The 71,478-nt window shown below is 45.7% G+C and overlaps 2 protein-coding genes and 1 non-coding gene across 6 annotated transcripts; 1 reads left to right on the top strand and 2 right to left on the bottom strand.

Annotated features, from left to right (window-relative positions):
• Positions 1 to 21,109: 21,109 nt before the first annotated feature.
• Positions 21,110 to 26,840, top strand: LOC100191332 (uncharacterized). 3 transcript variants are annotated; one of them, XM_020538768.2, is made up of 9 exons: positions 21,110 to 21,399; positions 21,587 to 21,643; positions 22,310 to 22,407; positions 22,929 to 22,998; positions 24,021 to 24,069; positions 25,787 to 25,875; positions 25,960 to 26,007; positions 26,156 to 26,215; positions 26,425 to 26,840. In XM_020538768.2, exons 1-9 carry the CDS (start codon positions 21,340 to 21,342, stop codon positions 26,527 to 26,529), a joined length of 636 nt encoding a protein of 211 aa, XP_020394357.1. In that variant the 5' UTR covers positions 21,110 to 21,339; the 3' UTR covers positions 26,530 to 26,840. The 3 variants fall into 3 exon arrangements, with proteins under 3 accessions (XP_020394357.1, NP_001130238.1, XP_035815248.1); XM_035959355.1 differs by having other exon boundaries at positions 21,221 to 21,399; positions 21,568 to 21,643; NM_001136766.1 differs by having other exon boundaries at positions 21,193 to 21,643; positions 26,425 to 26,839.
• A 14,777-nt stretch (positions 26,841 to 41,617) lies between these two features.
• TRNAP-UGG (transfer RNA proline (anticodon UGG)) lies at positions 41,618 to 41,689 on the bottom strand. Its single transcript has one exon. It is a non-coding gene; the product is annotated as a tRNA-Pro (tRNA).
• A 274-nt stretch (positions 41,690 to 41,963) lies between these two features.
• On the bottom strand, positions 41,964 to 44,427 carry LOC103629524 (uncharacterized). Of its 2 annotated transcripts, XM_008650621.3 has the most exons (3): positions 43,734 to 44,427; positions 42,712 to 43,006; positions 41,964 to 42,264 (listed from the first exon to the last, which is right to left on the bottom strand). In XM_008650621.3, the coding sequence occupies exons 1-3, from the start codon at positions 44,244 to 44,246 to the stop codon at positions 42,218 to 42,220; spliced, it is 855 nt and encodes a 284-aa protein (XP_008648843.2). In that variant the 5' UTR covers positions 44,247 to 44,427; the 3' UTR covers positions 41,964 to 42,217. The 2 variants fall into 2 exon arrangements, with proteins under 2 accessions (XP_008648843.2, XP_008648842.2); XM_008650620.3 differs by lacking the exon at positions 41,964 to 42,264 and having other exon boundaries at positions 42,463 to 43,006.
• Positions 44,428 to 71,478: the final 27,051 nt, after the last annotated feature.

Raw genomic sequence — 71,478 nt, 5'->3', positions numbered from 1 at the left:
TTGAGGTTGACTCGCCGAAGCAACAGAAACTGCAGGGTGATTGCCTACATACTCTGGGATGTAAGGCGAATGATACGAAGCAGTGTGCATGACCTGCTTCGGCTGAGTCTGTTGTGCTGTCGCTTCGGCTATTTCCTTTTGCTTCTAGATGGTAACATGGCACATCCTGGTGGTATGACCTTTGTTCTCACCACAGAATAAGCAAAAGATTCTTCTCGGTTGATCGCCAAATCTTCCGCCGAAGCCCCTGGCACCTCTGCCTCTCGGAGCTGGTGGTCGGAAGGAGCCTTGCTGTTGCCCCGAAGCTTGTGAGGAACACTGTGGCCTTTGCTGTTGGCTCCCTCTATCATCATTTTGGGTAGAGTTATGAATTGATCTAACATGCCTCGGATAGAACCTCCCTCCGAAGCCCCTGGTCATTTCAGAAAACCTGAAAGCCTCCTCCCTTCTTTGGCGAAAATCATTATCGGCCCGAATGTACTCGTCCATCTTTTGGAGCAGCTTCTCCAAAGTCTGAGGAGGCTTCCTAGCGAAGTACTGAGCTGACGGTCCTGGCCGAAGCCCCTTGATCATGGCTTCAATAACAATTTCGTTGGGCACTATTGGTGCCTGTGCCCTCAAACGCAAGAACCTCCGGACGTACGCCTGAAGGTACTCTTCGTGATCCTGGGTGCACTGGAATAGAGCTTGAGCCGTGACCGGCTTCGTCTGGAACCCTTGGAAACTGGTTAACAACAAGTCCTTCAGCTTTTGCCACAAAGTGATGGTTCCTGGTCGAAGGGAGGAGTACCAGGTTTGAGCAACACTCCTGACAGCCATAACAAAAGATTTGGCCATGACCGCAGCATTGCCACCATACGAAGATACTGTTGCTTCGTAGCTCATCAAAAACTGCTTCGGGTCTGAGTGACCATCAAATATGGGAAGCTGAGGTGGCTTGTAGGACGGAGGCCAAGGTGTAGCCTACAGCTCAGCGGACAGAGGAGAAGCATCATCAAAAACAAAATTCCCATGATGGAAATTGTCATACCAGCCATCTTCATTGAGGAAACCCTCCTGATGAAGGTCTTGGTGTTGAGGCCTTCGGTGTTGCTCATCCTGAGTAAGATGACGAACTTCCTCAGAGGCCTCGTCTATCTGCCTTTGTAGTTCAGCTAGCCTGGCCATCTTTTCCTTCTTCCTCTGCACCTGTTGGTGAAGCATCTCCATGTCTCTGATTTGTTGGTCTATCTCATCCTCTGGTGGTGTCGGGCTAACAGCCTTCCTTTTCTGACTCCGGGCCTCCCGAAGAGAGACAGTCTCCTGGTTGTGGTCCAGCGGTTGGAGAGCTGCAGTGCCAGTTGCTGAAGCTTTCTTCGGTGCCATAGCGAAGGTTTATGATCGCCGAAGGTGTTCAGAAAACTCAAAGAGTGGAAGTGAGTTCACCGGAGGTGGGCGCCAATGTTGGGGACTTGTTCTCAAATGCTATGAGTTAAGAACAAGGCAACATAGAAAAATGTTAATCGTTAAAGTCCTTCGTCCTTCGAAGCATTATTCCCCTTAGGATATAATGATTTTCGGACGAAGGTTATGAAGGATATACCTTCATAAATACAATGATGGAGGATGAATTATAAAGAATATGAAGAATAACATGGACAATCGCATATTATTATTATGTAGAAACGGCAATAACATCGAATTACAAAGATACCTTCTGCTTTAAGGAGATGAAAGTACAAGCGTGACGCAAAAGCGATTGTCAGATCAGCGTGAACAGTACAGGGGTACTGTTCACCTATTTATAGGCACAGCACACAGCCTATACAAAATTACATTTATGCCCTTTACATTTGATAATAATTCTATAGTAATCTATCGAGGTCTGAATAGCCTTTTCATCTTTAAGTCGGTTTCATCTTTTGCCACCATGCCGAAGCTTTCCTACTCACACCTTCGGCGCTGTATCAATCTTCGTATTATTCTGATCTGCTGCGATTCCGACTTTAGTCCGAAGATACCTGTTCACACATTATACTCCAGAAATACTGTTAAATCCTGTTTTTGAGGACCTTCGTAAGCCGAAGGCCCCCAACATAAGGTTTAAATCAACTCCTACACTTAAGTGCACAATACAAGCCTACAATCATTAAGTGTAGTAAAATATCATATAGAACAGGTTATGCATAAAACCGGGGCTTGCCTTCCTAAGCTGGGGCAGGCAGATGCTCTGGTGCAGGCTCTGGTGCTGGATCCGGGCATACTAACTTCACTACCCAATGCATGCAGAGGACTGGGCATACTAACTTCAGACCAGGCAGCTTCTCTTCTGGCAAGGCTGGCTCACAACTTCAATCTGAGACATCTCCTAGATGGGTCAACAGGGAGCTGATGTTGATGACTTCTTCTGGCGGCGACTGAAATGGCAAGACGGGGTCGAACTCTTCTTCAAGCGGGACTGGCTCTTGTAGCTCCTCAGAGGGCGGCGGTGCTGGCGGGGTGCTTGCAGCTTCTTCCTTGATCTCACGGAACGGTGCTGGAATCTTCTTCATGGTGAGGGGCTCAAACAACTCTGGCGGGGAATCTTGGGAGGACTCGGGGTGCTCTTGCTTATTCATAGTCTGAGGGAAGACTGGAATTCCTTCCAAGACTATGGCTCCTTCTGGTAGTTCCCAAACCTTCTTTTCTCCTCTAGTAGAGACCGGGTGACCTTCAAGAATCTGGGGATCTTCAGCTCTCATGGGTTGAACTGGGTTGGATGGAGCGGGCTCTTGGATCCGCAGGGCTCTACGTTGGTTATGGGTTACCAAGTAGGCCTCCATCAACTTCTGGACGTGCTCATCCTTGGCTTGCTTCAGGGCTTCAACAGCAATGACTTCACGACTCTCCAAGGCAGTTGCACGGGCTTGAGCTGTGGTGAGATCCACATGGAGCTTACGGTTGAGCTTCTCTGCATCTTCTGCTCGGGCAATCATCTGACGGTGGTGCCGAGCCAAGAAATCATACTGCGCATCCCAGGTGAGCAGGTATGCAGTGAGGTACACGATTGAGGGGTCGTCCTCAAGCAGCTGCTGCTCTTCCAATGCACGCATCCTGGCCATCCAAGCGAGACGGTCTCTCTGAAAGGGCGGAAAGAATCTGAGCGGGGTGTCGACCACTTCTTCTTCATAGATCTGACACAGGGCCCTCAATGCCTTGCGAGCGACGACTTGGCAGGTGTCTCTGAATCTGTGCCCAACAGCAGTGACACTCCATTCCACATGGTGCGGACTGGATCCAATGTATACAGTCACGACACACTTCTCTGTGCCATTCTCGACGAATTCACGACCATCATACTCTGGCTGGCTCCTGATTCCGAGGCGGACTGTGCATGCTCTCAGCAACTTGGGGAAACCATCTTCATTCTGGCAAAAGCTGGTTTGGCAGGGAACCTCCATCTGACTTCTGAGAGAAGGAAAGGGGGAAAGCATTTTTGAAATGAAGGGATGAGAGCAAGATTTTTTTAAGAAAATAGTTTGGACTCAAAAACTTTTGATCAGGCTAAGGGTTACGTCCTGCGGCCAACCTAACAGCTCCGATACCACCTGAAGTGTCCCGATCATCTGGGACTCAAATGTGATACAATTACTAGTCCCTGGAGGCTAGTAAACACATTTATACATCAGATGATTCCAGATCTGCTTAAACGAGACAAACCTATAAAGGTGGCGAACAACTTTAAGAGTTGGTCCACAACTCGGGACATATCATCAGAGTGGGGCTGAAGCAGCCCGATATACGCAGTGAAGCAATTCAGCGGTTCAACAGCCACAGGCAAGGTTGGGAACAGTCGTAACTCTTACCCGGTCTCCTTTTTCTGAAAAACAACAAATAAGCAAGAGTGAGTACAAACGTACTCAGCAGCCCACCTTCACCCGCGGAATGGGGAAATCAGATATAATGCATGGAATATGTGGAGCTCAGGATATTTTGCAGAAACAGCAATATTTTATGCAGAGTTGTTTTGAAAAACATTTTGTATTTTTGCAAAGCGCATCCTCTCCAAAAGGAGCAGGAAGTTTTTCAGTATTATAACAAAATCCCCTGGACTAAACCATCCAGGTATCTCAGCAGTTCCCACTGGTTTTCATTTTCAAAAACAGCTACTGGACTTCCCGTCCACCATAGCTCACGGCTCAACCGCCGAACCTTTTAAAAACCACTTTTCAAAAGCATCTCTTTTTTTGGAAAACAAAACATTAATTGCCATACCATACCAGACTCGTCCATTCCTGTGGACACAGACTATTCGAATAGGTTTGAACTCTGCGCAGAGGTGTACACTTTACCCACTAGTCCGGCTCTGCGATCTCATAGCTAGTGAGACCCGAATCCGAATCTCTTTCTTTCCTCGCACGTCCTAACCTTAACGGTTATACGGAAGGAGTCAGGCCACCGCCATGTCCAAACCGGACAAAACATTCCCCCTCCTTGTCCTCCCGGTGCTCCCCAGCCTTCATAACCCTGAGGTTGGACCGTACGAGTTCAGATTGAGTGACTGCCCACACAGTCTCGAGTGGTTGTACTTATCATGAGTACAGGTAGTGAAAGATGACAAACCGGTCCTTATACGAGGGGACAATCCTTCTGCTCACGCCTAAACCAGCTGAGTCATCACCTTAGGCCCTCCCTTAAACCAGGGAGTCCCTGATTATCCCACTCACAAGGTGATAAGGGTGAAAACCCTTCATCATACACATTTTGAAAAGCATTTTCTTTTGAAAACTCACACCCTTTCTCAAATCATTTGTAACAAATATATTAGGGATTGATTGCGGCAAGCGGCTGGGTGGCCATAATAACTTGTCTCAAAATCATATCATGCATAAAATAACAGGCTGAGGGTTGTGGTTGAAAAACATAGGTAATTTATGCATCAAAGGGATCCAGTGAGCTTGTCGTGCTTATTCGGCGAAGGGGGAAGGGGAGCTCGCGGAACTGGCTTCTGGCTCCATCGCCTAGCGTAGACTTGCGGATCTGGCCTCCACGAGACGACACGAACGCTCCGATAACTATGCAACATGAACAAGCAAACATACAAACCAGCAAGTATACCAACAAATATTTAGTATAGTGGTCAGAACAACGATATATGGATGGGTAGAGTCTTGAGTAGAATCTGTGTCATGTGGTGTTGTGATATTACTGGTGGTGGAGCGAAGGTGCTTACCAGGAGGGTGGACTGGAGGCGAAGCGACACTATTCGTGTAGCCGGCAGAGCGGAGTAACTGAGTGGGTGGGGTGTTTGCCTTGGCTGAGGGTGTTGAGTGTGTGTGGAGAGGGAGAGGGTAGCTGGGTGTATTTATAGCTAGGTGTATGTGGTGTAGCACAGTGAAGTTCATTGTTGGTGAGAATAGTGACGAATGAATCGTCTGACTTAGTATGAACAGGAGAGTTATAGGCAGAATATGGGACAAGAGTATTTTGGGAGTTTTCTGGAATATGGACCATGCTTAAGGGATGACATGGTTGGATAGGTAATAGTTTGATAAGAATTTAGAAATGAGGATTATTGGAATCTGAGTTTGGAAGCCTAGTTCGAAGGAATCTCAAAGTTAAGCGTGCTCAACTTGGAGAAACCTGGGATGGGTGACCAGATGGGAAGTTCCCTACTAGAAGGAAAATCACAGTCATCGGAGTTCGTATGACTGGAATATGGGTTTGGCTGGTTTTAGGTGGACTGGACAGCATGATGTATGAGTAGTTGAAATTTGGGTGATCGGCTAATCGATGAATAGTAACGATGAATAGTAACGATGAATAGTGATGACGGAAAAGTTACTAGATATCATCGATGAGTAGTAACGATGATGAATAGTAACGATGATGAATAGTAACACTGAATAGTAACAATGGTGAATAGTAATGATGAATAGTAACTGTGAATAGTGATGGTGAATAGTCGTATGAACGAACGATGAACGATGAATAGGAACTATGAACGAACGATGAACGATGAATAGGAACTATGAACAAACGGACGAACGATCGAATGATCGGACGAACGAACGATCGGAATTTCGGCAGCATAACGGCAGGACAAAGATTATCTGGAAGAACGATGAATAGGGACCATGAACGAACGATGAACGATGAATAGGAACTATGAACGAACGATGAACGATCGAATGATCGAACGAACGAACGATCGGAATTTCGGCAGCATAACGGCAGGACAAAGATTATTTGGATGAACGAACAGACGAACGATCGAGTGATCGGACGAACTGTAACACCCCTGGTGTTACTATAACTAAAACTTGAGCATGGCATCATAAGCATTGGCATTGCATATGTTTGACACACCTAGAGTGCATTCACTAGGCAAAAATTTCAAACAAGTTGTATTGTTCTAGTGCTTTTGTGAATAGAACCCTGGTTAAGGGACTTAACCCTAAATAGTGGTTAAAGGGGTAAAACTTGACCCAAGTTGAGAAAACCTAAAGGCTTTAAGGTAAAAGTCATAAAATGATCCCAAGAATAAAGTTGAATCACTTTTATAACCCTAAGATACCAGAAACCCTAAATGAAGCCCTAGGAAAACCCTAAGTCCAAACCCTAGGGACTTATGTGCAAAAGTGATGAACCTTTGGACTAAAGTGTAAAAACTACTATGTTTAAACATATAAAGTCATTTGGTTCACAAATATGTGGACTTGAGAGCTAAACCCTAGGTTTTGGACTCATTTGCAAAAAGGACCTTGATTTTGATTCCTATGCTAAGTCTGAAAACAGGGTTATAGGCCCAACTTTGGGGTTGTGTAGCTTTCAAAATAATGAGAATTCATGTTAGGTGACCACATCAAAGTTGAAGACCTAACATAGGAGAACAACTTTGCTTAAGAAGGAAAGCATAGTTATTAAGCAAAAGTCAGAGATAATTAAGCCTCAAAATTGACTGTCAGGCTGGTCTATTCTGAAATTCAGATTCTCAGTGGAACAGAGCCAACTTGGTGTGTGAATTCAAACTTGAATTGTTGAGAAATTGATCAAGGTTGCTGTGACAAAGTTGTAGCTGGTTTGTCAGGCTATAATTTTGGTACAGGGAGCTAGCTTAGTCACCACACGAAATTGAGAGAGAATGGGGCTCCAAAATTGACTGTCAGGTTGTCTGAATGCAACTTCCCCATGGTACAGTGCTGCAACTGAACGGATATGGCCGCCAGTGCGGCAAACTCGCCGCCGGCGACCTCTTTGCGCCAAAATTCGCGCCGCCGCCGCCCGGGTTCGTGCGCAGTCGGGAATGGATAACGTCGGGGCGGGACAACCATACGTGGCGCCACCGCCCTAGCCCTGCCGGAGTGATTCACCGGCGGCCACCGCATTAGTCATTTCTGCCGCCGTGTCGCTCGTATCTCAATTCCACCTCGCTGTGCTCCTTTACTACGTGGTCGTCATGCGTCGGCGACGTGTTTTGTGACCACGGATAGTTAGCCTGGGCGTCGTGCCTATAAATAGCGCTGGGAGCTACGGCGAGGTACTCACAGTTCTTCTGTGAGCTCGGATAAAAACCAAAATTCGCTGTGTCTCCTCTCCCACTCTCCAAATTGGTTGTACGCGGGGAATCAGTGGTTCTTTACGGCCGTGTAGCCCCAATCTTATCCCCCAATTTCACCCAGAGTCGCCGCGACGCCGTTTTCCCCCAAATCAGTCCGCCGCGCCACCGTAAACAGCTCTATCGTGGCCAGCCCACTCGGGTAAGACCCTGTCCAATTCATGTGTTGTTTTTATTGCCCTATGTGCTAGTGAAGCTTACCGTGGCACCCGTTAGCTCAATTTGGCCATGGTTTGGCAGGAACGCGTGCCCGTGGTCACGGTTTCCGCCGTGCACATGGACAGGCCGTTCTCTGTGCGTTCTTGTCAAATTAAGGCGTGTTCCGAGGTCATCCTAGGTCAGTGAAGCCTCCCCGATGGTTAGTCCGGGCAGTCGTTGCCGGCCATGGCCGGTACAGACCCCGTCCAGGATGAACGGCGAGCGCGCCGTGGACAGGGGTGTAGTTGGAGAAGAAATAGAAGATCGAGGGCCTTTCTGCGAAATGTCAGCGACTCCTGAAAATAGTGCTTATGCTCAATTTAGATTAGCCAGAACACCAAGGACCCTTCTGCAAAAATGCCAGTGCGCGCGGGCGTGGACGTGTTTTCTCTCTGATGTTGGGCCGCTTGGGCTAGATTTGGCCCAGCACTGTTGAAGCTTTTCCTTTTTCTTTTTCAGCAGAACTTTGAAAAAGTGTAGAAAATGGTAGGAAAATCCTAAAAATATTAGACCAATTTTCTTAGAACCCTAATTTCCTGTAGTATTTAATAAAAATAAATTCATGATTTTTAGATCAAATAGGGAATTTTAGAGTATTTAAAATGGCCTAAACTACTGGTTCTGGATTTTTAGAAAATAGATAATAATCCCAAAATTTCCCAAACTTTTTATGTGAGCTTTTCACATTATTTAGAAGCCATGGGTAGAGTTTGGTTTGATTTGAACATTGTTTGATAACTAGAACCTAAAACCCCTACCCCTGCCCTATGAACTCCTTTACCGACTCCAGAAACCCTAAGTTCCCGGAACTCCGTGAAGGCAAGTTGTATTCAAGAGATAAATAATAAATTTATGATATCTTTGCATTCTCATGAGCATTACATGGCATTCATTCTTATATATACCTATATGGTTATATTTAGAAAACGGAGAAGAGAGTGAAGTGATTGAAGAGAAGGCACAACCACCTTTGGAATCTCGGGCAAGGACTTGGCTCTACTTCGACATCTGCGAATCCAAGCCTGACTCACCTATAAACGAAGGCAAGCCCCGGTGCATGCAACCCCTTTCCTTGTGTTTTAAAAATACTTTTTGCACACTTAAGTCTAGTGAAATGTGCATTAGGTTCATAGGAGTTGCTTGGAACCCCTTTGATGCATTGCTTTCCTTGATATCCATACCTTTATAGATACTTCTGTGAAGTATCAAAATTATGATTTACAAAAGTGCTTAGCCTTGCTTAGATCTTGTGGATAGAGGTTATCCTCAATTTAACCCGGGAGAGGATGGCTTCTACCTGCAAGAATATTTTCATTTGGAGCAGTGGTGGGATCTTACTGCAAAGCTCCCTGTGATGCTCTTTTCATCCTTGGGAACAGAAACAATCCTAATGATGGAACTATGTAAATCGAGACTTGGGGTAGGAACAGGTGATGTTCTACCCAGGATGATTAAGGATTAACGCGTATGTAGGCTTGTTGATCGAGGACCCTTTAACTGGTCACATGCCTCGTCATGGGTAAGCCTTGCCTCGGGCAGACTAAGGCCGGAATAAGATAACACGAAATGGGCGTGGAGCGGTGGCGAGAGTAGCGTGTACCCTCCGTGGCAAGAGGCTGGACGGTGGTGTATCTGTGCTCTCGGTTTGCGTGAACCTGATCCGGTCTTAAGAACCCCGGTGGCGGGTTGACATATGCAAGGGTTAAGTGCTACATATGTCGTGTGATTGGAGATCCTCAGCTGAGTATAATCGATTCGGATCGCCGTACCTTCGCGGTTATGAAGACTTGATCACTACCCTGCAACCTAGAGTCAGGATGTGAACACGATGGATAAAAATGATGTTGTTTTGATGTGATGTGAAATTAGACTAGATGCAAATGAAGTCTATTAATACTTAACATGGCGTTAAAAGACTGAAAGTAAGGACTCACTTTAGTAAGCTACTTCTGCAAAAGTATAAGTTGACCTTTTGCTAAAGCCTCTCCTTGGCTCCTATTTATCCAGCATACCCTTGAGAGTCTTTTCCTTAGTCGGGTAAGACTTGCTGAGTATTCCATACTCAGGGTTTATCCCTTTGTTGTTTTTAGGTGAGGAAGCGACAAAGTTTTGTTGCTTTTGCTCCAAGGTGGTATCTAATGAAGAAAAACAAGAATGAAGATACGGGAGGACTTGGTCCTCCACATAGGATCTTTTTGTTGATAGTTTTTGGGAGGAGTTTTTGCCTCCCATGATATGTGTACTCAGCACTCGTTTATAGCTCTGGTCTGTAATAAGTAACTTGATCTTACTTTCTAAATAAATGTAAGTTTATGTAATTGCTTCCGCACTTCTATATCTCCGATGTTCTGTAATGTCTGCAAGACGGGTGAGACGTTCCTGGTAAGGTAAGGAAAGATACCGAACTTGCCAAGTAGTCAGGGGCACCTACAGGGTTGTCTGATGTCCGTTGGACAAAGGACAATTGTAGGTGGGCCTAATTACTTGGGAGGTTCCGTCACAGCTGGTATCGGAGCGTAGCCCTTCTTGGCAGATATTATGAGGCATCTTCAAAAAAAAAATTTCAAAAGTCTTACCTCAAAATTCTTTTCTCTTCTTACCTAAGTATGCTGAAGAGTCTATCTTAAAGACCAGATAGGAAGAGTGCAACGTATAGAAGGTATGAATCAACTAAGGTTGATTCTGTAATTACACATGCATCATGTCATACAAACTTTAAGTTAAACCCCCTGCGTAGCTAGTTTAGTACATGATTCATCTACCTTGTTCATACATCCTTAGTAAATAGAGTGTGTCCGTTGCCCTTCTCTATAGATGAATCAACAAGAAGCTCCTACAGGAGTTGGAGAGTTTCTACGAGATTTTGGTGTTCCAGTGGTCCTGTGGCGACTACTTCAAGAGGTTGGATATATCGAAGCACCCAAGTACCAGTGGTCACGCACTGTTCTTAGAGGACAACCATGGTATGAGGTAGTAGTGCGTATTCCAGAGCGTGCTAGAAAACCATCTTGGCCATATTGGATGTTCCATGCTGAAGGAATGACTCCTTGGGAGGGTGCTCAGGTAGCTGCCTTAGAGGTACTAACAACCATTTGTTACCAGAAAAGGGAAGAAATACAAGCCACATCTATGAGGTTGTTCCCTGCAGTTGCCTTAAGTGACCCGTTGGTGTATCATCACCAGGCCCGATTAATGGAAAGCATTCCTATTGGGCAGGATTCTGTTGAATCGGCATCTGCTCGAGTTTTGATGGCCGTGCTAGAATTGCAACTTACTCGGGGGCACAGTCGTCAAAAGTGGCAGCAGTTGTATACTGGGAGCTATGCAGCATTTAAGATGATGGAAAAGGCCAAGAACAGTGCTTGTACTCAAGCACAAGAACGACTTGAGGAAACAAAGGTTCAAGCGGAACAGGTTATTGGACTAGAGCATCAGGTGACAGAACTTCAGATGCAACACCAAGCTGATCAGAATCGCATTAAGGAGCTTGAGCATCAGCTAACTAATGCTCATTCTAAATTAAAAATTTTGAGTAAGCAACAAGAAGAAATTTGTCTGTATGCTCTTGCTGTTAGAGAAGACCTTAAGGAAACCATGAGCTTCATAAGCCATCAGGATCAGGCGATCAAAGAATTGAATCGTGCTCATCCCATGGAGTTTCAAGTAGCACAACGGCTTGTCAACCATCTGCAGCAAGCAGTGCATAGGCTCAATGTTGCCTTTTATCCTACTCCTGCACCGGCGGACTAAGGGTTCCTTGGAAGAATGGCAACAAACATCTAGCAGATGGTGTAGCTAGAGAAGATGTAGTAGATCAATGTAATAAGGTAGGTGTAGATAGACCAGCTTGGTAATAAAAACAGGTTAAACTTTGTTGGAAAGAGTTTTCCTGTTTTACCTGGATCATGTAACATGTGAGCTTTTATATGACTATGGTGTAAGAAACGACTGCCGGTTTATGAAGCAACTTTTAATATCTATAGCAGTTTCTCAAAATTCAAGAGTTAAGATGACTATCCCTTTGGATATTCCATGGGGATCACCATGTTGCCTTATTAACCTAACCTAGGAAAGACATGTTATCTATCGAAGGCCTACCAACTTAATCCTTGACCTGGTGATCCCTATGATGGGCATAGAAATATGCTTGGGCTGAATTAACAGTCTCCCATCATACTTCTTTCATCAAGTTTAGGTTATGGCCATGCCTTGTTCACTTCCTTGGGCCATGATCTATTTGGATCTCTACTTGTGATCATACTTATAGGTGGAGTCTCTTTTATACCTTGTCATCCTTGATCAGTCTATTTGTGTTGTGGGAGATTCCTTATTGGTTATGTCTGGTATTGGCGTTATGACTAAAATTGATGATGCTGCGCCAAAACCGAGGGCCTCTTGTGGGTATACACACAAGGTTGTGCTGCTCGATGCACGCTTGTATCACAGTTAGTAGTCATAATCCATTATGAGATTATATCAATATGTTATCTCTACGCAAATCGTTCTTATCACATGAGATCCATTATTGGTGCCAGTTTTGTAATGGTGTCATGGTTAAGAACTTATGGTACCGCGGCGAAACTGAGAGCCTCCTGTGAATGTACACACAGGATTCTGCTGCTTGGCGCATGTTGGTATCGAAGTCTCTGGTCATGATCCATTGTGAAACTACGCTGATGTGTGATCTTCTGTGGACTCCTTCCTTAAAACAGTTTCTTGTTGTTTGTAAAGAGATCAAGCAACATCTGTCATTTCCATTGGATCAAAAGGCCATACCACTTTCATGTGTGGTCTTATTTCTTTTGATCTTGGTAGTGGCTACTCATATAGTTCCCTTTACATTCTTTGTGTAAAGGTGAAGCCTTGAAGCTTGTTAGTGTTGGACAACAACTGATTAGCTCCTAAAATGGAAATCTGTTTTCCCTACTGCTGAGATACAGGAGTTTGTTCATTCGCTCTCTTATTTAATCCATGTATTCCCTAACCAAGTGGATAATTCATCTTGCATAAAGAAACGGATGAACAACATGACCAAATGGATTTTTACCCAAATGCATGACCTTTTGTTTGCAAATGTGAACTCTCAACCCCTTGGCTTACCAATGGTACTAAGAGGATTTGCTTAATGTCAAAAGTAGTTCAACAAGTTGGTTTTAACTAACTTGTAACTGCCCGTTGAACGAATGTTGAGTTTAGAGATCGTTTTATCGAGTTGTCTAAGCTCACTTTTGTACAACCCCTCTTAAGGAAGAATTTTCAAGAATCGAGATTAAGTCGGTCAATGACCACCTAACCATCGCTCTAGTCGTGCCTCGATTGCCTCATGTATGCTTTTCCAGCATAAGTGATTGGGTCGAGCCATGTCTAGTGCCGATAAAATGGACTAGTTGCAAAGTCCGCATTTTTAGATCCTTCCACTGGTGATTTTTCTTGAATCAATATCACCTTTCGTGAATTTGGATTCCTTGGCTAACACGAGTTGACCGTGATGTTATTCGACATTCACACTCGTCTCGTGTGCTATGAACTTACTGTAACCACTTGTTGGTAAACCTCTTCTGGTGTGTTTTACCCAAGATGGTGCATCTGATTCTTTTTGGGTAAAGTTGCATAATTGCCACCCAACAGACTCAGATAGTACAGTGTCATCAGAAAAAGCAAGTTGCACACATAGAACCTTATGTGTTCTTCTGGTGGGCAATGATGCAAATTGAAATTGCACACTACGTGGCTAGATGTGACACTTGTAAACGTGTCAAGGCCATATACATGAAGACTGCTGGTCCATTACAATCCTTACCTGTCCCAACATGGAAATGGGGAGATATTGTATGGACTTCATCATGGGATTACTCAGGACTACAAAAGGGTATGACTCTATCTGGGTTATTATTGATCGGCTTACGAAAATTTCTCATTTTCTGCCAGTCAAGACCAATTCCCAGTTACTGTCTATGCCCAATTGTACATTGCTCGTATTCTTAGTCTGCACGGTGTTCCGAAGACCATAGTGTCAGATCATGGATCGCAATTCGTATCCAAATTTTGGGAAGAACTTCATAAATCCCTGGGTACTAAGTTGCTCCACAGTTCGGCGTATCATCTTCAAACCAGTAGGCAGACTGAGAGGGTAAACCAAATATTGGAAGATATGCTACGGGCATGTGTTCTGGAATTCCCACAGAAATGGGATGAATGTTTGCCCTTAGCGGAGTTTTCATATAATAATAGCTATCAAAAGGTATCAAGATGGCACCCTTCGAAGTTTTATATGAACGACGATGTCGTACTCCGCTAAATTGGTCTGAACCTGGAGAAAGATGCTTCTTTAGACCTGATGTGATGAAAAAGGTCGAAGAAAAGGTTCAGAAAATTATTCATGATATGAAGAAAGCTCAGACTCGACAAAAGAGTTATGCAGACCGACGACGACAACCCTTATGCTTTCTAGTAGGCGATTATGTCTACTTAAAAGTTTCACCTATGAAAGGTGTATCGCGTTTCGGGGTTAAAGGAAAGTTTGCACCCTGGTACATTGGTCCATTCCTGGTACTTGAGCAATGTGGACCAGTGGCATACCGACTTCAGCTCCCCGAAACCTTGTCTGCTGTGCATAATGTGTTCCACGTGTCACAATTGAAGAAGTGTCTTCGGGTTCCTGATCGAACCGTTGAAGTGGCTGATGTTGTCCTGGAACCAGATTTAACATACTCGGAGCATCCTATTCGAGTTCTGGATCAAAAGGACAGGGTCACCCGAAGAAAGACTCTCAAGTTCTACAAGATACAGTGGAACCAGCATTCGGAAGATGAGGCTACATGGGAAACCCAAGACTTTTTAGATAAGAATTTCCCAGGTTTTCTAGCCTCATGTAAATTGTAAAGCCTGTATAGCTATTGTAATAAAGAAGTAACCCCCACATTACCCCTGCCTTGTACCAAAACTTAGGAAATAAAAATGTGATGTGTTTCCTTTACCATTATCTACCCTAGGATCTTAATCTCGGGACGAGATTCTTTTATGGGGGGAAGGATGTAACACCCCTGGTGTTACTATAACTAAAACTTGAGCATGGCATCATAAGCATTGGCATTGCATATGTTTGACACACCTAGAGTGCATTCACTAGGCAAAAATTTCAAACAAGTTGTATTGTTCTAGTGCTTTTGTGAATAGAACCCTGGTTAAGGGACTTAACCCTAAATAGTGGTTAAAGGGGTAAAACTTGACCCAAGTTGAGAAAACCTAAAGGCTTTAAGGTAAAAGTCATAAAATGATCCCAAGAATAAAGTTGAATCACTTTTATAACCCTAAGATACCAGAAACCCTAAATGAAGCCCTAGGAAAACCCTAAGTCCAAACCCTAGGGACTTATGTGCAAAAGTGATGAACCTTTGGACTAAAGTGTAAAAACTACTATGTTTAAACATATAAAGTCATTTGGTTCACAAATATGTGGACTTGAGAGCTAAACCCTAGGTTTTGGACTCATTTGCAAAAAGGACCTTGATTTTGATTCCTATGCTAAGTCTGAAAACAGGGTTATAGGCCCAACTTTGGGGTTGTGTAGCTTTCAAAATAATGAGAATTCATGTTAGGTGACCACATCAAAGTTGAAGACCTAACATAGGAGAACAACTTTGCTTAAGAAGGAAAGCATAGTTATTAAGCAAAAGTCAGAGATAATTAAGCCTCAAAATTGACTGTCAGGCTGGTCTATTCTGAAATTCAGATTCTCAGTGGAACAGAGCCAACTTGGTGTGTGAATTCAAACTTGAATTGTTGAGAAATTGATCAAGGTTGCTGTGACAAAGTTGTAGCTGGTTTGTCAGGCTATAATTTTGGTACAGGGAGCTAGCTTAGTCACCACACGAAATTGAGAGAGAATGGGGCTCCAAAATTGACTGTCAGGTTGTCTGAATGCAACTTCCCCATGGTACAGTGCTGCAACTGAACGGATATGGCCGCCAGTGCGGCAAACTCGCCGCCGGCGACCTCTTTGTGCCAAAATTCGTGCCGCCGCCGCCCGGGTTCGTGCGCAGTCGGGAATGGATAACGTCGGGGCGGGACAACCATACGTGGCGCCACCGCCCTAGCCCTGCCGGAGTGATTCACCGGCGGCCACCGCATTAGTCATTTCTGCCGCCGTGTCGCTCGTATCTCAATTCCACCTCGCTGTGCTCCTTTACTACGTGGTCGTCATGCGTCGGCGACGTGTTTCGTGACCACGGATAGTTAGCCTGGGCGTCGTGCCTATAAATAGCGCTGGGAGCTACGGCGAGGTACTCACAGTTCTTCTGTGAGCTCGGATAAAAACCAAAATTCGCCGTGTCTCCTCTCCCACTCTCCAAATTGGTTGTACGCGGGGAATCAGTGGTTCTTTACGGCCGTGTAGCCCCAATCTTATCCCCCAATTTCACCCAGAGTCGCCGCGACGCCGTTTTCCCCCAAATCAGTCCGCCGCGCCACCGTAAACAGCTCTATCGTGGCCAGCCCACTCGGGTAAGACCCTGTCCAATTCATGTGTTGTTTTTATTGCCCTATGTGCTAGTGAAGCTTACCGTGGCACCCGTTAGCTCAATTTGGCCATGGTTTGGCAGGAACGCGTGCCCGTGGTCACGGTTTCCGCCGTGCACATGGACAGGCCGTTCTCTGTGCGTTCTTGTCAAATTAAGGCGTGTTCCGAGGTCATCCTAGGTCAGTGAAGCCTCCCCGATGGTTAGTCCGGGCAGTCGTTGCCGGCCATGGCCGGTACAGACCCCGTCCAGGATGAACGGCGAGCGCGCCGTGGACAGGGGTGTAGTTGGAGAAGAAATAGAAGATCGAGGGCCTTTCTGCGAAATGTCAGCGACTCCTGAAAATAGTGCTTATGCTCAATTTAGATTAGCCAGAACACCAAGGACCCTTCTGCAAAAATGCCAGTGCGCGCGGGCGTGGACGTGTTTTCTCTCTGATGTTGGGCCGCTTGGGCTAGATTTGGCCCAGCACTGTTGAAGCTTTTCCTTTTTCTTTTTCAGCAGAACTTTGAAAAAGTGTAGAAAATGGTAGGAAAATCCTAAAAATATTAGACCAATTTTCTTAGAACCCTAATTTCCTGTAGTATTTAATAAAAATAAATTCATGATTTTTAGATCAAATAGGGAATTTTAGAGTATTTAAAATGGCCTAAACTACTGGTTCTGGATTTTTAGAAAATAGATAATAATCCCAAAATTTCCCAAACTTTTTATGTGAGCTTTTCACATTATTTAGAAGCCATGGGTAGAGTTTGGTTTGATTTGAACATTGTTTGATAACTAGAACCTAAAACCCCTACCCCTGCCCTATGAACTCCTTTACCGACTCCGGAAACCCTAAGTTCCCGGAACTCCGTGAAGGCAAGTTGTATTCAAGACATAAATAATAAATTTATGATATCTTTGCATTCTCATGAGCATTACATGGCATTCATTCTTATATATACCTATATGGTTATATTTAGAAAACGGAGAAGAGAGTGAAGTGATTGAAGAGAAGGCACAACCACCTTTGGAATCTCGGGCAAGGACTTGGCTCTACTTCGACATCTGCGAATCCAAGCCTGACTCACCTATAAACGAAGGCAAGCCCCGGTGCATGCAACCCCTTTCCTTGTGTTTTAAAAATACTTTTTGCACACTTAAGTCTAGTGAAATGTGCATTAGGTTCATAGGAGTTGCTTGGAACCCCTTTGATGCATTGCTTTCCTTGATATCCATACCTTTATAGATACTTCTGTGAAGTATCAAAATTATGATTTACAAAAGTGCTTAGCCTTGCTTAGATCTTGTGGATAGAGGTTATCCTCAATTTAACCCGGGAGAGGATGGCTTCTACCTGCAAGAATATTTTCATTTGGAGCAGTGGTGGGATCTTACTGCAAAGCTCCCTGTGATGCTCTTTTCATCCTTGGGAACAGAAACAATCCTAATGATGGAACTATGTAAATCGAGACTTGGGGTAGGAACAGGTGATGTTCTACCCAGGATGATTAAGGATTAACGCGTATGTAGGCTTGTTGATCGAGGACCCTTTAACTGGTCACATGCCTCGTCATGGGTAAGCCTTGCCTCGGGCAGACTAAGGCCGGAATAAGATAACACGAAATGGGCGTGGAGCGGTGGCGAGAGTAGCGTGTACCCTCCGTGGCAAGAGGCTGGACGGTGGTGTATCTGTGCTCTCGGTTTGCGTGAACCTGATCCGGTCTTAAGAACCCCGGTGGCGGGTTGACATATGCAAGGGTTAAGTGCTACATATGTCGTGTGATTGGAGATCCTCAGCTGAGTATAATCGATTCGGATCGTCGTACCTTCGCGGTTATGAAGACTTGATCACTACCCTGCAACCTAGAGTCAGGATGTGAACACGATGGATAAAAATGATGTTGTTTTGATGTGATGTGAAATTAGACTAGATGCAAATGAAGTCTATTAATACTTAACATGGCGTTAAAAGACTGAAAGTAAGGACTCACTTTAGTAAGCTACTTCTGCAAAAGTATAAGTTGACCTTTTGCTAAAGCCTCTCCTTGGCTCCTATTTATCCAGCATACCCTTGAGAGTCTTTTCCTTAGTCGGGTAAGACTTGCTGAGTATTCCATACTCAGGGTTTATCCCTTTGTTGTTTTTAGGTGAGGAAGCGACAAAGTTTTGTTGCTTTTGCTCCAAGGTGGTATCTAATGAAGAAAAACAAGAATGAAGATACGGGAGGACTTGGTCCTCCACATAGGATCTTTTTGTTGATAGTTTTTGGGAGGAGTTTTTGCCTCCCATGATATGTGTACTCAGCACTCGTTTATAGCTCTGGTCTGTAATAAGTAACTTGATCTTACTTTCTAAATAAATGTAAGTTTATGCAATTGCTTCCGCACTTCTATATCTCCGATGTTCTGTAATGTCTGCAAGACGGGTGAGACGTTCCTGGTAAGGTAAGGAAAGATACCGAACTTGCCAAGTAGTCAGGGGCACCTACAGGGTTGTCTGATGTCCGTTGGACAAAGGACAATTGTAGGTGGGCCTAATTACTTGGGAGGTTCCGTCACACGAACGAACGATCGGAATTTCGGCAGCATAACGGCAGGACAAAGATTATCTGGAAGAACGATGAATAGGGACTATGAACGAACGATGAACGATGAATAGGAACTATGAACGAACGATGATCGATCGAATGATCGAACGAACGAACGATCGTAATTTCGGCAGCATAACGGTAGGAAAAAGATTATTTGGACGAACAAACGGACGAACGATCGAACGATCGGACGAACGGACGAACGAACCATGAACGATCGGACGAACGATCGAACGATCGGACGAACGAACGAACAAACTAAGAACAGGGGACGAACGATCGAACGATCCTTGTGCTAGTGTGTGCTTGTGTGGAACATGGAGTGGGTGTGTGGGGGGAGAAGAGAGTTGCCATGAAATGGCTTGGGGTGGGATGAGAGGAGGCCCTTGCCCCTCTATTTATAGCCATGGTGGGGGGATTAGGGGGAGGGATGAGAGGATTAGTAGGAGGATGAGAGGATTAGTGGGAGATTAGCATGGATTTGTCTTGTATAAGTGAGATTAGCTTGTAGAGCTCACCGTATGACACTGGAGGCATACGTATACGTATGAGCATGAGGAAAGTTATGAAGAAAATATTTGTAGGGACTTGAAAAATGATTCCGAAGGTATTTCTCAAGAGGAAAAATACTTGGAGATATATTGGTGGAATATTTGGACAGTATTTCTAGAAAGAACTTGAAGGGGATTACTCGGGAAATATCTGGGCAGTATTTCTGTAAACAATTTGAGGGGATCACTGGAGAAATATTTGTAGGATATTTTGAGGAGGATTTTAGAGAGAATATAGATCACTATACTTTATTTGTTGATATCAACTCGCAAACAAACATTTTGAAATAAAATTTGAAATTCATTTTGAATTTAGAGCGAGTTTGAGAAAATTTCAGGATTTGAATTTTTGGGATGCTACATATAATAACTTTATTACATCATCCAGACTTAAGAGTCTTAAACAATATCATAATCAAAGTACAACAGAAATAGCATGGATGATCTCCCATAGGAAGATGACAGAGCGTCCCTAGACTCAGTACTGATCAAGATCTTCGTCTAAGTCTTCCTCATCACCTTCTAATAAAAAAAATTAGCAAGGGGTGAGCTCACTTACGGTGGAGGCTCAGCAAATGGGAGTAATTATGCAAGGTTAACAAGGTAGGCTATGGTTACGCGGTAAGCATTTTAGTTAGACAATATTTTATTAACAACACCTAATTTACTAATTATAAGTGTATCCCAAAACCCAATTAATCATGAGCATAATGATATATCTCAAAAGCACTTGAGTGAAACCACTTAAGCAAACCATTTTTAATTAGTAGTAGAGTAGGGGTAAGCAAGATACTCGATATCCAAATCCCAAACCCGAACTATCCAAATTTGGATCCGAACTACCCCGAATCCAAATTACCCAATCACAATTCCAGATAACAATTCTAGAAACCAGAATTTAGTTTGGGTAGTTCGAGTAATGTTACTCGGTACCCGAACTAACCGAATTACCCGAAATATCTCAAATATTACCCAAAATATAAGGACATGAAGTAGTTTAGTGCAATATATATATTTTTGAAACAAATTAATATAGATTTATGCTAACTTATTATTTGGTTTGTTCTTAATTAATATAAAGGCATGGTGTAATTTAAAAAATTATTGTTTAATGCTTTAAATGCTACTATTATTCTTTGGAAATGGTTGGTTTACCAATTTTGAGTATATCGGGTAAAATTAGAATCCGAACCCGAATTATTAGGTACCGAAATTTCGGGCAATATTTTTTTAGGGTAAGAATCGGATAGCAATTTTTAATATCCGAATTTTCAATTACCCAAAATTATCTGACTCGAATTTTTTGGATAACCCGAATGTCCAGACCATATGTAGGCATACAAAAATAAGATGTTCCGTCTTAAAGTTTAAGCGGGAAAATTATATCGTCGTTACCGTAGTTTTAAAGAGTTATAAGACTATGGATCGGTTTTAGTCCGCTAAGAGCATCTACAACAATGCCTTAAAGTGGTGTCTCAAATTAAAATATGAGGTTTTACGTAGAAAAAACTACTCCAACAATGCCCCATTTCATAAAATTTGGTTAAACAATTATAGAGCACCTTATTAATTGTCTTAAATATACTACATCATAGTGGACTATCTTATAATATAGATTTAACGCTATTTTATTAGTACCCTAAATTATATAAAATATACTTATTTATAAGTTACATTATATTTTTATAGTTATAGGTCACGTTATTAGAGATGATTTAACAGAACATCCCATTTCTCGTGCGGCCAAGGCCCAGTCCGATGACTCTGGCCCTATAACTCTGAGCCCCATCGGAGACTCGGAGTCGGGGGCGCCAGCGTCTCGCCTCGCCGTCAGCAGCAGCAGCAGCTGCACCTCCATTCCACGGCTTCCGTCGTGCGCTTCGTCTGCACCCACAAAGGCGACGGCGACGGCAGGGGGAGGAGATGAAGCTGAAGCAGCTGGAGGGCCTCTTGGGTGGCCTGACCCAGTTCTCCGACCCCAAGGTACTGCTGACTGCGCCACCGCCACCGCCCCCACCTCTTGGGTGGCCTTTCTTTCTTCCTTTCTCGTACCCTGCTCGATTTCGCCTCGCCCAACCCCGACAAAAGGGAGGGGGAAAAGCGGAGGAGTATCTGACTTTTGCCACCAATGGCGTGTTTTTTTACAACGAGATGGCGTTGTTGGGTGTAGCTGGAGCTGGAGCAGTATGCGACGGGCCCTCACATCGCGTCGCGGATGCTCTACATGGTTAGTTTGGCACTCACGTCCTGCTACGATTCCGATCCTTTCCCGCTTTGTTTCAGGATGCTATGCCTATGTAGGAGTATCTTTCTTTTGTTGGGATAGTCTTGGGAAGCGGCGCCGGGCTTTCTCGTGAGTAGTGGGGCTATGGAATTGGGTGCCGCAAAGTGCAGCTTTGATTCTGAATTAACTGAGCTGATTAAACAGTAGTCTAACGGCTGGAGTTGGGTGGCTTTGTTCCAAGAAATTAACTGCTTCAGTGCCCTGTCACAGAGAAAAAAAAAGAATCTTGTGACCTTGTCTATGCATGTATTTGTCCCTTTTGATCTCAGCTTTGGCAAAACAGAACACCTATAATTTTCACCATGGCATGAAAGGTTCATCAATGGAACATTTTGAGACTTCCATTGAAGCCTAAACTTGGGTTGGGAATATTCCAATTCTTATTGGCCTGTTTCAACCTATAACTCAACATGGTCATGTTTTGCTTGGCTGTTAGTCTCGTTAAAGTGTATACAGAAGCTTTGAGTGGATAGCCAGTTTGAGTAGATTATTCGATCTTGATGGTGGTGTCGGTCTGGTGCAAGTGGCAATCAGATATTAAAATTCTACTATTACGATTTGATGTTCACTTAGCTTTATCATATTCATGTTGATTTGATAAATAATCAGGCAGAGAATAGTTTCAATGACATAACTGGCAAAGTGGTAGCTGACTTCGGCTGTGGCTGTGGCACTCTGGCTGTGGCGAGTGCTTTACTGGATGCTGAGTGAGTATGTTTAACTTGGTAGTTTTAAGTAACCATGTTCTTTCCTGTGACAATCCCTCTATTGCGTAATGTCTACTTCAATATTTTAAAACAAAAAAACTTCCTGTTTAGTGCTTATGTTTGTAATTTTGCACAGTTTGTTTGCTGATTGATCTAACAAAAAGTGGCTTCCTCTGCAATTGTGTCCTGGTAGATTGTGTCTATTCTTTTTTGTTAGTATTTTTTTAGGGAATCAGGAGGGGCTGACCCCTATTATAAATTTATATAAAGAACAGAACAAGCTCCAAATGAGTTTTAGGAAACAAAAAAGGTAACAAACATAGTAATTGTACACATGTCTTGCAGGTGAAGCTAAAATAAAGAGTAGAATTCCATGTCATAAAATGATTTTAGATAGTGCGTAATTCTTTTAAATGCTCATTGATATATATGTAACCATAAATTAATGGGTATCACCAGTTTGGTGGCTAGTTTCCTTATCATCCATTTATAATGTGAATTGCTATGGTTGTGATTCACAGACATGTTCTTGGTATTGATATTGACCCACAGTCACTTGAACTTGCTCAAGAAAATGCTGCTGATCTGGAGGTATGACAATGTTTTTGTTTTTCAGTTTTCCACTTTAACTATTCCTTTACTCTGAATTGGAGAACCCTTCACTTTATTTCCCCGCTTGTGTTTTAACCTGTTAATGGTTCTGACTTGTATCAATACCAAACTCTGTATAATATTTTAGATTTATAGACAATATTCTCACATATATGTGGTGCAAAATGCTAACCTGCACCTTCCTGTCAAGGCTTGCTGAAAGTTGTGGATAACTGCAATACTAAATCACCTATTAGTGTGTTTTTCAAGCAAAGCTACCAGCTTAGTTGTTATTTCTTGGTAGTAGTATGTTGGATAAATTTTTACCTACCAACTGGTGATAGGTAAAATTAGATATTCTTCAATTTGGAAGTTCTGTTGTCATGTAAAACATAGATGTATGGATTCTATGTTGTCATCCTGTGAGGGGCCGATTGCACATATTTACATGTTTGCAGCCTGTCCACCTTTGTTCAAAATCAGCATGTAGTCTTGTAAGCTGAGTTCAGAGGCCATGTTTGAGTTATTCTATATATTGAAGTCTTCCTTCCAGATAACAACATCATATAATCTGAAGCCAGTGGTAGTTGATAATTGCAACTAATAAAGTTAAAATCAGATGAAAGCTGGATCATTGGGTACACCCAGTTGCGCCATATAGCCATGGGCATTAGTGAATGCAGTTTGTCGATGGTTGACAAAACTTATGTTTGCGCTTGTAGAAATTAGTTGTCCGATGGTGGAGGCATGGGGCCACCTAAATCTTGTCATAACAGAACAGTGCTTCTTTGTTGTTAAATTGGGTGCACCTAAGCAATTATAATTTCGCTTTTATTGGCTTCTCTGATGTTCTTGCATGAAACATAAAAATCCCATGGTCATGTTAAAACACATGTTCATAAAGCAGAGCTGAAAGTAATATTTGGTGACTCTTGCTAAAATTTAAATGACCATTTGTACCTAACTTTATTTTCTCAAACTTGTGAATGACATGTATTTTTTATTATTTTTTGATTTTGCAGCTGGACATCGATTTAGTTTGGTCTGACATAAAGAACTTAAATCTGAAAGGTATTGTTCTTATGTGCTAACATATTCTTTTTTCTGGAATACGCAGGAGAACTGCGCATTTTTGTATTAAGAAGAAAGAGAATAGGGGAAAGGTCCCCATAATACAAAACAATTCCTGAAAGAATACCGGGAATAGGTGAGACCATGAGAACAGACTCGGACCACACAAGGGAGAGCATACTCCTACCACACCCCCTACCACTAGGCCAGCAGCTCGTCTATATGGAAGAGATCAGACAGAGCTTTATCACCAGCCAAAAACCAACATAAAGCCTCCTCTCTATATGGAAGAGACCAGACAGAGCAGCAGCTAAACAGACTCGGACCACACAAGGGAGAGCATACTCCTACCACACCCCCTACCGCTAGGCCAGCAGCTCGTCTATATGGAAGAGACCAGACAGAGCTTTATCACCAGCCAAAAACCAACATAAAGCCTCCTCTCTAGCCGCCCGAAGAGCAGCAGCTAAACTAGGATTACAATTATCAAAAACACACTTGTTTCTATGCTTCCAAATAGTCCAAGCACCTAGGATAACCAGCGAATTGAAACCCTTCTTCAAATGATTAGCCACCTTGTAAGAGCAGATTCGCCACCAATTCTCAAAACAAACATCAATCGTCGCACACAACAACTGCAGCCCTCCAATCATTAGAAGTTGAAACCAGAACTGTCTAGAAAACACACTGGAGATCAATAAATGATTAATGGACTCATCATCTTGATCACAAAGCGGACAACGATCAGGGTGATCCAGTCTGCGTTTCGCAAGCCTATCAGCAGTCCAGCATCTATCATGCTCCACAAGCCAGATAAAGAATTTGCATTTCCGGGGAGCCCAAGATTTCCACACCTTCTCTGCTGGCTCAAACCCAATTGACCCCTGAAAAAGAGCCCTGTACACGGAGCTAGCTGAGTAATCTCCAGAAGCACAAAATTTCGCAAGCCTATCTAGGAAGGACTTAGGACCAGCATGATGCTTAACCGATCGGCTATCGATGCTGCAATTCCCGATCGAACGCGGACTAGCCTCCTGCCACCGTTCAACCTTTGAATGACCCACCGACCGGTGAAGAATGCCACGAGGAGACAAGGAGGTGGAACGAGGTGCCTCAGGGAGAGAGCCAGGCTCAACGGAGCTGAGGGATGGCTCTGTCGCAGCGGCCGAGGACGCTGGGACCGTGAGGATCACCGGCGAGGGCGACACAGAGGAGGGCGCCGGGATCGTGAAGATCGCCGGCGAGGGTGGGACGGAGGAGGAGGCACCTGAGCGAGAAACAAGGGGGCGGGCGGGAAATACGAGCGGACTAGCGGGGGAGCCGAGTGGATGGGTGGGGGAACCGAGCAGACGAGCAGGAGAGCCTAGCGGTCGCATGGCTCCCCAGTGTTTTTCTTTTTTTGGTTATTGAATCTCTAGAACTTTTCCCAACATTATTTGTAAATGTAATAGGTAGTTCGTGTCTAGAAACTCACTTTCAGTCATAGTTTCAGTGTCCTCGCTGAACTTCCTGCAGATTGATCACTAGTGCAAAATTGAACGCCAGTTACTAGTGAAGTAGTGATTTATACTTGTGCACCATTACTGTCACAGCAATGGCCAGGCCAATAAAGTTGATGAAACAGCGTCACACAGAGCAAATGGAACACTTCTAAAAGCATTCTTCTTCCCCTAATTGAACTTTACCTTGTGGCTGAATAGAAAGCAATTTAGTGCAGGCGTCCATGTTGATACTGTTGTCATGAATCCTCCCTTTGGTACACGAAGGAATGGAGCAGACATGGAGTTCCTCTCTATGGCCTTGCAGGTCAGAACCGGTGCTTGTTTGCGACTAGCAGTTTCCTTTGGAAGATGATATTTGACATTTTAAGTGCCCATTTGCTACTGACAGGTTGCTTCTCAAGCTGTCTATTCTCTACACAAGACTTCCACTAGAGAAGTAAGTTCTTTCACAGAACAAGTCCGAATATATAACTCGCGAGATATCCTGGCAATGCCAAATCTTCGTTTATTTTCCTTTCCTCGTGCATTTCACCTTTTTTTTTACTTTGACTGTTCACATTTATTTTCATTTTCGGAACTGTCAGCATATCAAGAAGGCAGCCTTGCGTGGCTTCAATGCCATCAGTGCGGAGGTTCTATGCGAGGTATAAGTATATAAACACCAGTCGCTTTTCCTTGCTACCAGGGATGCATTTCAGTGCCTTATTCCACATTCCTAACATGGCAGAGAGAGCTCCCAAAGAAAAAGCAACTTGTCTTCTGCTCGTGGGATCATTTGCCCTAGATCCCCTAGTTTTGCTGGTTGTTTTTAATCTATGCTCTCCTCTCTTTATTTCCTAAAAAAAATTTGCAGCTGCGTTACAATCTACCGCGGACGTACAAGTTGCACAAGAAAAAAGAGATTGACATTGCAGTCGATCTGTGGCGCTTTGTTCCTAACGCCCAACGCCGCAGCTAGCGCGCTCGCTATGGGCCGAGGGGCACAGGTGATGGAGTGGAACTGAACATGAATGGAAAATGATCAAATGGATGTGTCTCAAAAGGCTGGACTTGATCGAAGAGATCCCAGGCGTCACGCTTGGTGTGCTTATCGTCTTCTTGGTGCCCGTAAGGATAGCTCAGAATTTGGCGAACTGTGTAGAGTTTTGTCATTTTGTGGGCACAGATGATGCTCCCAGTAGTGTGCACAATGAATGCTTTGTATGTATTGTGCTCTATTGCCTGTGCTAACGCTACAGAATAAAATATTTACAATTAATTTGGTGATCAGGCAGTGGCGCCGCATAACAAAGGGCGTGGCAGGCCGGGGTGAGGAGCCATGAGCCCATGACCGGCCGAGAGAGACCCCGACTGGCCCAGGTCTGGGCGTTCGGTCTTATATCTGTGAACTCAGTTCGGTTCTTTTGGTTTTTACAAAATAGAACCGAATTGTGACTCAAAAGGTACTTGAAAATACTGGCCGCTAGCCTGGCTGCTTGACTTTGGCGTACTGCTAAGCCTGCGGCCCTGCACCTTTCAGCAAGCAACAAGCAAAAATATGCAGGCACCGCATGAAGCCAGGGCGCTAGACAGCCAGCAAGCATAAATATATACTACTGTATAATGGTATAAGCAAAAATACGAAATTAAATAGTGGTTCATACTTCACGGCAATATAGAAATACAACATAAGTGTATGATTGGCAATTGGACATAGATTAACAAGTTAACAACTTAGTCTCACCAAGTCACAAATAACACATTTCTGAATAAGTTCAGAATTAACAAGGACACAAGTCTTCACTGAAACACAACCATAGTTGAACGTAATACATCACTACTTAATAGAAAAATAGCATCAGGAAGATATCGTTTAAAGTTGATGAAGATCAAACTTCAATGCTGCCCTCAGCGTCACAGCAGTAAGTTCTTTGAAGTACACTCCACAATCCACGCCATAGCAGCTAGAAATGAAACAATATATATGGATTAACATATAGCACTTGCTATAGATATTGAGGATAGAAACCATTAGGATATTTATACATAGGTGGGGGGCCTCGGCCACATGGTTAGGAGCGGATCCTGATATGTTGACTTTTACAAATATCCTATGGGAGTATGGGTAATTTTTTTGGAGGTTCTAGATGTTCCATGTATTAGGGAGTAGGCTCCCATATTCCGGTCGAACTAGGCCTTTCTTGTTATTCATCTCAAATGTATTGACAGGGAACAACTATTTATCAATTTGCACATCTTCAAATATCAACTGACCTTCATTTATTGTCTATTGTATCCACCGATAGAAAACATTGCAATCGATGGTGGCATGAAAAAAAGGAGTTATGCAATTTACACTAAGCACGCCTTTTCAATTCATCTGTTGGAGGAATTGTGTGGGACAATTTAATGTTTCCGCTCTTAATAATTTATCAAATATCTTGTCACACTTAGCAACATTGAATGTGAACTTAACTTCTCTTTGTCGATTCTTTTGAACCGACTGCACGGAAGAGCAAGTGGGAAGTTTTGTCCTTAGCTGACCAAACAAGTTCGTCAACATATACCTCTTTTGGCTCATCATTTGAGCTACTACTGTCATGACACGTATTATGATGAGATGGCTCTTGAATTTCTATGCTTCGGCTTTCATAAGCCAAAGCTTGATGATGTAACTAAGCTAGCGAAAAGAACTGTATGCTACCTAATTTTTCTTTTAAGTATGGACGCAACCCATTGAAAGCCAACTTTGCTAACTGCTTATCTATGACATGGATCTGAAAACATCAGTTTCTAGTATCTCTAAACCTTCAGAAACAATCTTTACTGATTCATTGACCCCTTGCCAGAGCGATGCCAGACCAACTAAATATAACACGTAATCCTTGGAGAAAACGTTTTTAGAAAACTTATGCTCTAGATCATCCCAGGAACTAATCGAGTAAGGGGACATGGCAGCATACCAAGTGGATGCAGTGCTAATAAGAGATATTGAAAATAAGAGAACACAAACGCTTATTTGTCAATCAATTCTCCTAGTTGTACTAACAATTGGACTATATGTTCGTGAGTGCTTCTATCGCTCTCGCTTGCAAATTTGGAGAAATCCGGCACACTAGTCCCTAAAGGGTATGGAACAGTGTCCCATTAGGGTCGTATGGCCAAATATGAATGCCTTGGGATGGACACACTAACTCCTAGTTTGTCCCGGAACAATTCCGCTAGTTCCTCCTAAATTTTATTCATAGTGCCCGGTGGTAACCCACTGGCCCTTGGGACATGGGGCTTAGGTGGCCATTTATCGTTATGCCGACCTTCTGCCCCAAGTCAATCAAAGATGGCATCCGACTGCTGAGGCATATCGGTGTCGTGTCCCACTACCGTATGGTGTGAGGTGAACCTCTATAGCTCCTTAGGGGCTAAAAATATTTTACCCCACACATGGTTGGTGGCATGCTGAGGCTTTGATATGTCGTAGGTGGAAGAGAGTAGTGCTACTGAGGTGCGAGGAAAACTAGGTGTTGTGCTTGTGCATAGCAGCCTGCTCTGGATATGTGACGCTGGACAGTCCACACAGGGTTTAGGACGATCCTTTGTAGGACCGGATAGTTCAAGATTATATCCAGACGGTCTGGTTGTGCTCAGCGGTGACGACCCGTTATGTAGTGAGCTCGGTGTGACGCCGAACAATTCGACATGAGGATACAAACAGTCCGTAGTATGTCTAGATGGTCTGAGATTGTACCTGGTCTATCTGGTACTGCTTAGCGTTGCTGCTCTATCTTATAATGAAGGTGGCGATGGAGGTTGCCCTAGATATGAGTTCAACAACATACTATAGAATGGCTTGGGCTTGTGAGGACCCATTTGCAGCCGATGGATTAGGCACAGATGTCCTAGTGCTAGCTTCGTGCGATGGGAAGCTAGGGATAATAGATTTTCTCGAATACACGTGTTAGTTTTTTGAACGATTTTTCCATCCCTCCAATATATTGCTTTAATTGTTCTTGTTGCAAATCTATATATTGTCTAAGGGATTGGATGTCATCAGAATTACTTACATTGGGAGTTTATAGTGAAGGTAGGAGAGACACAAGCTCGACCTCCCCATGAAGTATGATATGAATTTATCCTTTGCTGCTTCATGAGCCTGATTCATGAGATCTTCAAATTGTCGCTGCTCATCGGCCGACAAACTCTCAAGACTCGGCCTGAGGATGTTGTCTTGGAAGACATCAATGCGAATTTTGGAACCAACAATCATGGTCGATCTAATAAACTTTGTCTTTTCTTTGTAAGACAAAGAATCAGAGAGACACGGATTAGAAATCAATTTCCCCGTTTCTCTTTATCCTTTATTTCTATAGATAATACATCTTTTTTCTTCCATAAAAAATAGATTTAGTTGGCTTCTCTATCCCAGATAAGAGATTCAACATAGCTTCGCCTGCCTTCGTGATTGCTTGTGTAATACAGAAAGAAGAAAAAGAGTTGTGGGATGCAAGTCGAACTAGACTGAATGTGCCAGGCTTCACTCAGCAACTTGAAGTATTAATCTTATATTTAATATACCAAGAAATCACATCAGATCATAATATATATCAATACCCTCTAATATATATCAATATTTCCCTTCTTTTATCTATGCAAAACAAAAAAGAATAGTAATTAGAAACGACAGGGGCCAAATTTTCTCAATGTATTTCCAGGATCATAATACAGATATTTTTTTGTGTAAGTACTATAATATGATAGGGTATGTATCTCTTTCTACACACAAATGAAAAACGTCTATGGATGCAGATATAAGCTACGAGCATAAATGCATGCATATGCGTAGCCGACTATAGCGAGTTTTTTTAAGTGGATCCACTAATTTTTTTGTCAGATTTGGCTCGGGTGCATCAAAACTTGCAACCCTCAGAGTATCCTGATATTGATGAGGTGGCCTTTTCCTTTGCCCTTTTTCTTTCGCCCTTTAACCCGGAAGAAGAACGAAGAGCTTGTATTGCTCTCCCACAACCCCGTTTTCACGGTTTAGGCTGCTCCCATTTCGCTCGCCGCTACTACGGGAATCGCTTTTGCTTTCTTTTCCTCTGGCTACTAAGATGTTTCAGTTCGCCAGGTTGTCTCTTGCCTGCTCATGGATTCAGCAGGCAGTTCAAAAGGTTGACCTATTTGGGAATCTCCGGATCTATGCTTATTTTCAACTCCCATCTTCTGAGTGAAGGGACAACCCAATCACTCCTAAGTACCAGAGCCATTCCTTTAGTTAAAGTCAATAGTAGCCTACCCTCCGTCCCTTGCCGAGTCTACAGTAGTGGAATTTGCTTTTTCTTTCACTTGCTTGCTCACCCGCTTACACCACTGGAATAGAACTTACGAATCTTATCTTCTGTCCCCAGCGAAGTCACCAAAGAGTAAGTCAGCGTCTTTCTGGGTCCAATACTAACGATCCCTAGAGCCTGCACATGACATGCAAGACGTTAGGGACTTCTCTGTGGGTTGGTGGATCGTTCGCAGTAGGTCATCGAACCGTTCACGATGGTGCAGATAGCTCCGAGAAGAATTCGGATCCCACCCCCAGGAGGGACCCATCAGGGAGTGATAGTCGCCTAGAGGGGGGGTGAATAGGGCGAAACTGAAATTTACAAATATAAACACAACTACAAGCCGGGTTAGCGTTAGAAATATAAACGAGTCCGCGAGAGAGAGGGTGCAAAACAAATCTCAAGCAAAATGAAGAGTGAGACACGTGGATTTGTTTTACCGAGGTTCGGTTTTCGCAAACCTACTCCCCGTTGAGGAGGCCACAAAGGCCGGGTCTCTTTCAACCCTTCCCTCTCTCAAACGGTCCCTCGGACCGAGTGAGCTTCTCTTCTCAAATCAAAGCCGGGAACAAAACTTCCCCGCAAGGGCCACCACACAATTGGTGCCTCTTGCTTTGATTACAATGGAGTTTTGATCACAAGAACAAGTGAGAAAGAAAAGAAGCAATCCAAGCGCAAGAGCTCAAAAGAACACGGCAAATCTCTCTCGCTAATCGCTGAAGCCTTTTGTGGAATTGGAGAGGATTTGATCTCTTTGGTGTGTCTAGAATTGAATGCCTAGCTCTTGTAAGTGGTTGAGAAGTGGAAAACTTGGATACAATGAATGGTGGGGTGGTTGGGGTATTTATAGCCCCAACCACCAAAAGTGGTCGTTGGGAGGCTGTCTGTTCGATGGCGCACCGGACAGTCCGGTGCACACCGGACATGTCCGGTGCCCCCGCCACGTCATCACTGCCGTTGGATTCTGACCGTTGGAGCTTCTAACTTGTGGGCCCGCCTGGATGTCCGGTGGTGCACCGGACATGCACTGTTCACTGTCCGGTGCGCCAGTATGGGCGCGCCTGACTCCTGCGCGCGCAGAGCGCGCATTAAATACGCCGCAGGTAGCCGTTGGCGCCGAATAGCCGTTGCTCCGGAGTTGCACCGGACAGTCCGGTGCACACCGGACATGTCCGGTGAATTATAGCGGACTAGCCGTTGGAGATTCCCGAAGCCGGCGAGTTCCTGAGGCTGCTCCTCCTTGGTGCACCGGACACTGTCCGGTGTACACCGGACAGTCCGGTGAATTATAGCGCGAGTGCCTCTGGAAATTCTCGAAGGTGGCGAGTTTGCGTTGGAGTCCTCTGGTGCACCGGACAGTCCGGTGCGCCAGACCAGAGGTGCCTTCGGTTGACCCTTTGCTCCTTTGTTGAATCCAAAACTTGATCTTTTTATTGGCTGAGTGTGAACCTTTTACACCTGTGTAATCTATACACTTGGGCAAACTAGTTAGTCCAATTATTTGTGTTGGGCAATTCAACCACCAAAATTATTTAGGAACTAGGTGTAAGCCTAATTCCCTTTCAATCTCCCCCTTTTTGGTGATTGATGCCAACACAAACCAAAGCAAATATAGAAGTGCATAATTGAACTAGTTTGCCTAAAGTAAGTGTAAAGGTTGCTTGGAATTGAGCCAATATAAATACTTACAAGATATGCGTGGATCGTTTCTTTCTTATTTAACATTTTGGACCACGCTTGCACCACACGTTTTGTTTTTGCAAATTCTTTTGTAAATCCTTTTCAAAGTTCTTTTGCAAATAGTCAAAGGTAAATGAATAAGATTTTGCAAAGCATTTTCAAGATTGAAATTTTTCTCCCCCTGTTTCAAATGCTTCTCCTTGACTAAACAAAACTCCCCCTAAATGAGATCCTCCTCTTAGTGTTCAAGAGGGTTTTGATATTTTTGAAATATTACTTTCTCCCCCTTTTGAACACAATAGGATACAATTGATAAAATTCTTTGAAAACACGAAGTTTTTGAAAAAGGTGGTGGTGCGGTCCTTTTGCTTTGGGCTCTTACTTTCTCCCCCTTTGGCATGAATCGCCAAAAACGGAGTTATTAGAGCCCTCGAGTTACATTCTCCTTCTTTGGTCAAAACAAATGAGTGAGGATTATACCAAAGATGGAGTCCTATCCTTTTACTTTGGGCTCATGCTTTCTCCCCCAAGTATGGAGAGTGATTTTGGAGCGATGGCGAAGGATGAGTTACGGAGTGGAAGCCTTTGTCTTCGCCGAAGACTCCAATTTCCTTTCAATACACCTATGACTTGGTTTGAAATAGACTTGAAAAACACATTAGTCATAGCATATGAGAGCGACATGATCAAAGGTGTACAAATGAGCGATATGTGCAAGTCAACAAAAGAAGTTCCTAGAATCAAGAATATTTAGCTCATGCCTAAGTTTGTTGAAAGTTTGTTCATCAAGAGGCTTGGTAAAGATATCAACTAATTGATCTTTAGTGTTAATATATGAAATCTCGATATCTCCCTTTTGTTGGTGATCCCTAAGAAAATGATATCGAATGGCTATGTGTTTAGTGCGGCTATGCTCGACGGGATTGTCGGCCATTTTAATTGCACTCTCATTATCACATAGCAAGGGGACTTTGGTTAATTTGTAACCGTAGTCCCGCAGGGTTTGCCTCATCCAAAGCAATTGCGCGCAACAATGACCTGCGGCAATGTACTCGGCTTCGGCGGTGGAAAGAGCAACCAAATTTTGCTTCTTTGAAGCCCAAGACACCAAGGACCTTCCCAAGAACTGGCAAGTCCCCGATGTGCTCTTTCTATTGATTTTGCACCTCGCCCAATCGGCATCTGAATAACCAATCAAATCAAATGTGGATCCCCTAGGATACCAAAGCCCAAACTTAGGAGTATAAGCCAAATATCTCAAGATTCATTTTACGGCCGTAAGGTGAGCTTCCTTAGGGTCGGCTTGGAATCTTGCACACATGCATACGGAAAGCATAATGTCCGGTCGAGATGCACATAAATATAGCAAGGAACCTATCATCGACCGGTATACCTTTTGATCCACGGACTTACCTCCCGTGTCGAGGTCGAGATGCCCATTGGTTCCCATGGGTGTCTTGATGGGCTTGGCATCCTTCATCCTAAACTTGTTGAGAATGTCTTGAGTATACTTCGTTTGGCTAATGAAGGTGCCCTCTTGGAGTTGCTTCACTTGAAATCCCAAGAAGTACTTCAACTCCCCCATCATAGACATCTCGAACTTTTGTGTCATGATCCTACTAAACTCTTCACATGTAGACTCGTTAGTAGACCCAAATATAATATCATCAACATAAATTTGGCATACAAACAAGTCATTTTCAAGAGTTTTGGTAAAGAGTGTAGGATCGGCCTTTCCGACTTTGAAGCCATTAGCAATAAGGAAATCTCTAAGGCATTCATACCATGCTCTTGGGGCTTGCTTGAGCCCATAAAGCGCCTTAGAGAGCTTATAGACATGGTTAGGGTACTTACTGTCTTCAAAGCCGGGAGGTTGCTCAACATAGACCTCTTCCTTGATTGGTCCATTGAGGAAAGCACTTTTCACGTCCATTTGATAAAGCTTAAAGCCATGGTAAGTAGCATAGGCTAATAATATACGAATTGACTCAAGCCTAGCTACGGGTGCATAGGTTTCACCGAAATCCAAACCTTCAACTTGGGAGTATCCCTTGGCCACAAGTCGTGCTTTGTTCCTTGTCACCACACCATGCTCATCTTGCTTGTTGCGGAAGACCCATTTGGTTCCTACAACATTTTGGTTAGGACGTGGAACTAAATGCCATACCTCATTTCTAGTGAAGTTGTTGAGCTCCTCTTGCATCGCCACCACCCAATCCGAATCTTGTAGTGCTTCCTCTACCTTGTGAGGCTCAATAGAGGAAACAAACGAGTAATGTTCACAAAAATGTGCAACCCGAGATCTAGTAGTTACCCCCTTATGAATGTCGCCGAGGATGGTGTCGACGGGGTGATCTCGTTGAATTGCTTGGTGGACTCTTGGGTGTGGCGGTTTTTGCTCTTCATCCTCCTTGTCTTGATCATTTGCATCTCCCCCTTGATCTATGCCGTCATTTTGAGGAAGCTCACTTGATTGATCTTCTTCTTCATCAACTTGAGCCTCTTCCTCATTTTGAGTTGGTGGAGATGCTTGCATGGAGGAGGACGATTGATCTTGTGCATTTGGAGACTCTTCGGATTCCTTAGGACACACATCCCCAATAGACATGTTCCTTAGCGCGATGCACAGAGCCTCTTCAACACCTATCTCATCAAGATCAACTTGCTCTACTTGAGAGCCGTTAGTTTCATCAAACACAACGTCACATGAGACTTCAACTAGTCCAGTGGACTTGTTAAAGACTCTATATGCCCTTGTGTTTGAATCATAACCTAGTAAAAAGCCTTCTACAGTTTTAGGAGCAAATTTAGATTTTCTACCTCTTTTGACAAGAATAAAACATTTGCTACCAAAAACTCTAAAATATGAAATGTTGGGCTTTTTACCGGTAAGGAGTTCATAGGATGTCTTCTTGAGGATTCGGTGTAGATATAACCAGTTGATGGCGTAGCAGGCGGTGTTGACCGCCTCGGCCCAAAACCGATCCGAAGTCTTGTACTCATCAAGCATGGTTCTAGCCATGTCCAATAGAGTTCGATTCTTCCTCTCCACTACACCATTTTGTTGTGGCGTGTAGGGAGAAGAGAACTCATGCTTGATGCCCTCCTCCTCAAGGAAGCCTTCAATTTGAGAGTTCTTGAACTCCGTCCCGTTGTCGCTTCTAATTTTCTTGATCCTTAAGTCGAACTCATTTTGAGCCCGTCTCAAGAATCCCTTTAAGGTCTCTTGGGTTTGAGATTTTTCCTGTAAAAAGAATACCCAAGTGAAGCGAGAATAATCATCCACTATTACAAGACAATACTTACTCCCGCCGATGCTTATGTAAGCAATCGGGCCGAATAGATCCATGTGGAGTAGCTCAAGCGGCCTATCGGTCGTCATGATGTTCTTGTGTGGATGATAGGCTCCAACTTGCTTTCCTGCCTGGCATGCGCTACAAATCCTGTCTTTCTCAAAATGAACATTTGTTAATCCTAAAATGTGTTCTCCCTTTAGAAGCTTGTGAAGATTCTTCATCCCAACATGGGCTAGTCGGCGGTGCCAGAGCCAACCCATGTTAGTCTTAGCAATTAAGCATGTGTCGAGTTCAGCTCTTTTAAAATCTACTAAGTATAGCTGACCCTCTAACACACCCTTAAATGCTATTGAATCATCACTTCTTCTAAAGACAGTGACACCTACATCAGTGAAAAGACAGTTGTAGCCCATTTGACATAATTGTGAAACTGAAAGCAAGATGTAATCTAAAGAATCTACAAGAAAAACATTGGAAATAGAATGGTCAGGAGATATAGCTATTTTACCAAGATCTTTGACCAAACCTTGATTTCCATCCCCGAATGTGATAGCTCGTTGGGGATCTTGGTTTTTCTCGTAGGAGGAGAACATCCTTTTCTCCCCTGTCATGTGGTTTGTGCACCCGCTGTCGATGATCCAACTTGAGCCCCCGGATGCATAAACCTACAAAACAAGTTTAGTTCTTGACTTTAGGTACCCAAATGGTTTTGGGTCCTTTGGCATTAGACACAAGAACTTTGGGTACCCAAACACAAGTCTTTGATCCCTTGTGCTTGCCCCCAACATACTTGGCAACTACTTTGCCTGATTTGTTAGTTAAAACATAAGATGCATCAAAAGTTTTAAAAGAAATGTCATGATCATTTGATGCACTAGGAATTTTCTTCTTAGGCAACTTAGCACGGGTTGGTTGCCTAGAGCTAGATGTCTCACCCTTATATATAAAAGCATGATTTGGGCCAGAGTGAGACTTCCTAGAGTGAATTCTCCTAATCTTGCTCTCGGGATAATCGGTAGGATACAAAATGTAACCCTCGTTATCCTGAGGCATGGGAGCCTTGCCCTTTACAAAATTAGACAATCTTTTAGGAGGGGCACTAAGTTTAACATTGTCTCCCCTTTGGAAGCCAATGCCATCCTTGATGCCAGGGCGTCTCCCATTATAGAGCATACTTCTAGCAAATTTAAATTTTTCATTCTCCAAGTTATGCTCGGCAATTTTTGCATCTAATTTAGCTATATGATCATTTTGTTGTTCAATTAAAGTCATGTGACCATGAATAGCATCAACATCAATATCTCTACATCTAGTACAAATAGTGATATGCTCAATAGTAGATGTAGAGGGTTTGCAAGATTTTAGTTCTACAACCTTAGCATGCAATATTTCATTTTTACTTCTAAGGTCGGAAATAGTAGCATTGCAAACATCAAAATCTTTAGCCTTAGCAAGTAATTTTTCATTTTCATTCCTAAGGCTAGCCAGAGATATGTTCAATTCTTCAATCTTAGCAAGCAAATTATCATTATTATTTCTAAGATTGGGAATTGAAACATTACAAGCATTTGAATCAACCTTAGCTAACAAATTTGCATTTTCATTCCTAAGGTTATCAATAGTTTCATGGCAAGAGCTTAGCTCACTAGAAAGTTTTTCACATTTTTCTACTTCTAGAGCGTAAGCATTTTTGACCTTAACATGCTTCTTATTTTCTTTAATAAGAAAGTCCTCTTGGGTGTCCAAGAGATCATCCTTTTCATGAACGGCACTAATCAATTCATTAAGTTTTTCTTTTTGTTGCATGTTGAGGTTGGCAAAAAGAGAGCGCAAATTATCTTCCTCATCACTAGCACTATCATTACTAGAGGATTCATATCTAGTGGAGGATTTAGATTTAACCTTCTTTTTGCCGTCCTTTGCCATGAGGCACTTGTGGCCGACGTTGGGGAAGAGGAGTCCCTTGGTGACGGCGATGTTGGCGGCGTCCTCGTCGTCGGAGGAGTCGCTAGAGCTTTCGTCGGAGTCCCACTCCCGACAAACATGGGCATCGCCGCCCCTCTTCTTGTAGTACCTCTTCTTTTCTCTCCTCTTGCCCTTCTTGTCGTTATCCCTGTCACTGTCACTTGATAATGGACATTTAGCTATAAAGTGACCGGGCTTACCACACTTGTAGCAAACCTTTTTGGAGCGGGACTTGTAGTCTTTCCCTCTCCTTTGCTTGAGGATTTGGCGGAAGCTCTTGATGACGAGTGCCATTTCCTCATTGTCGATCTTGGAGGCGTCGATTGGTTGCCGACTTGGTGTGGACTCCTCCTTCTTTTCCTCCGTCGCCTTGAATGCGACGGGTTGAGCTTCGGATGTGGAGGGATCATCAAGCTCGTTGATCTTCCTCGAGCCTTCGATCATGCACTCAAAACTTACAAAATTCCCGATAACTTCCTCGGGGGTCATTTTAGTATATCTGGGATTACCACGAATTAATTGAACTTGAGTGGGGTTAAGAAAAATAAGAGATCTCAGAATAACCTTAACCACCTCGTGGTCATCCCACTTTTTGCTCCCGAGGTTGCGTACTTGGTTCACCAAAGTCTTGAGCCGGTTGTACATGTGTTGTGGCTCCTCCCCTTTGCGAAGCCGGAACCGACCGAGCTCCCCCTCGATCGTCTCCCGCTTGGTGATTTTTGTGAGCTCATCTCCTTCGTGAGCCGTTTTGAGCACATCCCAAACTTCCTTGGCGCTCTTCAACCCTTGCACTTTGTTATACTCCTCTCTACTTAGAGAGGCGAGAAGTATTGTTGTCGCTTGAGAGTTGAAGTGCTTGATTTGGGCCACCTCATCCTCATCATAGTCTTTATCTCCTACGGATGGTACCTGTGCACCAAACTCAACAACATCCCATATACTTTTGTGGAGTGAGGTTAGATGGAATCGCATTAAATCACTCCACCTAGCATAATCTTCACCATCAAAAGTTGGTGGTTTGCCTAATGGGACGGAAAGTAAAGGTGCATGTTTAGAAATGCGAGGGTAGTGTAGAGGGATCTTACTATACTTCTTGCGCTCTTGGCGCTTAGAAGTAACGGATGCCGCGTCGGAGCCGGAGGTGGATGTTGATGAAGTGTCGGTCTCGTAATAGACCACTTTCCTCATCCTCTTGTGCTTGTCTCCACTCCGATGCGGCTTGTGAGAAGAGGATTTTTCCTTCTTCTCTTTGTTGTGAGAAGAAGATTTCTTCTCCTTCCCTTTGTTGGAGGAGCTCTTCTTCTTCTCCTTCCTCTTGGTGCGGGACTCTTGCGATGAAGTGTTCCCGTGGCTTGTAGTGGGCTTTTCGCCGGTCTCCATCTCCTTCTTGGCGTGATCTCCTGACATCACTTCGAGCGGTTAGGCTCTAATGAAGCACCGGGTTCTGATACCAATTGATAGTCGCCTAGAGGGGGGGTGAATAGGGCGAAACTGAAATTTACAAATATAAACACAACTACAAGCCGGGTTAGCGTTAGAAATATAAACGAGTCCGCGAGAGAGAGGGTGCAAAACAAATCTCAAGCAAAATGAAGAGTGAGACACGTGGATTTGTTTTACCGAGGTTCGGTTTTCGCAAACCTACTCCCCGTTGAGTAGGCCACAAAGGCCGGGTCTCTTTCAACCCTTCCCTCTCTCAAACGGTCCCTCGGATCGAGTGAGCTTCTCTTCTCAAATCAAAGCCGGGAACAAAACTTCCCCGCAAGGGCCACCACACAATTGGTGCCTCTTGCTTTGATTACAATGGAGTTTTGATCACAAGAACAAGTGAGAAAGAAAAGAAGCAATCCAAGCGCAAGAGCTCAAAAGAACACGGCAAATCTCTTTCGCTAATCGCTAAAGCCTTTTGTGGAATTGGAGAGGATTTGATCTCTTTGGTGTGTCTAGAATTGAATGCCTAGCTCTTGTAAGTGGTTGAGAAGTGGAAAACTTGGATACAATGAATGGTGGGGTGGTTGGGGTATTTATAGCCCCAACCACCAAAAGTGGTCGTTGGGAGGCTGTCTGTTCGATGGCGCACCGGACAGTCCGGTGCACACCGGACATGTCCGGTGCCCCCACCACGTCATCACTGCCGTTGGATTCTGACCGTTGGAGCTTCTGACTTGTGGGCCCGCCTGGATTTCCGGTGGCGCACCGGACATGCACTGTTCACTGTCCGGTGCGCCAGTATGGGCGCGCCTGACTCCTGCGCGCGCAGAGCGCGCATTAAATACGCCGCAGGTAGCCGTTGGCGCCGAATAGTCGTTGCTCCGGAGTTGCACCGGACAGTCCGGTGCACACCGGACATGTCCGGTGAATTATAGCGGACTAGCCGTTGGAGATTCCCGAAGCCGGCGAGTTCCTGAGGCTGCTCCTCCTTGGTGCACCGGACACTGTCCGGTGTACACCGGACAGTCCGGTGAATTATAGCGCGAGTGCCTCTGGAAATTCCCGAAGGTGGCGAGTTTGCGTTGGAGTCCTCTGGTGCACCGGACATGTCCGGTGGTGCACCGGACACTGTCCGGTGGCACACCGGACAGTCCGGTGCGCCAGACCAGAGGTGCCTTCGGTTGACCCTTTGCTCCTTTGTTGAATCCAAAACTTGATCTTTTTATTGGTTGAGTGTGAACCTTTTACACCTGTGTAATCTATACACTTGGGCAAACTAGTTAGTCCAATTATTTGTGTTGGGCAATTCAACCACCAAAATTATTTAGGAACTAGGTGTAAGCCTAATTCCCTTTCAGGGAGGAAGGATATTGGGGCTGCTTTACAGACGATAGGCCATCCAAAGCGCCTCAAGATAACGTAGAGCAGAAGCGAGGTGAAGAAGATTGAGATTGGAGAACTACAACTAGAGCTACGCTATATCTAACCTAAGACATGAAGATAAGTAATGTAAATAGATTGTTTTGATTGGATTATGTGTCCAAATCGGTCGTATCACTTCATGTTTATAGAAGAGGAGGCCCTAAGGGGGGTGTTTGGTTTTTAGTGTGTAATTTTTAGTCCATCCATTTTATTCCATTTTAATCTCTAAATTAACAAATATGGAAACTAAAACTCTATTTTTGTTACCATATTTGGTAATTTAGGAACTAAAATGGAATAAAATGGAGAGACTAAAAATTAGTCCCTAGAAACCAAACACCCACTAAATCTTATCCTAAACAAAGTCCAACAAGATATCGGAAGAAACCGAGAAGATCTTGCAACAAACTAAGCCTCTCACCCGAACTGATCTAATCTTGGCCGGTCCGAATTAACAAGCCAACCCAGACCCTCCGAGGACTAGATCATCTAGGATTAACCGTGGACCGTCTAACAGTATCAGCGCTGTGATATATGATGTTCAACTAGGCTAAAGACCTTTCGACCCAGCAAAAAAGATAAATCAATGCTTTCCCCAACCACTTTGTACTTGTCTCCACATCAGACAATAAAATCCGTACATACATCATGCTTACCAACTCTACCATCTCATCTCTGTATGATTTTGGCATGAACAGACCAGCAATTCGTGAGCTGAACAGAAACGAAGCTAAGGTCACGATCGGGCTCCATGAGCATGTGGTGGTAAAAGTAGTCGTGCCAGTCGAGTCGAGGAAGGACGTTGGTGACGCGACATCCGCAGGCTAGGCGAACCGGCGCGGCGGTGGAGGAAGGACGTTGGTGACGCGACATCCGCAGGCTAGGCGAACCGGCGCGGCGGTGGCAAAAAATATTTTACAAAGCGGCGGAAAAATAAAATAAGGGGGCGTTGCGAGAATCGAACTCGCGACCTCTCGCACCCAAAGCGAGAATCATACCACTAGACCAAACGCCCTGTTATGCGAATTTGTTGAGGTAATTATTTATAAATACAACTATAATAATGTACTGGAGAAAAATCGCAAGCCATGTTGCTGCGTGCTGTCTAAATAGGCTGTTTCGTGGTGCTGCGATTTACACAAGTCATGTGGAGGCCTTCAGCAATCAACAACACACAAGTGATGCAATTTTCATGTCACGGTTGAAATTGATAGGGGTATGTTATGCGCAAAGGTGAGCTTCAGATCGTTCCAGCGGATGTTTCCTTGCAAAGCCGTTCACCATAATTTCTACATAATGGTTTCAGAATTTTTTTTTTAAGTTTCTGAAACTGAAATGTCATCTCAAACCGCATCCGGTCAGTGGATCGCATCAAATCTAACCACCATTACAGAAAAAAAATTGCTGAAACTATCTTAACAAAAGATAACAATCAATTCTCATGTCACTGTATATATCAGGGGCGTCGATGCTTAAAGGCTCACTGCTTCCCAAAGATGAATTGCAAAGTGCCAAAGTTTAACAGCTCTACTCCGGTACTCCTCTACGGTTCTGGCGCATCAAACTGTGGGTACTCTAACGCATCTAAACCTGAATTGGCAAGGGAACAAGAAAAAAGAATGACATAATTAGGGCTAGTCTGGGAACCATATTTTCTCGAGGGATTTCTATTTTTCTAAGAGAAATTAGTTCATTTTTCCTTAGAAAAATAGAAATTCCATGGGAAAATGTAGTCCCAAACTAGCCCTTAGGGATGCTATAATAACAGCAATGGGACCTAATCAAGAGTAGACATAATAGATAACAGTAGACAGTTAGCCCCACAAAGATTGACAAATATTGTCTGCTTATGTAAAAAACACTATTGGCTATCAAGCAGAACAACTGAATGTATCCGAACTAGGGTTCAGATTAACTAACCACCAAGTAGAGCATTACCTCAAGCACAACTGGAGTAAAGTGTAAAAAAAACAGAAAAAAAAATCAAGAAGTGGATATCGCATGCAGCAACTACTGTGAAAGCTGCAGAGTTCTCACCTGGTGATCCGGCGGGCATCACGATGATGTCCAGGGGATCTGTGTTATGAGGCAGGTCTGTGATAAGCGGGATTAAGAGCGCATGCTTGCCGGCCCGCAGGCACAACGTGATGTTCTCGTCATCCTGACGGAGCGCCACCTCGGCCCTCAGGTTGGACACGGAGTAGTCGTCGAAGTTGAAATCAGGCCAGTTGTCAAGAATAAACCCATCATCGTCCATCCGCACGTGCTGGATCATCCGGCCCGATGGATGCACCTTAGCCCGCCGCTTGAATAGGCCACGGCTTACATGAATCTGTTGCAATGGAACACTTGTGTTTAGTATGATCAAATCTGAATATACATTGTACTGAGAAAGAAAGGTTCAGAGACAAAATTCTTAAAAGATTTCTCTGAAATATCAGGAAAAAATATACCATTGTGAGACCAAGACCAAATCACTCAAACCCCTCTAGTACACATCATGACAAAGAACTCCAGCGTTTACTTCAGCTGGCAGAGCAATACGAGTTTATGACATTCGACCATGATCAAATGCAGATTAACGCTTGCAGAGCAATTCGTAAATCCACCACAATCTAGAACAGACAACAATTTCTCGATAAGTGGTAGAAAATTGGGAGGTAATTAATGTGATCAATAATTGCATCCTGAAGAACACCAAATGCAGAGGCTCGAGAATACAAGAAACCGTTACTAGAGCTTGCTAGGAGCGTGGGATACTGAATCAGACAGATTGCAAAGATTGCAGGTTCAGTCATCAGGAAGAACTAGCAGGTTCAGTCATCTTTCGGAAGAAGTGAAGAGTTTTATTAAGTTCAGACTTCGGCAAGAATAAACGCAAAGATTGCGGTCAAGACAGGAGAGTCAGATTGGGCGTATGTTGTTGAGAAAATCGACGCGAAGAAGAAACATCCATGCTTGGAAGGTGTGCAAGTTCCAACATCCAATCCAAGTAACCCATGTTCACGGGATGACGAACACGAGGAGTTGAAAGGAGAAAGGATGGCGAAGTAACTCACCGTAGGTTGTTGAGGTGGAGGCGGAAGGGGTAGCGGCTCCGGGCTCACTGGGATTTCCTCGACCCTCCACTGCATCATCGTGGTCAGGCTGGCGTTCCTGGTATCGATGGTGACGACGTTGTTCCAGTAGCGATGCCTGCCGTTGGCGCGGAGCCAGCGCTGGTGGTTGTGCAAGCGGACGTAGTTCTGGTCGGCATCCACCCTAAAGGCCGTCCACAAGAAGGGAGCCTCCGCGTGCGGCGAGTTGTAGTCGCGCTGGACGGCGCGGACGCCGCGGTGGCCGGGCGGCGCGTCCTTGTCCGAGACAGCGAGGTACCGGCCGTAGGCGACGCCCTGGAGGATTAAGAAGTCCCCTTCGCTGGGCCAACGCTCCGGTTTCCACACCGCGTTCACAGAGGGTGCGGCGCCGAGCGGGCGCAGGGAGACCCCGCTCGCGTCCACGTCGGCGTGGACGTACTTGTCCCGCGCTCGGCTCCGCAGCCGCACGAAGCCCCCGTGAGGGAAGAGCTCCATCGTCGTGGCGTCGGCCGCGTGGTGGTGGACTGGTGTTGTGGTGGCGCGGCGGCGACGGCAGACAGCCGGCGGGTTGTTGCTTGGAGGGCGAGGGGCGAGAGCGGAGCAGAGCAGGTGTTCCTTCCTTGCAATGCAATGGGACGGTTGCAAGCCGAGGCGAGGCGGGTTATTTCAAGGTAGGCGATGGAATCTGGACTCGCATGTGGAGAAATAACGGAAGAGGTTATGGATGTAGACCTTGCTAATAATCCAAATTGGCAAGTGTCAAGACACCCATCTCCTTCTGTTAGAACCACATACGTTAGAAAGACAAAAAAAAAAAGGAAAAGCAAGAAGGGATATAAAGTTAAAAAAAAAGTTCAAAATGAAAGGAGTCTTTTGGAATTGTGATGGGTTTAAGGATCCAAAAAAACATCGCTTTGTGGCCGATTTAACTAAGGAATTCAACCTTAGTTTCATTGCGCTCTCGGAAACCGGCAGGAAAGATTTTTCAGATGGGTTTCTAAAAAATCTGTGTGCTGGTAGAGAATTTATTTGGCATTGTAAGGAACCTAAGGGCCGCTCAGGAGGTATCCTTATGGGGATTGACCTAAATGTGTATGACATAGGTTCGATAGATGAAGGTGATTTTTATGTTAAGTTTCTTCTTCGAAATAAAGAAGATGGGTTTAAGTGGATTCTTGCGTGTGTTTATGGACCGGCACAAGATAATCTCAAGGAGAGTTTTTTAGCCGAACTGGTTAACATGGTAAGCCATGTTACCGACCCAATTCTTATTGGGGGAGATTTTAATATTCTTAGGAACTCATCAGAGAAAAATAATGATAATTTTAATACGAGATGGCCTTTTCTCTTTAATGCGGTAATAGATGGCTTGAATTTGAGAGAGTTGGAATTGTCGGGAAGACAATTCACTTGGGCTAATTCAAGAACTATTCCCACATATGAGAAGCTTGACCGTATTTTAGTATCCACAGAATGGGAACTGAAGTTCCCTAGATCCACGGTAATGGCCCACTCTAGAGATGTCTCGGACCACACACCTTTGATCTTGAATAGTGGCGATAACCTTGCTTCCTCTTTACAACCCGAATTCAAGTTTGAGCTTGGGTGGTTGTTACGGGAGGGTTTTAAGGAGATGGTCACTGAAATTTGGTCAAAAGAGTATGGAGGAAACACTGCCATTGAGAGATGGCAGCAGAAAATTAGGAAGTTAAGACAATATTTGAGAGGATGGGCAAAAAATACTAGTGGATCGAATAAGAAGGAGAAGAAAGAAATTATCCAAAAACTTGACCTCCTTGACAAGAGAGCTGAAACATGTATGCTTTCTACTCAGGAAGTTGATATGCGAAACTTTCTTCGTAACAGGCTTGCTTCCATGTTACGGGAAGAAGAGGTCAAGTGGTACCAAAGAGCAAAAACTAAAGGTTTGCTAGAAGGGGACGCGAATACTAAATATTTCCATCTGGTGGCAAATGGTAAACACAGAAAGACTAGGATCTACAAACTACAGGATGGGGACAGGATAATTAGTGGTGATGATGAGCTCAAGAAGCACATCACATCTTATTATAAATCCTTGTTTGGTCCTGTAGACGAATCCATGTTCCACTTGGATGATAGACGGATAGAAGATATCCCGCAAATCACCGAGGTGGAAAATAATAGTCTTACTGCAGACTTCACCATAGAAGAAGTTAAGCAGGCGATCTTCCAAATGGAACATAACAAAGCGCCTGGCCCCGATGGTTTTCCAGCGGAATTCTATCAGGTATTCTGGGAGACAATTAAAGGAGATTTGATGGCTCTATTTAATGATTTCAATAAAGATTCTCTACCGTTGCATAGTCTTAATTTTGGGACGATTATCCTCATCCCAAAATTGGCTGAGGCAATAAGGATAGAACAATATAGACCCATATGCTTATTGAACGTGAGCTTTAAAATCTTCACAAAAGCTGCCACGAATAGACTGATAAACATAGCTCATAAAGTCATCAGTCCGACCCAAACCGCTTTTCTTCCGGGACGCAATATTATGGAAGGGGTAGTGGTACTCCACGAAACCATCCATGAAATGCACAGGAAAAAGCTAAGTGGGGTTGTGTTCAAGATTGACTTTGAAAAGGCGTATGATAAAATTCGCTGGTCGTTTGTGAGACAGACGTTAAGAATGAAAGGTTTTTCGGAAAAATGGTGTGATTGGATTAATAGGTTTACTCAGAAAGGCCATGTTAATATTAAACTGAACGGACAGTTAGGCAATAATTTCCAAACCAAAAAGGGACTACGACAGGGTGATCCTCTCTCGCCAGTTTTATTCAATATAGTAGTAGACATGCTTGCTATTTTAATAAACAGGGCAAAGAGAGAAGGTCAGATTAGTGGAGTAGTACCCCACTTGGTGGATGACGGGCTTTCTGTCCTTCAGTATGCAGATGACACTATTCTTTTTATGGATCATGATTACGAGAAGGCTTGTAATCTCAAGCTCATCCTATGTGCTTTTGAACAATTATCAGGCCTTAAGATCAACTTCCATAAAAGTGAAATTTTCTGCTTTGGCGAGGCCAAAGATAGTGAACATTTGTACTCCCAGCTTTTCGGGTGTAAGACAGGGACTTATCCATTCAGATATTTAGGCATACCGATGCACGTTAGGAAGCTTAGTAATGCTGATTGGTCTACCCTGCTCGAACGCATAGAAAAGAAATTGGGTAGCTGGAAGGGCAAGCATCTATCTTATGGAGGACGTCTGGTCCTTATTAATTCGGTCCTTTCGAGCCTTCCTTTGTATATGTTGTCTTTTTTTGAAATACCTAGGGAGGTTTTAAAAAAGGTGGATTATCTAAGGTCTAGATTCTTTTGGCAGTCTGATCAACAAAAGAAAAAATTCAGATTAGCTAAGTGGAGTATTCTTTGCCAGCCCAAGGATATTGGTGGTTTGGGGATTAAGAATATTGACATTCAGAATAAATGCTTGCTAAGCAAATGGCTGTTTAAGCTGTTAAATGAGGAGGGTATGTGGCAACAGATTTTAAGAAGGAAATACTTAGGTAACAAGACCGTGGGGCAGGTAATTAGGAAACCAGGAGATTCGCACTTTTGGTCAGGCTTAATGAAAGTTAAAAACCTTTTTCTAGCGAATGGAACGTTTAAAGTCAATAACGGACAAGCAACTAGATTTTGGGAAGATAAGTGGCTGGGGAATTTTACACTCCAGCACAAATACCCGAGTCTATATAATATTGTTCGACATAAAAATGTGAAAGTAGCTACGGTGCTTGAGACTGTCCCGCTAAATGTATCCTTTCGCAGGGGATTGCATGGAGATAACTTGGGACGGTGGTATTCGCTAGTTAACAGGGTAGTGGGCCTTTCATTAAACCAATCAAAAGACACTTTCAGTTGGAGCCTTCACCAAAACGGGAAGTTCTCCTCTCACTCGATGTATGCAGCCTTGATTGAGAGGGGAATACACCATCAAGAGTCTCTCATCTGGAAACTTAAAGTACCACTAAAAATTAAGATATTCTGCTGGTTCCTAACACGGGGGGTGATCTTGACAAAAGACAACCTAATCAAAAGAAACTGGGTAGGATCAAAAAAGTGTATGTTTTTGTTGGGGACTTGTTCTCAAATGCTAAGAGTTAAGAACAAGGCAACATAAAAAGTGTTAAGTGTTAAAGTCCTTCGTCCTTCGAAGCATTATGTCCCTTCGGGAAATAATGAGTTTCGGACGAAGGACTTAAGAGACATACCTTCGTAAGCATAACAAGTAATGACGAAGGATTCATATAAAGCATGAAATATAATATAAGCATCATCATAGAATCATTTCTATTTTATTAACATGGAAAAATAGAAATGATTTCAAATTACAAATGTACCTTCGGTCCTGAGAGAAGGTAAAAAGTACAAGCGTGACGCAAAAGCAAATGCCAAGTCTGCGTGAACAGTACGGGGGTACTGTTCACCTATTTATAGGCACGGGATACAACCCATACAAAATTACATACATGCCCTTTACATTTGGTGATAATTCCATAGCAATCTATCGAGGTCTAAATGGCCTTTTCATCTTTAAGTCGGTTCCCTTTTCTGCGAACATGCCGAAGCTTTCCTGCTTCACAGCTTCGGCACTGCCAACCTTCGTATCTTTTGAGGTTCTCCCTCTTTGATATATGTCCGAAGGTACCTGTTCACACATTACACTCTAGAAACACTGTTAAATCATGTTTTTGAGGACCTTCGGAAGCCGAAGGCCCCCAACAGTAGCCCCTCGCAATATTAATTTGTTTGAAATAATAAATTCAGATTGCGATATGAACGAAGGCTTTATGCCGAAGGTCCGAAAAAACACCTTCCCTTTGCTAGAATAGCAACATTCAATGACAAGTGGGGTCTTTCAACTTTCAACGCATCAAGCGTATAAATACGGCCATACCGCAAACTTATTTTGCACGCTTTCTGGCCAACCACTCCTGCTCACTCATCTTTTAGCTCTTGTGCACTGTGATCTGCTAAGTTTTTAGCTTTGAAGCTTCGGCTTTTAAAAACAGTTTTTTAGTGTTTCCGAAGATGTCTGAAGCTGCTAAGAAGACTGTTGCTGAGATGAAGCTGAGTCTTGATGAAGAGAAGAACTTAGGGTTTCTTATAGCAATGTCGAAGACCAACACAGAAAAGATCACCAGGGAAATTCTGGAAGGGCTGTCTGAAGATACTGGTGACAGTGAAAGTTATGATGTGGACAGCGGTGGCGAAGACTCCGAAGATCGCCCCTGGCGACCAAGCCATTCAGTTTATGGTAAATCAACTATCAAAGAGAATCATCTTGTTAATATGAAAGGAAGGTATTTCCGGGACCTGTCCATTGTGAGGGCGGACGAAGGGGAAAAAACTTGTCCACACCCTGAAGAAAATGAAGTTGTGGTGTATCGAAGCTTTTTGAAAGCTGGATTGCGATTCCCCTTGAGCAGCTTCGTCGTGGAGGTGTTGAAAATCTTCGAAGTCTATCTTCATCAACTTACTCCCGAGGCAATTATAAGGCTAAATATCTTCGTGTGGGCCGCGAGAAGCCAAGGTCTGAAGCCTAACGCAAGAAGCTTCTGTAATGTTCATGAATTATTATATGAAACAAAGCCTTGGGGCAAAGAACAGTACCATAACAACTTTGGCTGCTACAGCTTCGTCTCTCGGTCCGGGGCAAGCTGTCCCGTACCAACCTTTCGGAAGAGATGGCCCGGGGATTGGATGACAGAATGGTTTTATGTGAAGAATGACTTATCAGCACGAGAAGACATCAAAGGTATAATCATGCGTCCTATTTGGCAAAGCTTCGGCCTTCGGAGGCCGAAGGTTGAAATGAACGAAGCCGCCGAAGAGTGCCAAAGAGCCTTCGGCGTTGTCTGCTCTTTTATAGGAACAAGGGACTTAGTACAAGAGCATATTGCCTTCAGGGTGTGGCCGCTTGCGGAGAAATGGGAAATGCCACAAGAAACCATTAAAGAGGCCGACGAAGGTGGACTTGTCAGGTTTAAGTACACTTTTAAATTTGGAGATAAATTTATTGAGCCAGATGATGAGTGGTTGAAAAGCATTGACAATTTAAGTGATGAGCTGCTTGGGACATACTCGAAGGCCGAAGATACTGCAATGTCAGCAGCCTTCGGAGGCCGAAAAAAGAAAAGGCTGAATCGGGTATTTGATGCCATCGGGTTTGTCTACCCTGACTATTGCTACCCCATTCGAAGGCAGAAGAGAAAAAATACAACCTCTGCAAAAGAAGAAACTGCAGCTGCTCCTAGCGAGCCAGAACCGAAAAGGAAGAAGATAAAGGTTCTTTCTTATCGACCGCGTTATATTGAACCAGCTTCGGTGCCTGAGTTTACCGGAGAGACTTCTTCGGCCACCGAAGCTGAAAAACCAGCCGAGCCAACTTTGCTGCCAGAAGTCACAGAAACAGCCGAAATACCAACGAAGACAAAATTGGAGAAATCAAAAATTTTGTTACCAGAAACGAAAGAGAAGGCCGAAGCGCCATTCACAGAAAAAATGGAAGAGGTAAAGGAAGCAAGCGAGGACTCCAAAACATCAGGAGTTTTGAGTCCTGTGGCAAACATTGAAACAGTAAGAGATCAAAAAGTGCCAGCAGTGACTCCGAAAAGAAGGAGAATGACTAATGTGCTAGATGTGCTGGAAACGATCAAATCTTCAAGCACCCCTCCGAAGAAGGCTGCCGTCACTCCTGAAACAACAGTCGAAGCTTCGGGTTCTAAAGCTCCAGAGCAAGATACTGAAGCCGAAGCTGGGCCCTCAGAGCCCTCAAAGGCAAAAACCTTGGAAAGTGAGGCAGAAAAAATAACAAAGCCAACTTTTGCTGAAGGAACTGTTGTTGTTACCCCCTAAGCATCCAAAATTCGCGATTATATTTTTCGTCATGCTTCGGGGAAAAAATTAACAGAAAAAGAAGAACAAGAGGCCCAACACTATGCCCAAAAGTTGAAATATCCAAAGGGGGCGTTGATATTTAATGGCAGTGGAGAAGAAGATTTCTTGTATTGCCTCCCCGACAGCAAGGAAATTTCTGTCTGTCGGGAGATGAGCAGAAGCTTCGGATTTCCAACTTTAGAAGACGGACTTTCGGTGCTGTCAAAGAACGATCTGGCTGACAGCCTAGCTTACAACAGTTTAAAGGTGCGACAAATGGAATTCTTATATTTTTGTTGAATTCAAAATTTTTCGTTTGTTTAAAACTATTGACACAGACATATTCCTGTCTGCAGGGCCTGATACTCAGCAATGCCCTCAGAGCACAGAAAGATGCTGAGGACGAAGGATGTACTATAGCCCTGAGCAACCTTCGTTCCGAAGTAATTGAACTGAGGAACGAAGGTCTCGAAAAAGACAAAATATTATACTCATTGATAGATAAAATAAAGGAGGACGAAGCTGCTTTCAAAAGTCAAGCTGAAGCTCAGAAACGCGAAATTGAAGACCTTCGGAAACAACTGGCCAGAGCCAAAGAAGAACGTATACTTGAAGAAACAAAGCGTGAACTCAGCGATCAATGGGCAGATCATCTAGAAGTGACTGTTGAAGAGCTTCGTTCGTCCAAAAAGAAATGCTACAATAAATCTATAGATTGTGTTAAAAAATTAAAGGCTAGCTTCGCCAAGGTCGGCGCATTCTCAAGTGAAGAAAATTTTTTGAGGGGCAATCCCGAAAGTGTCATTGAATGGATTGACCACGAAGCTGAAGCCTTCGAAGAAATTTTAAATAGCCGAGGAGATATATGTGCCTTCTCTGGCGCCAGAGGGATTGCCACCATTTTAGAGAAGAAGGGCTGTGAGCATGTGAAAATTTTAGCACAGTCCGAAGCTGCTTTGTCCTTTGAAGACACAAAAGATCCTTCGGCCGAAGTTAGCATAATTGGTGGAAAGTTTTTTACTGATATCTGGGATAACGGTGGCCGAGAAATGGCAAGAGAAATTATTCAGAGAAGTGAAAAGGGCATCCATGATGCTAGAGAAGTGGCAGAAGTTGCCGAAGGGCAAATAGGTATTAATTAGTCGCACTTATTGTGTTGTAATTTTTATTTCAAACTTTACTCGCAGTTTGTAATAGTAATGCAAAAATATTCTGTTTCCTCAGAACCTACTGGATCGTCTATTGACCCTCACATCAAAGAGGATGACGAAATCAAACAAATGGCCGAAGCTATCATGGATAAAGTTGTTGAACAACTTCTAAATGAGGCTGCCGAAGTAGTATTAAGAGAAGACTAGATGTTATTAGAAAAAACATTTGAAGTGTGATCTATGTAATATTTTGTACATTTGAATGTAATATATAAGTCCCTTTTCATTATTCAATTCTTTACGATGCATGAAATTCTACATACATACCATTTTTGAGCCTTCGGCGAAAAAACACCTTCCCTTCTTTTCATGCTTCGTGAAGAAGACATTCTCCGAAGCTGTACAATTTCGATATTACTCTGATGAGGCTCATCCATGCTTCGTAAAAACATTCTCCGAAGCTGTATTCCGAAGATTATCATTGTATTTCCTCATGACTTTACACAATTTTCACTTTCTCAAAGCGTCCTTTCAAAGGTTGATACGGTGTCCCCTTCTTTTGCCATATGCAACATGATGTATGATGCTTATGCTATGCAAAATGGTGTGATGATGTTATGTTATGCAAATGACGTTTGTTCCGAAGATACACACAAAATATCTCTGTAAACTCTGCATTCCCTTAGGAACGTCTTTGGAGTTTCTTCGCCGTTTACTTAGGCGGTATCAGCGTTGACTTTTCGCTGTAAGCCTCCCTTAGGAGCTTCTTCGCCTTTTACTTAGGCGGTATCAGCGTTGACTTTTCGCTGTAAGCCTCCCTTAGGAGCTTCTTCGCCTTTTACTTAGGCGGTATCAGCGTTGACTTTTCGCTGTAAGCTCTGCATTCCCGTAGGAACGACTTTTGAGCAGAAAACTTACACTGCGCTCCCTTTGGAACGGCTTTTTGTGACTTCATCAACTTACTCTGCGTTCCTTAGAACGACTTTCTGTTGCTTCGAAGGATTTTTAATAATTCGAAGGTCCTCCTTGTTAGCTTCAGGGACTTAAGCCTGTGAAGAAAATGGGTTTTCCTCGTGGGAAACAACGAAATTATTACATGAAAACTAATAATGTTCTTTGTTTCACAGAAAATAAAACTGAATAGAAAAGACTGCTATCAAAGGTAGGATATGTGTCAATAAATGTGCTTCGACTCTGGCACAGTGCTGTTGACTGTGCGAGCTTCGGATTGTTCTCTGAAGTCCCTTTGGTGTGGGGCATATTGACTCCCTTCTGGCTGTTGACCCTGTTGCAGTGGAGGTGGAGGCGGAGGCTGCTGCCAGGAAGCTTGAGGTTGACTTGCCGAAGCTACAGAAGCTGCAGGGTGGTTGTCTATGTATTGTGGGATGTAAGGTGGATGATACGAAGCAGTGTGCATGACCTGCTTCGGCTGAGCTTGTTGAGATGCAGCTTCGGCTATTTCCTTTTGCTTCTGGATTGTAATATGGCACGTCCTGGTGGTATGGCCCTTGCTTTCTCCACAGAACAAGCAAAACAATTTCCTTGGTTGATCTCCGAATCTTCCGCCGAAGCCCCTGGCGCCTCTGCCTCTTGGAGCTGGTGGCCGGAAGAAAGTTTGTTGTTGCCCCGAAGCCTGTGAGGAGCACTGCGGTCTGTTCTGCTGACTCCCCTTATCATCATTCTGAGTGGAGTTATGGATGGACCTGACATGCCTCGGATAGGATCTTCCTCCGAAGCCCCTGGTCATTTCAGAAAATCTGAAGGCCTCCTCCCTTCTTTGGCGAAAGTCATTGTCAGCACGAATGTACTCGTCCATCTTTTGGAGCAGCTTCTCCAGGGTCTGAGGAGGCTTCCTAGCAAAGTATTGAGCAGCAGGTCCAGGACGAAGCCCCTTGATCATGGCTTCGATGACAATTTCATTGGGCACCGTTGGTGCCTGCGCCCTCAAACGCAAGAACCTTCTGACATACGCCTGAAGGTATTCTTCATGATCCTGAGTGCACTGGAACAAGGCTTGAGCAGTGACCGGCTTCGTCTGAAATCCTTGAAAGCTGGTCAATAACATATCCTTCAGCTTCTGCCATGAAGTGATCGTTCCTGGCCGAAGGGAGGAATACCAGGTCTGAGCAACACTCCTGACGGCCATAACGAAAGACTTTGCCATTACTGCAGCATTGCCACCATACGAAGACACTGTTGCTTCGTAACTCATCAAGAACTGCTTCGGGTCCGAATGGCCATCGAACATGGGAAGCTGGGGTGGCTTATAGGACGGAGGCCAAGGTGTAGCCTGCAGCTCAGCGGACAGAGGAGAAGCATCGTCGAAAACAAAATTTCCATGATGGAAATTGTCATACCAGTCATCTTCATTGAAGAAGCCCTCCTGATGAAGGTCTTTTTGTTGAGGCCTTCGGTTCTGCTCATCGTGGGTAAGATGACGGACTTCTTCAGAAGCTTCGTCTATCTGCCTCTGCAGCTCAGCTAGCCTGGCCATCTTCTCCTTCTTCCTCTGCACCTGTTGATGTAGCATCTCCATGTCCCTGATCTCTTGGTCTAGTTCATCCTCCTGAATCGTCGGGCTGACAGCCTTCCTCTTCTGGTTTCGGGCCTCCCGAAGAGAGACGGTCTCCTGGTTGGGGTCCAGCGGTTGCAGTGCTGCAGCCCCAGTCGCTGAAGCTTTCTTCGGCGCCATAGCGAGGGTCTATAGCTTCCGAAGGTGTTCAAAAAAAACTCGAAGTGGAAGTGAGTTCACCGGAGGTGGGCGCCAATGTTGGGGACTTGTTCTCAAATGCTAAGAGTTAAGAACAAGGCAACATAAAAAGTGTTAAGTGTTAAAGTCCTTCGTCCTTCGAAGCATTATCTCCCTTCGGGAAATAATGAGTTTCGGACGAAGGACTTAAGAGACATACCTTCGTAAGCATAACAAGTAATGACGAAGGATTCATATAAAGCATGAAATATAATATAAGCATCATCATAGAATCATTTCTATTTTATTAACATGGAAAAATAGAAATGATTTCAAATTACAAATGTACCTTCGGTCCTGAGAGAAGGTAAAAAGTACAAGCGTGACGCAAAAGCAAATGCCAAGTCCGCGTGAACAGTACGGGGGTACTGTTCACCTATTTATAGGCACGGGATACAACCCATACAAAATTACATACATGCCCTTTACATTTGGTGATAATTCCATAGCAATCTATCGAGGTCTAAATGGCCTTTTCATCTTTAAGTCGGTTCCCTTTTCTGCGAACATGCCGAAGCTTTCCTGCTTCACAGCTTCGGCACTGCCAACCTTCGTATCTTTTGAGGTTCTCCCTCTTTGATATATGTCCGAAGGTACCTGTTCACACATTACACTCTAGAAACACTGTTAAATCATGTTTTTGAGGACCTTCGGAAGCCGAAGGCCCCCAACAGTTTTGTTCTCATGACGAGACCATCCAACATCTTTTCTTCGATTGTCACTATGCTAGATTTCTTTGGCGAACGATTTTCTTTACCTTTGGTATTAGAGAACCAACTAGCATACAGGATATGGGATCCTCCTGGTTGCAGGAGTTCGATAAAGAAACAAAGGCAAAGATTTATGTTGGTGCCATAGCAATCTGCTGGGCGTTGTGGCTAAGTCGAAATGATGTGGTTTTTGATAAGAAGCCTATTATAACTTACTTGCAGGTACTCTTTCGAGGGACTTATTGGTGTCGGTTCTGGGGGCTTCTCCAAAGGCGTGAAGAGGACATCGTAAGGATCAAAGTTGCCTGCAGGACCCTGGAAGTCTCAATGATGCAAATCTTCGCCAAGCACGGTTGGAGCTTTAGAAATAGAATAACTAGTGGCTAGTTATTCCAATCCCAACTGCGCTTGGGTCTTTTTGCCGCTTGTGGCTTCTTTTATTTTCTGGCAGTACTACTGTTTTTTGGACGGCCGTCATCTTTGATGTAGGCCGGGAACCTTTTTCCCATTATCTAAAAAAAAGGTCGGTTGCGCTCGTGTGTTCTTTGAATGACGTGGGGTGGGGGGTAGAGATGGCAATGGGTACCCGCGACCCGATACCCGATGGGTATTTACTCCATTAGGGTATGTATGTGGGCTAAATATTCTACCCGTGGGTCTGTTATTGGGCAAAAATCTTCACCCAATGGGTAAACGGGTATTAGAACGTTCCGCCTTCACCCATACCCGTTAACCCGTGGGTATAAAATACCCAATATAAACTTATCCGAAGCATGAACTTGGACTTTAGTCATCCAACTTTTTTACTATTTAACAACAATTTAATGATCATGTAATGGAACATGTAGTGTGCTATGTAGTACTATCATAGTGTTACTACTTCATCCAATTATCATTGGTGTGTTGAATGGATGGTTAAATGATGCTAGAAAATTTTGTAATGGTATTTATATGGATATACTTGACATTTGTATAATATAATATTTTGATAGTTGTTTAATTTTTGTGGGTATGGGTGACCCGATGGGTGACCCGATGGGTGACCCGATGGGTGACCCATACCCACATGGGTATGGGTATGGGCGTAAATCCATACCCGCTAGTGTATATGGGTGACCCAGTGGGGTTATTTTTGTGTCGTGGGTATGGGTATGGGTAGTAATACCCGGTGGGTATTTACCCATTGCCATCTCTAGGGGGGGGGGCAGGCATTGCTGGGCCCGGATTCGAGGCGGCCAGCAAGAGCTCCTCCTACCTAGATGAAAAGGGGACAGATACGACCGGATACAGGGTCGTCCCGTATCTTACCTTAATGTATTTTTCGTATCCTACCCTAATGTATTTCTCCCGGATACATTATTGGATATGGGTAGTTAAGATTCGGAATGGATATCCGGACGGGTAAGAAACGGATAACAGATACTACTTGGGTAGGTATCGGATAATTGTCGGGTAGTTCGTCCGATGATATTAATTGTTCAACCATCCATAAGTTAAGCAATACATAATCATGTATATGATTGATCAAATATAAGATATGAAACCGATAAAATTGACATCATGCAGTTCAAAGTTACTTATCACAAGGACATTGTAGAACCAACACCGCAATATTTAAAATTCATAAAATATTATAGTTTCACTAAAAATGCAAATAAGTTACAAAAACTAATAAACATTTTATACGAAGATAACTCAAGTCCTCCAATGAAAATGATAAAATAAAGTATTGATTATGTTGAAACTTGGATACTTAGAGTGTGTAAGGAAAATGGACCCCGTGCCATTTGGTTAATTGGGTTTTGGTGTTTGATGATCAACACAATCCATGAACTAATAAGTTTTCTAGTTGTCGGGTACCGTAATTAGGGGTACCCCAACAATCCTAAACGCGGCTGAAATACATCTTCAGAACAAACCATACACGGCTGATAAAGCACGGTTCAAATTAGGGCCACGTCTACCAAGGGACGCGACCTCATCCGAGCCCAGCCTCGGCCTCGGGCGGGAACAGTAGTCCCGGGCAGATTCACGCCTCGCCCGAGGGTCTCCTCAGGCGATGAGCGCACCCTCGGCTCGCTTGAAGCCTAGCTTGGGCAGACTTTGCAGTGTAGCAACCTTGGCCAAATCGCCTTGCCAGCCGACCGTATCGCATGCGCATTTAATGCGGGAATCGTCTGACACCTTATCCTGACACGCGTGCCTCAGTCAGCAAGGTCGAAGTGACCGCAGTCACTTCGCCCCTTTACTGACCGATCTGACAGGAAAACAGCAATGTTCGCCTCGCTCCGGCAACTGTGCCAACCACCAGGATATAACTGAGTCACGATCTCCCACGAGTCTGGCCTTGGGCGCAACAGGGAGCTCTGCCTCGCCCGACCTCAAGCCTCGGCCTCGGAAGAAGATCTCCGCCTCGCCCGACCTCAGGCCTCGGCCTCAGCCTCGACCTCGGAAGAAGATCTCCGCCTCGCCCGACCCCAGGCCTCGGCCTCAGCCTCGGCCTCGGGAGGAGTCACCACCTCGCCCGAGCCTAGCCTCGACCTCAGGAGAAGTCTCCGTCTCGCCCGACCTAAGCCTCGGACCGACTACGCTACAGGGGATACATCATTACCCTACTCCTAGCTAGCTGCCTCAGGCTACGAAGGAACAAGACTGGTGTCCCATCCAAGGTCACTCCGGTAACAGGTAATGATGGTTCCCCGCGTGCGACCATGACGTCGGTTGCTCTCAAACCCCCTACGGAAGCAAGACAACGTCAGCAGGATCCACGCCGCGCCGACAGCTGTGCTTGTACAGGGCTCAAGGAACTTCTCCGACGGCCACGTTAGCTCATGTACAGGGCTCAAGGCGCTTCTCCGCCAGCCACGATAGCACATAGCTACACCCCTTGTACAGCTGGGCATCTCCTTGTATCTATAAAAGGGATGTCCAGGGCCTTCCTAAGGCACGTCGTGAGCACACGGCGACGACGTGGTGGAACACACAACACACCACGCGAGACGCTTGTAACCCCTACTACAAGCACCCCGGTGCGAGATAACGCAAGCCACATTTCCCTCTTGTGTTCCATCTTGCATCAACCCATCTGGGCAGGGACACGCAGCAACAAATTCACTGGTTGGCTGAAGGACCTCGCGGGTCCGAAACGCCGACAGTTGGCACGCCAGGTAGGGGAGCGCTGGGTGTTAACGAACACTTTCCCGTTGAGTTCCAGATGGGTAGCCTCCTGCAGCCTCTTCAGCCGGGGACGCTGCTCCGCTTCGGGAGTCTCGAGTTCATGTCCCTTGACGGCAGTTACGACATGGTACTCCTCCCCCCGCAGCGCGACAACAACGGTCGTCAGCTCGCCCGGCAGTGGCGAACTCGACGACGACTTCCCACCGTGGCAGAAGAGGAACACCCGGGTTTGCCCCGCCACCCTCTTCGTCGGAGGAGGAGGAGACGAGGCAACCGTGGCCATGCAGGAGGCGGCACCTCGTTGGCTGTCGGGCCAGAGCGAGTCGACGACGCCGGCACCCCTGCGGGGGGCCATGTCGGGTGTTGTCCTCGCACCTGAGACAACAATGGGTGTCGCTTCCCCACATCGCGCCAACCCTGAGCGGACTGATGACGCCAGCACCCTCGCAAAGGACTTGCTGGGCGTCAGCCTCGTACCTGAGATAACGGTGCAGTCCATCCCCGATGCGACTTCGCCACCGTCCATCGACCAAGAGGTACCGTCTGTTTTCCACCCTGTCCCTTTTAGATTCAGCCTCGATCCACCAAGCGACCCCGCTTCGGTGAGCGCTTTCGCAAGGGCATGCCCTGACCTTCCAGGGTACCATATGTGGTCATCTTGGGACCGACTGACGACCGTCTCAACCTCCGGACTCGCGGGTTCCGAGGAAGATGACGACTCCGAATTTGGTTGGGATTTCTCTGGACTCAGTGATCCTAGTGCCATGCGAGACTTCATGTCCGTATGTGACTACTGCCTCTCTGGCTGCTCTAACGATGGCCTCAGCCTCGGCGACGAGGGTTGCGACCCCAGTCACGAGTGTTTCCACATCGATCAGGGGGATCACGGCGGAGACAACCACCTCGGCATGCCGGAAGATGACAACACCCCTGTGCCTGCGTCTTGCGTTGACATCCCGCGAGAGCTAGCTGTGGTCCCAGTCTCTGCGGGGGGTCAAGACACACAACTCGAGCAATTCCGCGAGATGCAGGCCAGGTTCGACGAAGAAGCAGGGCGGCTTGTGCAGCTCCGACAAAACATCAAGCAGGAGTGGGCAGGCCGAACACTTGTTGGAGGAGCGCCTCATCGGGCCCAAGACGTCCAGCGCCGAATCGTTGATGATGCCAGGGCAAGGCTGCCCCCGGCCTTCAGCGGGGTCGGCCAGAATCTAGTTGCAGCAGCGATGCTGCTTCGAACGATGCCGGAGCCATCCACTACCGAGGGGCGGCGCATCCAGGGCGAGCTCAAGGATCTCCTGGAAGATGTCGCAGTCCGACGAGCTGAGAGCTCTGCCTCCCGAAGGCAAGGATGCCCCTCGGAGCATCGCGCGACGCCCTCCTGACGCGTACGGGAGGCCTCGGTCCGCACCGAGCGCACACGGGACGAGACGCCCGCGGCCCCGGATCGCCTCGGCAACGAGCCACACCGCCGCGACCGTCGAGCCCGCCTCGAAGAGAAGGTGCGCTGAGGCTACCACCCCAGGCGCGGAGGACGCTACGACAGTGAGGAGGATCGGAGCCCCTCGCCCGAACCGCCAGGTCCGCGAGCCTTCAGCCGGGCCATACGACGGGCGCCGTTCCCGGCTCGGTTCCGAGCCCCGACTACCATCACCAAGTACTCAGGGGAGACAAGGCCGGAGTTGTGGCTTGCAGACTACTGGCTGGCATGCTAGCTGGGAGGGACGGACGACGACAACCTCATCATCCGCAACCTCCCTCTCTTCCTTTCCGATGCTGCCCGGGCATGGCTGGAGCATCTGCCTCCTGCACAGATCTCTGACTGGGACGACCTGGTCAAGGCCTTCTGAAAGGGAATTAGGCTTACACTTAGTTCCTAAATAATTTTGGTGGTTGAATTGCCCAACACAAATAATTGGACTAACTAGTTTGTTCTAGTGTATAAGTTATACAGGTGCTAAAGGTTCACACTTAGCCAATAAAAAGACCAAGAGTTGGGTTCAACAAAAGAGCAAAGGGGCAACCGAAGGCTCCTCTGGTCTGGCGCACCGGACTGTCCGGTGTGCCACCGGACATGTCTGGTGCACCAGAGGACTCAGGTTTCAAACTCGTCACCTTCGGGAATTTCCAGAGGCCACTCCGCTATAATTCACCGGACTGTCCGGTGTGCACCGGACTGTCCGGTGCTCCAAGGAAGGGCGGTCTCAGGAACTCGCCAGCCTCGGGTTTTCACTCCAGCCGCTCCGCTATAATTCACCGGACTGTCCGGTGTGCACCGGACTGTCCGGTGCATCTGCGGAGCAACGGCTACTTCAGGCGCCAACGGCTACCTGCAGGGCATTTAATACGCGCGCAGCGCGCGCAGAAGTCAGAGACGCCCATGCCGGCGCACCGGACAATGAACAGTGCATGTCCGGTGCGCCACCGGACATCAAGGCAGGCCCAGAAGTCAGAACTCCAACGGTCGATTTCCAACGGCACTGGTGACGTGGCGGAGGCACCGGACTGTCCGGTGTGCACCGGACTGTCCGGTGCGCCATCGAACAGACAGCCCAGCCAACGGTCAAGTTTGGTGGTTGGGGCTATAAATACCCCAACCACCCCACCATTCATTGCATCCAAGTTCTCTACTTCCCAACTACTACAAGAGCTCTAGCATTCAATTCTAGACACACCAAAGAGATCAAATCCTCTCCATATTCCACACAACGCCCTAGTGACTAGAGAGAGAGATTTGCTTGTGTTCTTTCGAGCTCTTGCGCTTGGATTGCTTCCTTCTTTCTTGATTCTTTCTTGTGATCAAACACTCACTTGTAATTGAGGCAAGAGGCACCAATTGTGTGGTGGCCCTTGCGGGAAGTTTGATTCCCAAGTGATTTGAGAAGAGAAGCTCACTCGGTCCGAGGGACCGATTGAGAGAGGGAAGGGTTGAAAGAGACCCGGCCTTTGTGGCCTCCTCAACGGGGAGTAGGTTTGCAAGAACCGAACCTCGGTAAAACAAATCCGCGTGTCACACTCTTCATTTGCTTGCGATTTGTTTTGCTCCCTCTCTCGCGGACTCGTTTATATTTCTAACGCTAACCCGGCTTGTAGTTGTGATTATTTTTGAGAATTTCAGTTTCGCCCTATTCACCCCCCCTCTAGGCGACTTTCAATTGGTATCAGAGCCCGGTGCTTCATTAGAGCCTGTAACGCCCCGAATTTTGCAGTTGAATTTTTTTCTTTTCTTTACTCGCCAAAATTCGGGCGTTACCTTTCCTTTTCTTTTTCCCTCGCTAAACCTTGACCTTTTCCAAAGTTCTAGCGGGATTCGGTTTGGATTTCCCGTGTAAGAAAAACCCTAAATGCTTTATGTTGCTCGATGCACCATGCCGAACCTTGCATTTCCTTTGATTGCTTTGAAAGTGCAAATGCATTCATGTAGAAGAATCGGATTTCGAAAATGTTTTCTTTCTCTTTTCTTTCTCTTTTCTCTCTCTCTTCCTTTTTTTTTCTCTCTCCCGCGCCGTGGGCCGACCCCGGCCGGCCCAGCCGCCCCTGCGCGCCCCCCCCCTGGGCCCAATAGGCCCAACCGCCCCCCCCCACCTCCCCTTTTTCCCCAAACCCTCTCCCTCTCCCTCTCATTTTCTCTCATTTTCTCTCCCTCTCCCTAAGCCGCCGCCCCTACCCCTGCCCTAAGCCGCCGCCGCCCCCTGCCCAACCGCCGCCCTCGGCCGCCCCTGCCGCCGGCCGCCCCTCGCCGTCGCGCCCCTCCCCGGTGAGCTCCCCCTCCCCCTCTCCTCCCTCCCCCATCCCCTCTCCCCTTTCCCCATGGCCGGTTCGGCCGCCTCCCTGCCCGCCGGTTCGGCCGCCCCGCCCCCCGGCTCGGCCGCCCCCTGCGCCGCCTCCCTGCCCGCCGGTTCGGCCGCCCCGCCCCCCGGCTCGGCCGCCCCCTGCGCCGCCTCCCTGCCCGCCGGTTCGGCCGCCCCGCCCCCCGGCTCGGCCGCCCCCTGCGCCGCCCCCTGCCCCGCCGGTTCGGCCGCCCCCCCCCCCGGCTCGGCCGCCCCCTGCGCCGCCCCCTGCCCCGCCGGTTCAGCCGCCCGCGCCCGCGCCCCGCCTAGGGCCGGTTCAACCGCCCTAGGGCCGGTTCAACCGCCCCCCCCTTCTGTTTTTTTTTATTTTATTTTATTTTATTTTATTTACTTTCTGTAATCATAATTACTGTATTTTAAGTAGGCTAATCACTGTTCATGCTATGGGAAAATAGGAAGTTTAATTTAAAATTCCGTTATGCTATTGATGCACGTAGTTAATTGTTTACCCTGTGCAATGTTGATCAACTAAAAGTGATTAGGTTTCCATTAGTGTATATGTAACAGAATTCTTTTGTTAAAAACCAATTGTGTCATTAGTGCATAAGATTTAACCCCCCCTGCGAGACCTTTCCCGTTTCTTTCTAACCATAACAAATGCGTTATCGAATGTCATACTTGATGCATATTCGCTTTATTTGTTATCTTGTATGGTGTACTGTTCTTTTGTATTAAATATGTGGATGTATGTATGTATGTTTGCGCTCGCATAGAGAACGATCCGGTCGAAGAGCCCGAGGAATTCGCAGGAGAAGCCCCTGAGCAGCAGTCGTTTGGTGGAGGCAAGTGTCCTTTGACCTATCTATGTCCTATTCATTCTTTAATTCACCTCCCGCTTTACACATTTATACCTAAGGATTGACTAGCTTTTGTTATCCATGTCCTTGTTTACCTATTTGGGTCGGATTATTACTACTTAGTCTGATGCTATTGCTCAACTCTAATCAATGAACATGATGTGATTATCTATGATACGCTGTTTTCCCGCTCTTCTTTATGATTATACTTGTGGTTTTCAAGGGGACTCGAGCGGTTTCTCGAGTGCCTCTCCGTAAGGACCTGTTCTATGGATGACCGCCCGGGAAAACAGTGCAACCATGAGGGTGGAATGGGGTGCCCTTAGCTGAATAATTAGAGGATCCGGGGTGTAGTTCACTTAGCCGTCGTGCCGTCAATGGGGCTCGGTGTATGCGGCTCGCTCTGCCAAGTTTGGGTTCGCCCCTTGGGGAGGAGTGCGGTGCATTTAGGAAACCTAACGGGTGGCTACAGCCCCGGGGAATCTTTGTAAAGGCTTCGTAGTGATGCCCTGCTGGATCACCTTGGTAGTGATCAATGGAGAGTCATGATCTCCGGGCAGAATGGGAATCACGGCTTGTGGGTAAAGTGCACAACCTCTGCAGAGTGTTATGAAACTGATATATCAGCCGTGCTCGCGGTTATGAGCGGCCAAGGGAGCTCCAATGATTAGTGGTACTTGATCAGAGATATTGTGGTACAGGTGGTTATGAGACTGTTGAATCTGGTTATGATTATGGTGCTGGTAAGTGGTATTCTTTCCGTTTGGAAAGGATACATTGGGCTAATAACTTGGGTTAATGTTAAAACCTGGCTTTCTACTAGTAAGTAATAACCTGACCAACTAAAAGCAACTGCTTGACTTATCCCCACATAAAGCTAGTCCACTACAGCCAAACAGGATACTTGCTGAGTATGTTGATGTGTACTCACCCTTGCTCTACACACCAAACCCCCCCCCCCCCCCCCCCCAGGTTGTCAGCATTGCAACCACTGCTCAGGCGAAGATGAAGCTGTGGAAGGAGACTTCCAGGAGTTCCAAGATTACGACGAGTTCTAGGTGTGGGTTAGCGGCAACCCCCAGTCGGCTGCCTGTGAAGGCCGCGTTATCTACGTTTCTTTTCCGCACTTTGATTTATTGTAAGAACTATATGGACGTCTCAGACGTATGATGTAATCGACTATTATTTCCCCTTTTAATACTATTTTGAGCACTGTGTGATGATGTCCATATTATGTAACTGCTGTGTACGTGAATAACTGATCCTGGCACGTACATGGTTCGCATTCGGTTTGCCTTCTAAAAACCGGGTGTGACATAAGTGGTATCAAAGCCGTGCTGACTGTAGGACCGCTAACCTAGAGTAGAATGGTCGTTCTAAGGATTATAGACCTCTGTCTCTTCCTTGACTTTGATATCCCTTCAAAAGTTGGTCCTACTGACCAAACCTATGTTCTACTATATACTATACCTTGCTAAAAATCATGTTTTATTCCAATCCTTCATTTACTTATGATTCATTACTTGCTGGTCATATTAACTCTGTTCTCACCCTTTTGCTTGCGATGTCTTTTGTAGATGGCTCGACTTAGACACACTGCACGAAAGTCAGTCATCCCCTTCTTACCCTCCCGTCTTGCTGAGCGTCCGCTTCGCCGTCCCGTGGCCGGACAGTCCAGCCACTTGGAGAGACTGCACCACCGCCTGCGTGAGGAGCAGGAACGTCGACGACAGGAGCAGCAGAGCTCTTCCCTCTCGTTCCACCAGGAGATAGAGTCTGTGAGGAGCTGCTCCCCTGTGCTTTCTCTGGAGCCGCCCCCTGCACCACCACTGGGCGCCCCAGCTTCTGGAGTAGCTGCTGGGGGAGACCCAGACGACGGAGGAGGCGACGACAGCTCGAGCCACGACACCGACTTCTCTGCTAATCCTGAGCCGGAAGGATGGGTTGCTCGACCCATCACTCGCGACGCTGCTCGCGGGTGTCACTTCCATGATGCGCTCGACACCCTGCTACGTCGGGCATTTGACCGGCATACTTGGTCCGTCGAGTATCGCTGTGTGGTCTACCAGCATAGTCGCGGGGTCTACCCGGACCGCTGGGAGGCGACTTGCTTGGTGCGCTGCCCGGAGGACAGTCTCCAGGGTGCAGAGGCCTGTTCAGAGCACTATTCTATCTCTGAGCGGGACTCAGCTGAGGCAGCCATGCAAGATGCTGCACGGCGTGCGCTTTCGCACTACTGCTCGGTTTTCGGTGGGGCAGCTGACGGTCTTGACCTGAAGTATTACCCCCGCCGTTCATCTGGCAGCACAGGAGGCGTGATTGTCTCACCCGTCGGTGAGGGCAATCCTAGGTTGAGCAGCACAGTCAACCTAGCCGCCGTGCTAAACACGGAGCTGGACCATGCATTAGACGAGCTGAGTAGGGCTCGTGCTGAGATCGCCCTGCTGCGGGCTGAGCGCGCGGAACGTCGTTTTCTGGACGGTGGATCCCCCGCTCCCGTTGGGACTCAGCACCCGTACCGCTCACCTCAGCGTGGACACCAGTCTTATGGCAATCCCGCCTGCAAGACCAAGATCAACCTAGAACCATAGATCGTTAGAGTTGGATCTTGTAATTAATACGAAATATATACATGGAAGCTTCAGTCTTAGCATTAGCCTCGATCTTAGTTAGTTTTAGTTAGACAGGGTAGTTTGCTATATCCTGTGCATCTATGTTTGTCATGATGAACTATGTTTGGTTTGGATCTTTGTAATGATTGTCACCAGAGTGTGGGTATCCCCTGCATTTTGGTTTACATACTATGTCAATAAAGTTAGTTATATAGTTGGGAAACCCATTATTCTCCTTTCCTCTTTATCTGAGAAGCTGTGTGGTCTGTGTTGGAGATCAGTGAAGATGCTCATCTGTTCAGTGCTGTTGGAGAATTCTATACTCTTTTCTTATGCTGCAAGCTTTGCCAGATCAGTTCTGATGTGTGGTTGCGTTCTGCAGATGTCAGAGAACAGGCGTAGAGGAGGAAGGCGTGCTCAGCAGGAGCGAGCCGCTCCGCAGGATGAGGTGCCCCAGCAGCAGCACCTGCCGCCCCCGCCCCCGATGTCGATTGAGCAGATGTTTCTGATGCAGACTCAGGCAGTTCAAGCTATCGGTCAGACTCTGGCCGCCATTCAGCAGCAGCAGCAGCAGCAGCAGCAGCAAGCACCACCCCAGCCTCAGATGCCTCAGATGCCTAGAGATAAGCGTGCTGAATTCATGAGAGGTCATCCACCAACGTTCGCTCACTCTTCTGACCCCATGGATGCTGAAGATTGGCTGCGCACTGTGGAGCGGGAGTTGCATACCGCTCAGTGCGATGACAGGGAGAAAGTTCTGTATGGTCCCCGTCTGTTGAGAGGAGCAGCCCAGTCATGGTGGGAGTCTTACCTCGCCACCCATGCCAACCCCGACACCATCACCTGGGAAGAATTCAGGGGTAGCTTTCGTCAGTACCATGTTCCTGCAGGTCTGATGACAGTGAAGAAGGAGGAGTTCCTGGCCCTTAAGCAAGGGTCATCGTCTGTCAGTGAGTATCGGGACAGGTTTCTGCAATTGTCTCGCTACGCTCCCGAAGATGTCAATACCGACGCCAAGCGACAGTACCGTTTCCTGAGAGGCTTGGTTGACCCTCTGCAGTATCAGCTGATGAATCACACCTTCCCGACATTCCAGCACCTGATTGACAGAGCAATCATGACAGAAAGGAAGCGCAAGGAGATGGAAGATCGTAAGCGCAAGATCAGTGGACCCCAGCCTGGAAGCAGCAGCCGTCCCCGTTTCTCAGGCAATCAACCTCAGCAGTTCAGGCAGAACCAGCGTCCACCTCAGCAGCATCAGCAGCGTCAGCAGTATCAGCAGTTTCAAAGGCAGTACCCTCAGAATCAGTACCAGAACCGTCAGAGCAATCAGTCAGGAGGTCAGTTTCAGAAGCAGAATCAGCAAGCACCTCGTCTTCCTGCCCCAGCAAATCAGCAGAACAGTCAGGCAGCACCAGCTCAAGTTGGAAACAGGGCATGTTTCCACTGTGGAGAGCAAGGCCACTGGGTGATGCAATGTCCGAAGAAGGCAGCCCAGCAGCAGTCAGGCCCCAATGCCCCAGCAAAGCAGAATGTGCCTCAGCCTGGAGCAGGCAATCGCTCTCAGCAGCGCTATAATCATGGAAGATTGAATCACTTGGAAGCTGAAGCAGTTCAGGAGACCCCCGGCATGACAGTAGGTATGTTCCCAGTCGATTCCCATATTGCAGAAGTGTTATTTGATACTGGAGCAACACATTCTTTCATTACTGCATCATGGGTAGAAGCACATAATCTTCCAACTACTACCATGTTAACCCCCATTCAAATTGACTCAGCCGGTGGTAGAATTCGAGCTGATAGCATTTGTTTAAATGTAAGTGTGGAAATAAGGGGGATAGCGTTTCCCGCCAACCTTATAGTAATGGGTACTCAGGGAATAGATGTCATCCTAGGGATGAATTGGCTAGATAAGTATCAGGCAGTTATCAGTTGTGATAAAAGGACCATCAAGTTAGTGTCCCCACTAGGAGAGGAAGTGGTGACCGAGTTAGTCCCGCCTGAGCCAAAGAAAGGAAGTTGTTATCAGATGGCTGTCGATAGCAGTGAAGCAGACCCAATTGAGAGTATCAAGGTTGTGTCTGAATTCCCAGATGTGTTTCCAAAGGATTTACCGGGTATGCCACCAGAGCGGAAAGTTGAATTTGCTATAGAGCTTCTTCCTGGAACCGCCCCCATCTCTAAGAGAGCTTACAGAATATCTGGACCAGAGTTGGATGAACTTAAGAAGCAAATTGATGAGCTGTCAGAGAAAGGTTACATCCGGCCAAGCACCTCGCCTTGGGCCGCCCCTGTCTTGTTTGTGGAGAAGAAAGATGGTACTAAGAGGATGTGTATTGATTATCGAGCTTTGAATGAGGTCACGATCAAGAACAAGTATCCCTTGCCCAGAATAGAAGATCTGTTCGACCAGTTGAGAGGAGCCAGTGTGTTCTCCAAGATCGATCTGAGGTCAGGTTATCATCAGCTCAGGATCCGACCTTCGGACATTCCGAAGACGGCATTCATTACCAAGTATGGTTTATATGAGTTCACAGTGATGTCTTTTGGTTTGACCAATGCGCCAGCATTCTTTATGAACTTGATGAACAGTGTATTCATGGATTATCTTGATAAGTTCGTGGTGGTATTCATTGATGACATTCTGGTTTATTCTCAAAGTGAAGAAGAGCATGCAGATCATTTGAGGATGGTGTTGCAGAGATTGCGAGAGCACCAGTTGTATGCAAAGTTGAGCAAGTGTGAGTTCTGGATCAGTGAAGTCCTGTTCTTGGGTCACATAATCAACAAAGAAGGATTGGCTGTGGATCCGAAGAAAGTGGCAGACATTCTGAACTGGAAAGCACCAACAGATGCTAGAGGAATCAAGAGCTTCATTGGAATGGCCGGATATTATCGGCGATTCATTGAAGGGTTTTCGAAGATTGCGAAGCCAATGACAGCGTTGCTAGGCAACAAGGTTGAGTTCAAGTGGACCCAGAAATGCCAAGAGGCCTTTGAAGCGCTGAAAGAGAAGTTGACAACAGCGCCTGTCCTAGTCTTGCCTGATGTGCACAAGCCCTTCTCGGTGTATTGTGATGCTTGTTACACAGGTTTGGGATGTGTGTTGATGCAAGAGGGAAGAGTTGTGGCTTACTCGTCCCGACAGCTGAAGGTTCATGAGAAGAACTACCCAATCCATGATCTAGAGTTGGCAGCAGTGGTTCACGCACTGAAGACATGGAGGCACTATCTGTATGGACAGAAATGCGATGTTTACACAGACCACAAGAGTCTGAAGTACATATTCACTCAGTCAGAATTGAACATGAGGCAACGAAGATGGTTAGAATTGATCAAAGACTATGAGTTGGAGATTCATTACCATCCAGGCAAAGCAAACGTAGTGGCAGATGCTTTGAGCAGAAAGAGTCAAGTCAATCTGATGGTTGCTCGCCCGATGCCTTATGAGTTGGCCAAGGAGTTTGACAGGTTGAGTCTCGGATTTCTGAACAATTCGCGAGGAGTCACAGTTGAATTGGAACCTACCTTGGAGCGCGAAATCAAAGAAGCGCAGAAAAATGATGAGAAGATCAGTGAGATTCGGCGATTGATTCTAGATGGCAAAGGCAAAGACTTTCGAGAAGATGCAGAAGGCGTGATATGGTTCAAAGACCGCTTGTGTGTTCCCAATGTCCAGTCTATTCGGGAGTTGATTCTTAAGGAAGCTCATGAGACAGCCTATTCGATTCACCCTGGCAGTGAGAAGATGTATCAGGATCTGAAGAAGAAATTCTGGTGGTACGGAATGAAAAGGGAAATCGCAGAGCATGTGGCTATGTGCGATAGTTGTCGAAGAATTAAGGCAGAACACCAGAGACCAGCTGGATTGTTGCAACCGTTGCAGATCCCTCAGTGGAAATGGGATGAAATTGGCATGGATTTCATAGTCGGATTGCCTCGCACTCGAGCCGGCTACGATTCCATTTGGGTAGTAGTGGACCGCTTGACCAAGTCAGCCCACTTCATACCTGTCAAGACCAACTACAACAGTGCAGTATTGGCAGAATTGTATATGTCTCGGATCGTTTGTCTTCATGGTGTGCCAAAGAAGATAGTGTCAGACAGAGGAACGCAGTTCACCTCTCATTTCTGGCAGCAGTTGCATGAAGCCTTGGGCACGCATCTGAATTTCAGTTCAGCTTATCACCCGCAGACAGATGGTCAGACTGAAAGAACCAATCAAATTCTTGAAGATATGTTGAGAGCCTGTGCGTTGCAAGATCAGTCCGGATGGGACAAGCGATTGCCTTATGCAGAGTTTTCCTATAACAACAGTTATCAGGCCAGTTTGAAGATGTCACCATTTCAGGCGCTCTATGGAAGGAGTTGTAGAACTCCGTTGCAATGGGATCAGCCTGGAGAGAAGCAAGTGTTTGGGCCAGACATTTTGCTTGAAGCCGAAGAGAACATCAAGATGGTCCGAGAGAATCTGAAGATAGCGCAATCAAGGCAGCGAAGCTATGCAGACACAAGAAGAAGAGAGCTGAGTTTCGAAGTCGGAGACTTTGTCTATCTGAAAGTGTCACCGATCAGAGGAGTCAGAAGATTCGGAGTGAAAGGCAAGCTAGCACCCCGCTACATTGGTCCGTATCAGATTCTTGCAAGACGTGGAGAAGTGGCTTATCAGCTCAGTTTGCCAGAGAATTTGTCTGCTGTGCATGATGTCTTTCATGTGTCTCAGTTGAAGAAGTGCTTGCGTATGCCAGAAGAGCAGTTGCCAGTGGAAGGTCTTGAAGTCCAGGAGGACTTGACCTACGTTGAGAAGCCAGCTCAGATCCTTGAGGTTGCAGATAGAGTCACCCGAAGGAAGACCGTCAGGATGTGCAAAGTCAGATGGAGTCACCACTCTGAGGAAGAAGCAACCTGGGAGCGTGAAGATGATCTGATGGCCAAGTACCCGGAGCTCTTTGCTAGCCAGCCCTGAATCTCGAGGGCGAGATTCTTTTAAGGGGGATAGGTTTGTAACGCCCCGAATTTTGCAGTTGAATTTTTTTCTTTTCTTTACTCGCCAAAATTCGGGCGTTACCTTTCCTTTTCTTTTTCCCTCGCTAAACCTTGACCTTTTCCAAAGTTCTAGCGGGATTCGGTTTGGATTTCCCGTGTAAGAAAAACCCTAAATGCTTTATGTTGCTCGATGCACCATGCCGAACCTTGCATTTCCTTTGATTGCTTTGAAAGTGCAAATGCATTCATGTAGAAGAATCGGATTTCGAAAATGTTTTCTTTCTCTTTTCTTTCTCTTTTCTCTCTCTCTTCCTTTTTTTTTCTCTCTCCCGCGCCGTGGGCCGACCCCGGCCGGCCCAGCCGCCCCTGCGCGCCCCCCCCCTGGGCCCAATAGGCCCAACCGCCCCCCCCACCTCCCCTTTTTCCCCAAACCCTCTCCCTCTCCCTCTCATTTTCTCTCATTTTCTCTCCCTCTCCCTAAGCCGCCGCCCCTACCCCTGCCCTAAGCCGCCGCCGCCCCCTGCCCAACCGCCGCCCTCGGCCGCCCCTGCCGCCGGCCGCCCCTCGCCGTCGCGCCCCTCCCCGGTGAGCTCCCCCTCCCCCTCTCCTCCCTCCCCCATCCCCTCTCCCCTTTCCCCATGGCCGGTTCGGCCGCCTCCCTGCCCGCCGGTTCGGCCGCCCCGCCCCCCGGCTCGGCCGCCCCCTGCGCCGCCTCCCTGCCCGCCGGTTCGGCCGCCCCGCCCCCCGGCTCGGCCGCCCCCTGCGCCGCC

This window comes from Zea mays, chromosome 6, assembly GCF_902167145.1.
Source record: "Zea mays cultivar B73 chromosome 6, Zm-B73-REFERENCE-NAM-5.0, whole genome shotgun sequence".
Lineage (NCBI taxonomy): Eukaryota > Viridiplantae > Streptophyta > Magnoliopsida > Poales > Poaceae > Zea > Zea mays.
This window is presented reverse-complemented; position numbering and strand designations above follow the sequence as displayed.

Bases quoted from the DNA above. Each gene is read 5' to 3' on its own strand.
- LOC103629524 (XM_008650620.3), bottom strand. From the start codon at position 44,246: ATGGAGCTCTTCCCTCACGGGGGCTTCGTGCGGCTGCGGAGCCGAGCG. The intron at 43,007-43,733 runs GTGAGTTACTTC...CCATTGCAACAG, and splicing joins CTCCACCTCAACAACCTACG to ATTCATGTAAGCCGTGGCCT.
- LOC100191332 (XM_020538768.2), top strand. From the start codon at position 21,340: ATGAAGCTGAAGCAGCTGGAGGGCCTCTTGGGTGGCCTGACCCAGTTC. The intron at 24,070-25,786 runs GTATTGTTCTTA...AATTTAGTGCAG, and splicing joins AAAGAACTTAAATCTGAAAG to GCGTCCATGTTGATACTGTT. The intron at 26,008-26,155 runs GTAAGTTCTTTC...CGGAACTGTCAG, and splicing joins ACAAGACTTCCACTAGAGAA to CATATCAAGAAGGCAGCCTT.